Source organism: Zingiber officinale, chromosome 9B (genome assembly GCF_018446385.1).
Source record: "Zingiber officinale cultivar Zhangliang chromosome 9B, Zo_v1.1, whole genome shotgun sequence".
NCBI classification, from domain to species: Eukaryota; Viridiplantae; Streptophyta; class Magnoliopsida; order Zingiberales; family Zingiberaceae; genus Zingiber; species Zingiber officinale.
This window is the reverse complement of record NC_056003.1, coordinates 84479644-84551732: the sequence shown is the minus strand read 5'-3', so window position 1 is coordinate 84551732 and position 72089 is coordinate 84479644. Positions and strand designations below refer to the sequence as shown.

Below are 72089 nucleotides of genomic sequence, written 5' to 3'. Positions count from 1 at the left end.
TAAGGAGATGGTGGTCGGCCATTGCTTGGTCACCAAGCAATGGGCCGACCTCCTTTCTTGGACACCAAGAAGGGCTTTTAATGAGTGGTTTATAAGGCACTAATGAGGCTACGACAGGGACCTAGAGGAGAAATTGGTTCTGATCTTTCGATGAGCTTGAGTATCCCGTGTTTGCCCCGAACACACAACTCAAGTTTATCAACAATAACTCATTCCACTAGAGAGTTATTGTTGCACTACCGCACCAATCCCAAATTACATTTATGGGCTCCTTCTTATCATGAGTGTGTTAGTCTCCTCGTGTTTAAGATAACGAATGCCCACTAATTAAGTAAGTTACTGACAACTCACTTAATTAATATCTAGCTCCAAGAGTAGTATCACTCAACTTCATTGTCATGTCGGACTAAATCCACCTACAGGGTTTAACAAGGCAATCCTTATGAGCTTCTCTTGGGGACATTCTCAACCTAGATAACTAGGACACAGTTTCCTTCTATAATCAACAATACACACTATAAGTAATATCATTTCCCAACTTATCGGCCCTATTGATCTATCAAGCTAAATCTCACCCTTTGATAAGTTAAAGAAATAAATACTAAATATATGTGCTTGTTATTATATTAGGATTAAGTGCACACACTTCTATAATAACTAAGGTCTAGTTCTTTTATTAAGTCAGTATAAAAAGAACTTACCTAAAATGGTCCTACTCAATACACTTAGAGTGTCCTAGTGTAATTTATTAGTCAAGATAAACTAATACCTAATTACACTACGACTATTCCAATGGTTTGTTCCTTTCCATCTTAGTCGTGAGCAACTATTTATAATTTATAAAGAGTTGATAACATGATCTTCTGTGTGTGACATCACACACCATGTTATCTACTTTATAAATTAATTGAATAACTATATTCAACAAATAAATATAGACTTTTGACCAATGTGATTCTATTATTTCAAAAATAAATGTTTACAAAAACTAGGCTTTTAGTATATACTCCAACAATCTCTCACTTATACTAAAAGACTAAGCTGCCATATCTGTTGCCATACATCTGATTTCCATCCCTCCCACATGCCGATCAAAAGCTTTCGCCGGAAGGACCTTAGTGAAAGGATCTGCCAGGTTATCTGCTGATGCAATCTTGGCGACGACAACTTCTCCTCGCTTGACGATGTCTCGTATCAAGTGGTACTTGCGCTTTATATGTTTACTCGTCTTATGGGCTCGTGGTTCCTTCGAGTTTGCAACTGCACCGCTATTATCACAATAAATTGTGATGATTTTGGGCAAACCAGGAATCACATCTAAGTCCATTAGAAAGTTCCTGAGCCATACAACTTCTTTAGCTGTCTCAGAGGCTGCCACATACTCAGCTTCCATGGTTGAGTCTGAAACGCATTTCTGCTTAACACTCCTCCATGCAATGGTTACATCTCCTAAAGTAAACACATAGCCTGATGTAGACTTACTGTTGTCCCTATCTGATTGGAAATCTGAATCCGTGTAACCCACAAGGAGCAAATCGTCTGCTTGGTAAACTAGCATATAATCTCTAGTCCTTTATGTCCTTGTCCAAGGTTACTCTGATATCTGCTAACCATGCCCACGGCAAAACAGATATCAGGTCTCGTACACAGCATTGCATACATAAGACTTCCTACAGCCGAAGCATAAGGAACTGCCTTCATATCCTCTATCTCCTTCGATGTCTTCGGAGACATCTCTTTAGATAAGGCTACTCCATGCCTAAAAGGTAAGAAACCTTTCTTGGAGTTCTGCATGCTAAAATGAGCAAGGATTGTATCTATATATGAAGCTTGAGATAGGCACAACATTCTTTTCTTGCGATCCCTTATAACTTTGATCCCAAGAATGTGTGCACATTCTCCTAAGTCCTTCATATCAAATTGTTTGGACAACCATACCCTTACGTCCGATAATACCTTGACATTGTTGCCAATTAGCAAAATATCATCTACGTATAGTACAAGAAATACCACCACGTTTCCATTACACTTCTTGTATACACAAGACTCATCCGGACACTGAATAAATCCATATGACTGGATTACTTCATTAAACTGGATGTTCCAAGATCTTGAAGCTTGCTTCAGTCCATAAATTGACCGATTGAGCTTGCACATTAGATGCTCTTTGCCTTTTTCAATGAACCCTTCTGGTTGCTTCATATGGATGTTTTCTTCAAGACTTCCGTTAAGGAAAGCTGTCTTGACATCCATTTGCCAAATCTCATAATCCATATGAGCAGCAATGGATAAGAGTATCCGGATAGACTTTAGCATAGCTACCGGCGAAAAAGTCTCCTCATAATCGATTCCCTCTTTCTGAGTATACCCTTTCGCAACCAGCCTTACCTTGAAGGTTTCTACCTTCTCGTCTGTCCCTCTTTTCCTTTTATAGATCCACTTGCATCCAACGGCTTTTACACCATCAGTTGGTTTTACAAGCTCCCAGACCTTATTAGAATACATAGACTCTATTTCAGAATTCATTGTCTTTTGCCAAGATACTGCATCTATATCTTGGAGTACTTCATCATATGTCCGGGGATCAGGTTCATGTTTACCCGGGATCAAGTCCAAAAACTCTCCTAAAAACATGAATCTCCAGGTTGTCTCACAACCCTCCCACTACGATGAGGCACTGTCTGTGGTTGTGTATCATGTGTGACACGTGTTGCAGTCTCTTGTGGCACTTCATCTTGTACTGTTGGTACTGAAGTAGACGTGTTTCTCTCTCATTTCTTCTAGAATTTACTTTTGGGCTTGTGGTCCATTATATAATCTTCTTCTAAAAACTGGGCATTGGTGCTAACAATGACCTTCTAGTCTTTAGGACTATAAAATAAACCACCTTTCGTTCCTCTAGAATATCCCATAAACACGCAATCTTCTGTATGAGATTCTAACTTATCAGCATCTGCTTTCAGCACATGTGTTGGACTACCCCAAATCCGAATATGTCTTAGACTGGGCTTTCGTCCATTCCACAATTCTGTGGGAGTAGAAGGTACTGATTTAGAAGGTACTAAGTTCAGAATGTGCGCTGTTGTTTTCAGAGCATATCCCCAAAACGAATTTGGTAATTCTGAATAACTCATCATCGATCTAACCATCTCCATAAGAGTTCTATTCCTTCGTTCTGCCACACCATTCTGTTGGGGTGTACCAGGTGCAGACAACTGGGGTTGAATCTCAACCTCTGATAAGTAATTCCTAAACTCTCCCAAGAGGTATTCGCCACCACGATCAGACCGTAGTGTTTTGATACTTTTACCAAGACGTTTCTCCACATCAGCCTTGTACTCTTTGAACTTATCAAAGCACTCAGACTTGCGGTGCATCAAGTAAATGTATCCGTATCTCGAATAATCGTCTATAAAAGAGACAAAGTATTCGAAACCACTTCTTGCCTAGATAGACATAGGACCACACAAATCAGAATGAACCAGTTCTAACACATCTTTGGCTCTATGCCCCTTGGCCTTAAAAGGTCTCTTGGTCATTTTACCTTCCAAGCAAGATTCACAGGTTGGAAAATTTTCCAACTCTAATGTACCCAAGAGTCCATCGGCTATAAGCCTTTGAATCCTACTTAAGTTAATATGACCAAGCCTTTGATGCCAAAGATATGTTTGGTTCATCTCCGAAGGTTCTTTTCTCTTATTAGAGTTAGAAGATGTGTTATTAATTTCCATTTATTGCTTTATGGGAGAAATTGGATTTAATGTATATAAATTGTCAACCAATGCACCAGAACAGATAATAACTCTATTTCTCTTTATAACTACATTATTACTGAAAGAAACAGAATATCCATCCAAATACAGTTTAGAAACTGAAATTAAATTTTTTCTAAAACTGGGTACATAAAGACAATTTATTAAAATCAAACTTCTATTCCTAAAAGGTAAGTAGACGTCTCCCACTGTAACAACCGCCACCTTAGTAGCATTGCCCATGTATACGGTTATCTCTCCTTCAAATAGTCGTCGGGTTTCCTGGAACCCCTGTAAAGTATTGCAGACATGATCAGTGGCTCCCGTATCTACACACCATGTGCTGGTAGACAACACCGCTAAACATGTTTCAACTACTAGAGCATGAGATATATCTTTATTATTCTGATTCCTACGAGGATAGTCCGCCTTCCAATGTCCTGACTGCTTACCGATGAAGCACTTGCCCTTCAGCTTCTTCATTCCAGCTTTTTGTCCTGTACCCTGAGGTTTAATCACCTTCTTTGCTGAAAATACCTATTTCTTCTTCTTCTTGCCTTTCGACTTAGAAGTAAAACCATTTTTAGCATAGTGAATCTGAGAACTGTGACAAAATATACCTTCTGCTGCTTGTAGTTCTGTCAGAAGTTCTGCCAACGTATACTCCCTTTTGTTCATGTTATAGTTCAGGCGAACTACTCAAAACTTCTGGGTAGCGTTTGGAGAATTATATCGACCTGGGTTTCCCTATCGATTTCTCCTCCAAGAACTTGTATTTCATTCAGATAAGCCATCATTTTGAGGATATGATCCCTTACGGGTGTCCCCTCAAACATGGTGGTTGTCATTAAATATCTCATTGCCTCTTGCCTAGCAGTCCGACTCTGGTGCCCAAAGAGTTCTTTGAGATTGTTCATTATATCATAAGTCGTTGGTAAATCTTAATGCTGATGTTGCAATACATTTGACATTGAAGCCAAAATGTAACACCGTGTCATCTCATCTGCTTTTACCCATTTCTTATGATACTCAATCTCCTCTGGGGTAGAGTCACCATTAGGTGTATCTGGGCATACCTCTGACAGTACAAACTTATAGCTTTCAGCAGTTAAGACAATATCTAGGTTTCTTTTCCAATCTATGTAGTTGGGACCAGTAAGTCTATTCTCTTTCAGAATAATGGTCAGTGGGTTGAAAGTCATCCTAAGAATCACAGAAATAAACTTTGGTCAAGACTCTAAATTTAGAATAATATTTATTCCTCAAACAATACTATTTTAAATTAATCAACACCTCAAATCACCGTGAATTTTGTATGCCACGATAATGTGGACGTATACAAAATCAAACATTTGTAAGAGGAGGTTTTACCCATTAATTTTATTATTGTTAACCTAACTTTATGACAAATAAAATTAATAGTTAGTTTTCTTCGGTCACACAAATAATAGCAATGACTCCGATGGGGAGGATATTATTAGACGTGCCTAAGTGTATACCATTACTTAACACTTAGTCCATTAATAAGATTGTGCCCCTTCCGATAGGGAAGATCACACGCTCTTAATTAATTTCCTATAGTCATCCAAAATGGAAGTTTGATCTAGTGATCCACAAACAAACTCATCCGATATGGAGGAAGACACTCAAAGCAACGCGCAAGTTTGTTTGCATCACTTACAAACCAGTAATGGAGACCGTGGAATTTATTAAAATTCCTCTCCCACTTAGTTATTTAAAATTGAGGATTTTAACCTATGCTAGCATATCATGCACACATACATCACAGTAAATAAAAGCAATAAATTTAGAAATTAATTTTCCAACTATTATGACCTTTTCCATCACTGTCTTCAGTATGCTCCAACCCTAGCTGTTGTTATCTTTAGCCACCGCCATCGGGTCGAGTTGTCACATCTATCTTGCTTCTTATTCCGCTGTGCCTTTGGTCCTCCAATAGCACCATGCCTCGCAAAGATACGATCCACGACAAATATAGAATTTTACATATATCGATCCTATATTCCATAAAGGAATGTATATGTATTCTACATCGAACAAAAAATAAAATTCTAAAAATAATGCAGCTCCTGCTGTATTTGATACATACAATCATGCACACAAAATAATGCCCTTGACATGTCCAAGGGTCCAATCACACACAATATCTAAATGTCATAATAATTGGAGCCTGCAATCACAAAGTTAGCACATCCTACTATTATCCTGCCTAAATTATGTATGACATGTGCATAATTAATTTGAAAACCAAAACACACAGAGGCAAACCCTAGCTCAGATACCAATTGTTAGTTAATCCTGGGAAGATCGTACTGGTTCCACTGTACAAAAATTTTGTACAAGTGTCGAACCTTTCCTAAATAACCTATTGTGTTCTTTAGAAGTTAAATTAGGAATCACAAACGGAACTTAACATTATTGATTCCAAATTTAACTTATCTGTTCTTAATGGTTTAGACATGGATCGCAAGCGAAACTTAACACTATTGATCCAAACCCACCTACGTTATAAATTCAATTAAATATTAATTTCCAAAATTGACTTCCAGGACTGCATGGTGAGGCACATGACCTTCTTGGGTATGGGAGCATCTACCACCGCCTAGACAAAACCTTTTAAGAAAAACTAATATTTAATTTCCTTATATAACTCTAGGTTTAACCAAAAAGAATAATCGAATCACAAATTTGAAAAACAAAAAAAAACACAAACACGAATTACTAATTCGAAAAACTAGATCTAATGCCTCTTGTGTTTGGAATTCATACAAAGAAAAATAACTAGCATGATGCGGAAAATAATTGCTAATTATACCTTTTCTTTACAAGCTAATGACCTTGAGATCTTCTGCCGTATTCCTCGCCTCGCCTTGGACGTCGTGTGGGCGACGATCCTCCAAGATAAACACCACCCAAAGCCTTCTTCTCCTTCTTCTTATTTTCGGCCACCACCACCACAAAAGAAAAGAGAGCAAAGGGAAAGGGAGAAGAGAGAGAGCCGGCCACACCAAGAGAACCACCAAGCAAGAGAATAAGAGTTGTATCTCATGAGGCCTCCTCACCCCTTCTTTTATATTACTTGCTCAAGGCAAATAAGGGAAGAATTTTTACAAAAATTAAAATCTTCCTCTTGTTTTTCTTTTTCCCTTTTAATTTTTCCTTTTCTTTCCTCTTGATTGAATCAATCACCAAATCATTGGATGATGATTTTATTTTTATTTTTATTTGGCCGGCCCAAGCAAGGGTGGTCGCCCCCCTTAAAGAGGGAGGAAATATTTTTTTATAAAATTTTACAAGAAGAAATTCTCTTATAAAATTTTACAAGCTCTCTTTCCTAAAGTGGATGTTAAAAAGGAAAGTTTTAAAAATTAAAATCATGTTTTAAAATTTAAAACTTCTATTCAAAAATTTCCTTTTTTTAACATGAATAGAAAATTTTAATTTTTAAAACTTCTCTTCCTTTTTTCTAAAACCATGAGGATGGTTAAAAAAGGAAAGTTTTAAAACTTTTAAAACTCTCTATTAAACCATGTGGCCTAATTCAAATAAGGAAAGTTTTTAAAATTAAAATCTCTCTTTTAAAACTTATAGTTTTCTACAAAGAGAAGATTTTTAAAAATTTAAAACACCCCTCCTATTTGAATTTATTTTGGCCGGCCCCTACTTGCTTGGTCACCAAGCAAGAGGCTCGGCCCTCTTAAGGAGATGGTGGTCGGCCATTGCTTGGTCACCAAGCAATGGGTCGGTCTCCTTTCTTAGACACCAAGAAGGGCTTTTAATAAGTGGTTTATAAGGCACTAATGAGGCTACGACAGGAACCTAGAGGAGAAATTGGTTTTGGTCTTCCGATGAGCTTGAGTATCTCGGGTTTGCCCCGAACACACAACACAAGTTCATCAACAATAACTCATTCCACTAGAGAGTTATTGTTGCACTACCGCACCAATCCCAAATTACATTTATGGGCTCCTTCTTATCATGAGTGTGTTAGTCTCCCTGTGTTTAAGATAACGAATGCCCACTAATTAAGTAAGTTACTGACAACTCATTTAATTAATATCTAGCTCCAAGAGTAGTACCACTCAACTTCATTGTCATGTCGAACTAAGTCTACCTGCAGGGTTTAACATGGCAATCCTTATGAGCTCCTCTTAGGGGCATTCTCAACCTAGATAACTAGGACACAGTTTCCTTCTATAATCAACAATACACACTATAAGTAATATCATTTCCCAACTTATCGGGCCTATTGATTTATCAAACTAAATCTCACCCTTTGATAAGTTAAATAAATAAATACTAAATATATGTGCTTATTATTATATTAGGATTAAGAGCACACACTTCCATAATAACTAAGGTCTAGTTCTTTTATTAAGTCAGTATAAAAAGAATTTACCTAAAATGGTCCTACTCAATACACTTAGAGTGTACTAGTGTAAGTTATTAGTCATGAGCAACTGTTTATAATTTATAAAGAGCTGATAATATTATCTTCTATGTGTGACATCATACACCATGTTATCTACTTTATAAATTAATTGAACAACTATATTCAACAAATAAATATAGACTTGTGACCAATGTGATTCTATTATTTCAAAAATAAATGTTTACAAAAACTAGGCTTTTAGTATACACTCCAACAATTTATTGTGAAAAGCTATAGTAATGGTTGTTCACATTTTTATTGAGTTGTTGAAAGCTAGTTTGGAAGTTGGATGAGATACTTTTTGGGCATTGTTCTCTTGTATTCATCTATGTAGCATTTTAATATGTCCATATCTTCCACCATTACCTTATTTTTTCTTCTTCATGTCTTTTCTTACATTATCATTTGTTTTGATCTATGCTTCTCTTACATAATAGATGCCTTCATTATTTTATTATGCACTCTTATGTTTATAGTGGTGGAGATTAGAAGCAAAGCAAGCATATGGTAGTGCATAAATCATGAGTAGCTTGAGTGAGCTCCATTATTGCATTTATATGAGAGGAGAGCCACCATTACTTTCCTTGTGAGGTTATTTTCTTATCATTATCATTTTATCTATTATGGATTAAAGTTATCATGCTTGTTAATTAGTATATGAATTGAATCCATGAATGCTTTGGTTGTTTGAATTGGACAATCTTAGGTAACTCTTTTTTCACTATTTTCTATGTATGAGTAAGAATTGCTAGGGGAATTCATTTTAGTTATTTTTCTTATTTTTTTTTGTTTGCTCGAGACGAGCAAGAATAAGTGTGGGGGAGTTGATAATGAGCATTTTTATCTATTATTGTGGCTCTTATTTTTAGCATTTTTACCTTCTCGTATGATAAATTTGGTGTTAATATCATGTTTTATGAGTACAGATTTATTTTAGACTTAATTGTAAACTTTCTACAAATTATGGAATTTAATTTTATATTTTTTATGTGGTTTTGTAGGAAATTCAAAGAGTCATGGATTAGGGTCGAGTCGGATCAAATTTGGCTTGATTTGAAGGTAAAACGGAGGAGATCAAGCTGAATCAGTGTGAACCGTTGATCTAGATCAGTGAGATCTTGTTCCTTCATTCAGATCTAAGTGATCTAGCCTTTCATTTTGATTTAAAGTGATCTGGACTGTTCATAGAGATCAAGGCATCAAGGGTTCATCTAAGAAGTGGAGCTCCAATTCAAACCCAATCCAAAAGCCCACTCTTCAAGCCCAATTTCAAACCCCCAATTTTCCTTCTCTTATTGGATCCGGATCTTATCAACCAAATCCAAAAATCCTCACCTCCTTAACCCAAACTCGGCAACCCGTTAAGAACCCTCTCCTTTTCTTCTCACGCGACGGGAACAGTAGCTATCATCTCTTGTCCACGCGATCTCTGCTTCGGGCGTTTCTGCAGCTAGGGCTCGCGATCCCCGCGCCTCTCTTCTTCCTTCCTTCTCTCCGACCAGCGGACACTCTTCTCTTCTTCTTCACCACCGGTCGGCGGCTCTCTACTCTTCCCTCGTCGTCAGCCGACCATCCATAGCCCACACTTCCTCTTCTAGATTTCAATCGGCGACGGCAGCAAGTACTCGGCAGGGGGCAGCAAACTTCGAAGACGACTCCGAGCATCCACCTCGTCGGAGAGGGTTTCTCAGGCAAGACATCCACCTTCCGACAGTGTCTTCCGACTGGGGTTCAAGCGACAGATTCCAGAGGAGTGGCGGTTCTTCCATTTCACAGCAGTTCGTTCTCATCTCCGGTCAACTTTCAGCAAAGGGGTTCTTCGTTGGAAGATTGCGATCATCCCATTGTTGTCGAAGCAAGTAGCCACCAGCAGAGTGCTCTGTCCACCAGTTTTGGGGGTTCCGGAGTCGGGTCTTCGTGTGATGACGAAGGATAGTCGTTGGTAATTTGAAGGCTGACGTGTGAATTGTTGATGGATTAGTTTAGTTTAATTTTGTTAATTTTGTCAATTTACTTGTGTTGATGCTTTTGATTGAATGCTTGTTTCAAACTTGATTCCCTATGTTTAAATTGCACATATTATGCTTAATTAGCTTAACGCATACAAAGTATTCGATGAATTACTTCAACCAATAGTTAGGTTTATTTTGATGCATTTTAGTTTGGTTAATTCTTGCTTTGTCTTGTTCTTTTAATTTATTTAAGTTCTATCTTTGATTGAATGCAATTAGGTTATGTTAAATTAGATTTCTTTAATGCTTTAGGGTTCGTTAAATGTTTTGCTTTACTTTACTTCATGCTGCCATTTATTTTCTGCAATTGTAGTTAGGTTAGACTTAGTTTTATTATTTGCATTGTCTTTCATTTACTAGATTAGGTTTTATTTAATGTTTTGTCATTTCAGTCCTTAGTTTAATTGTGTTGATAGTTAATTCATAGCGTAGTATGACAATGCGTTGTGGATTAATTATTCGCACTTAGATTTCATTCCAGCATTAGATTAGTTTCCTACTTGTTGTGCTTTTCATTTGTTAGATTTAGAATCAAAATCCAAAACCCCCAATTCCATATTAAAAATCCCAAAAATAGAAATAACATACAATCCTAGATTACCATCCTATCGTTACATTCGTTGGCGGACGACACGAGTCATTTCTATGCTACATTAGCGTAGAAGGGGTTTGATACTTCATTGTTTGATGCCCAATTCATGATAAAATTGGGCGATAATCAGCAACCCCAAGTTAAGTTAGGGTAAACTAAAAATAAATGTAATAGAAATGGCAAGTACATATTTTGCATTTAAGAAAAAAATGTACAAAAAGTAATGTACCATTCCCCTAGACTTAACCTTTAATTTTTCCCCCTTTGATTACATTAAAAATGGGGTATTCTATGAAAATAACTTTAAAACAAATTTAAATTAGAGCATAAGGGATAAAAATAAAGTGATTATTATCTAGAAAAATCATGAACTTTTAAATTTCAAAAATCTAGATTTTTTATAATTTATAAACCATTTATTAAAAAAATAATTTTAAAATAATTTTTAATTATTCAAAAATTTTAAGAATTTTTTTAACGGTTAAAATTAAATATCCAAAGCTGAAGTAAAATATTTAAGAAAAATTGAATTAAATTTAAGTAATAAATTTTTTTCTATATAAAGATTTATTTTTGCTAAAACTTTCTTAAAAATGGTTTATGAGCTCACAAAACACTAAGAAATTTTCTGATAATAGAATAGAGGAAGTATTTCTTAAAAAAAAAAAAAAAAAGAACTTTCAAAAATTTAATTTTCAAGGATTTTTAATATTAAAAATTTATGTTTAGATAAATAATTCATAGAAAATTCATTAACAGTAAAAAATTTTTGAAAATAATTTCTTAGATAGAAAAAATGATAAAGTTTAATAGAAAAATAAATTTTACAAAAAAAATAGCACTGAAGGATATTTTTAAATTGAGAAATACAAATTTTGCTAAAAAATTCATAGAAAAAATAGAAAATAATACAACGGTCAAAAAATTCAAAAATTTTTCCATGAATGAGTAATGAAATTTTCTTTCTCAGCAAAATTAAATTCTAACTAATTTATAATAGAAATCATGCAAAGAAATTTATTTGATAATTCTAAGCAAATAAAAAGTATGATATGTAAAAAAATTTTAATTTATGCGTGATTTTGGAACCCAAAATAGGTTCTTTCCAACCAGGTTAATTAAAAAAATTTTAGGAATATAATTTGGTGACTATTTTCTAATTTGGTCATGATGATATCTAAAATACCAATTTAATCTATTATAAATTCGAGCTTATTGAACATGTAAGCATGCAAGATTTTTTTTTTTATTTTCAGTTTTCCATTTTTTATTTTTTATTTTCCATTTTTATCTTGTCGAAATCCTCTAATAGTCATTGCTAAAGTTTCTTTTAACTCATTATTTTCTTTTAATATTTTTTTATTTTATATTTCTAATTTGCAAGAACTTTTGGACAACATTTTTATAAATTTAAACAATTTATCCGGAGATAGAGATCGTACCTGACGTACCTTGTCGATCTTAGAATCTGATACTCCCCCTGTAAAGCTACTTTCTTTTGATGTTCCTCCCCCTTCATCGATGCTCTCGATGCTCATCTTCGATGAACTTTCATTGTCTTCAAGTAGGTATTCGGCTATAAGAGTTATTTCAGTAATTTCCTCGGACTCAGATTCTTCTGACGACGACTCGATGTCCGTTGAGGAGTTGGATTTGACTTCTTTTGGTTCTTCGTAGAGCTTGAAGAATTTTTCCCAAAGTTCTTTTGAATTTTTGTATTTGCTGATTCTGTCGAGATCTTGGGCAGGTAGAACACTCAAAAGGTGAAACTCAATCTTACCATTTGCCATAAAATCACTGCGCTGCTTCTCAGTCCATCGATGCTCCTCAAGTTTTTTTACTTCTTCACTTTTAGGCATATCAAAACCATACTTAATTGTTAGTAAAATATTGAAATTGGTTTTAAAATATATCTCCATTCGACATCTCCAAAACGCAAACTCCCCCTCAAATACTGGTGAGTAGATAATAGCTCAGGCTATTTCTTGTGCTTCGGTCAAGGGTTAGTCCTTTTGAAGTGACTTGGTTCTGATACCACTTATTGGTCTCTTGCGGCCAGCTAGAGGGGATTAATAGCTTGAAATAAAAAATAAATATCTTTCTCAAACTTTACAGCTTAATTAACATAAACACTTGTACAAAAAATAGTAAGCAAATTAAAAGAAGAGAGGCACAGAGGTTTTACTTTGTTTGCAATCAGAAGATTGCTAATTCAAGAAGTTGAAAGCCCACTAAAGTCTCCTTCAGGCGGAGAAGCCTTTTACAATAGTCAAAGCACACAATTACAAAGCTAAAGTCAAATAGAATTATTTTCAAGTGTTCTATATAGCTTCTGGGATTAGGGTTGTATTTATAGCTCTGATCGGGGCACCTGGACGTGGATAAAATTTTATCCAGGTCACAACGGATCACGATATGTTGAGTTTTGATAAACTTTTTGGTCTGGGCGTCTGGAAGGGTTCCGAGCGCCCGAACGGTGTTGATATGGCCCCCGCTGGGCGAGCCACCTTGGGGATGCCCAGTTGATCTAGGCACCCGGACTGAAGTCAACTTCCCTATTGACTTTTTAATTCGGGCTCTCGCTCCGGCTCCGCTCGCTTGGGTGATTTCGGCTATCTAGAATAAGGCTCACCCAAATCCATTTTTCGACATTCTCAAGCAATCTTCCACTCCTGCTTCTCATCCCTCGGAATCGCCGCGCACTTTCTTCTCGTCCGCCAGCGTACTCTTCCGCAATACCTTGTTCCTCGGACGCACCGAGCCCGTCGACTCTCTTCCGTGTCGTCCTTCTTGTTAGCTACGTCTTTCTCTCGACTTCTTATACTCCTAAGTTCTTGCACACTTAGACACATAATATTAAAACATAACAAGACCTAACTTGACTTGGTTGATCACATCAAAATTACCACAGGTAACTTACATAATGTACTTACTTCTAGATCCTTAGGGATATAATATGCATCTACTAAGGTTGACCATTCAAGAGTCCTAGAAAAAGCATTAAGCACGTACCTTAGTGAATCTTGGTTGGTTAACTTTTCTCATAGATTCGTGAGTCCAGTGATGAGTTCTTTGATTCTTGAGTGGAGGTGTGCGACAGTTTCGCCTTCTTCTAACCAGAGGTTGCTAATCTGGTTCTGGAGCATATCTCATCTGGAGAGTTTTGCCTCCAAGGTCCCTTCATGTAGTTCCAAGAATTTCTCCTAGAGCTTCTTGGCTGACTCGTAGTCTCCGATCCAGTAAACTTCTTGTGGCAGTAGAATGCTTAGCAGATGAAATTTTACCTTGTTGTTTGCCACAAAGTCGGCTTGCTCTTTTTTAGTTCACTGATGTTCTTCCTTATCCTTTGGTACTACGAAACCAAACTTCATTATTAATAATAAATCAAAATCTATTTTTAAAAAAATACCTCCATCTTCTTTTTCCAATTCGCGAATTCCCCCTTAAAATTATGTTGATAGATGATTGATCCGGCCATCGTTTTGTTTGCTTTAGTCGACGGTTAGTTCTCCTAAGGTGTCCTCGCTCTCATACCACTTGTTGGTCCCTTGTGGCCAGCAAGAGGGAGGTGAATTACCCTGCACAATAAAAACAAGAAATACTTTTCTCGATCTTTGGACTTGATTAAAATAAACACTTGTACACAAAGAAACTAATTGCACAGAGAAAGAAGAGGCAGTTCTTTTACTTGGTTTGTAATAAGGGGATTGCTGGTTCAAGACGTTGAAAACTCATTATCAAATCTCCTTCAGCGCAGAGAAGCCTCTTACAACAGTTAAAGCACTTGATTACACAACTAAATAGAAAGAGAATTTTTTTACAAGTGTTGTATTTAGCTACTGGGATCAGAGTTGTATTTATAGCCCTATTTCGGGCACCTAGAGTTGTAATCTAACTCTGATTTGGTTGATTACATCAAAATTACCACTGGGTACTTACAGGAAGTATTACTTGAGTTAGGTATGACTTAGTTAGCCTAGTGAAGATTGACACATAGACATGTCGTGAACCAAGTGGGTATAAGATAAGTGAAAGGAACGAAACACAGTCCACTGTAGCTGCTGAAAGGTTCAGAAATGATTCTGAGATCAACCATTAATTTTTTGATTAGGGATTATGATGTACTATTCGGCGTTACTCATGATTGATCCATAATTAATAGTTAATTATGGACGACTAATATAACCTAGAACATATTGAGTCACATACATTATAAGTTTATTCAAAAGACTTATTTGAGAATTGGATTCTCTTATCGTAAGAGATTGAGGCTGGTTGGACTAGATGAAAGATAAATATAGAAGATATTTTATCAGAACGAAAGTACGGATGAGCCTCGTCTTTTGAAGACTAATTGAATCCTCTTTAGTTTAATTAATGAATCAAATTGATTTGGTTTAAGTAAAAGAGAATTAGTTATTGAAGTAAATGATTTGGTTATTGAATTTTATTTTGAACCAACATTAAGGTTAATGGTATGTGATCTGGTGGTAAGGATCGGGGGCCCACATAGGAAGGGGTCAACGACATGGGAGAGTTAAAGCTCCGGCTGGGGGGGAGGAAGTCACTTGGCCGACCGGCCGGAGTAGATCCCGTGTTGGCACAAAGAACAACTAGCTTGTACCCCGTCCGAGTATGTGGCCAAGCGGCCTCCTCGCCCGATCCGAGGTGCATGTATACCCGAGCAACCTGGAGGCCGAGCGACCAGCCCGTCCGGCCCAATTAGAGACAAAAGGCTTAGAAGAGGACAAAAGGGGCAGCTAGTGATATCATTCTCGAGACACCCGCCGCCGACAAACAGCATGGTCGGCTGCCGGGCCGTACCGAGGATCGTACGGGGGAAGTTTCCGCTGCCGTGGCAGAGATATGCTCGGACAGTTGCGGTATGACGTCAAACACGCTTTTCTGACACAACCATTCTGAGGTATGCTTTGAGGAGCGTGCACACCTCAGGAAGCGTGCACGCGCCTCTACGGGGTCCTATATAAGGACCTCCCGACTTCGGCGGAGGTATAATTTTTCTCCTCATCTACTGTAGCCACAGTCTCTCTATTCTGCCTCTGTTTCTTCTTGCCATCGCCTGACTTGAGCGTTTGAGGGTCATCGCCGGGAACCCCTTCCCGGCCCGGCTTTGTTGCAGGTTCATCAAAGGCCTACGTCACTACGGTGATCACCCGGGGCAGCAGAGAGCGCCACGTCCCTAGTTTTCATCGACGCAACACACGGACAGGATCAAATTGGCGTCGTCTGTGGGAACGCATCTAAATCCGAGCAGAGAAGATGGAAGAAGTCGGACGTCAACTCATGGTGACGCTCTCTCCGGAGGAGCTCGACGCACTCATCCAAGCGCGCGCTGCGAAGATGGTCGAGCAACAACAGAAGGCACAAGCCGAGCGGATAGCGCAGCAGGCCACCTCGGTTTCTGGTGGCCGAGCGGCAATAGAGGACCGGCCAGAACAATACTATACCTGGGCACAGAACAAGGGGCAGACCGACACACCAAGAAACGCGTCGGCCGCCCCTATTCTTTTCCATAGGGCACTGTTCCAGACCCCGTCGGAGCTGGCCTTAGCCAACCAGGGATCGTCCGATGAAGCACCCGTGCAGGATGCTAGGAAGGAGAAGGCGCCACGTGTCGAGTCATCTCCAGAGCGGATCAATCGCCAGTTTTCCGAGGTGATCTTACAAGACCCTCTCCCGAAGCATTACGCCCCCATATCAATTGGAGAATATAACGACACAACTGATCCGAACGACCACCTCGGTAAGTTCGATAATGCTGATACACTTCATCAATACACCGACGGAGTCAAATGCAGAGTCTTCCTCACTACATTATCTGGTTTGGCACAACGCTGGTTCCGGAGGTTGTCGAACGGATCAATCAAGAGCTTCAGAGATTTCCGAACGACATTCCTTCATCACTTCGCCAGCAGTCGGCCCTACCAGAAGACCAGCGTTAGCCTCTTTTCCATGAAGCAAGGGGCCAAGAGAAACTCTCCAAACCTACATCCAATGCTTCAACCAAGCAGCTATGGGCATCCCCTCAGTCTCGTCTGAGACAATGATGCATTCTTTTACACAAGGCTTAGTCGACGGGGACTTCTTTCGCTCACTCATCAGGAAGCCGCCTCGCGACTACGACCACATGCTGAAAAAAAACGAGTGAGTATATTAACGTGGAGGAAGCACAGGCGGCCCGAAAAAGGAAGCGCCAGGCGAGCCGCCAGCCCAAGCCGAACGGAGAACAAACACCAACCAGCCACCGCCGAGAGGACCATGTGCCGAGGTGATGAAACCACCTCAAGATTCTAGGTCGCCCGCCATTCAGCACATTGCGACCAAGCGACCTAGACAAAAAGGTAAGGTATAGACGTCCATGTTTTGCAAAATCCATCAATCAACCACTCATAACACTCGGGACTGCCGAAGTCTCCCCTCGATCAGCCAACCTGAGCCGAGAAACTATCGCCGTCGATCGCCTTCACTGGATAGGCGAGCTCATCATCAGTACACCGAGCGGCGAGTAATTAGGCGTTCACCCGAGCAGCATCACCATCAGCAGCAACATCACCAGCCAAGGGCCAACCCTCGAGTCTCCCATGAGCGAGCCAGACCGTCTGCTCGGGAAGAAGAAAACAGAAGCAATACCGCTCGGGAGGAAATCAATATCATCGCTGGTGGACCAACAAGTGGTGACTCCAACCGAGCCCGCAAGTCGTACGCTCGACGACTGGAAATACATGCTGTGGGATGCAGCCAAGAGAAGGCGAGCGGGCCGGCGATTAGCTTTGGTCCTGGCGACCTCGAGGGAGTCGAAGTGCCGCACGATGACGCCCTCATCATCCGAGCGGTAATAGCAAACTATACTATTCATCGCATCTTTATTGACACAGGGAGTTCGGTCAACATCATCTTCAAGAAGGTGTTCGACCAGCTCCAGATCGACAGGGCGGAGCTACTACCGATGACCATGCTCTTGTTCGGATTCACGGGTAACGAGGTTCAACCAGATGGTCAGACGAAGTTGGCCATTTTTGTCGGAGGCACATCTGCTCAGAAGGAGAGCTGGTCGATTCATCCTCATTGGCGACCAGCTCTACAAAAAAGCGTTCTCCAGGCCTCTGCTTAAATGTGTCAGCCCGGAGGATATGACCTATATTTTGTAAGAGGTACACCAAGGCTCATGTGGTGGGCATCCGGACGGCCGCTCGTTGGCGAGGAAGATTCTCTTGGCCGACTATTTTTGGCCGATTTTACAGGAGGACGCCGCCCGGACAGTCGCCACATGCTTATCCTGCCAACGGTACCAGAATTTCTCACATCGTCCCAGAGAAGAATTAAAGATTTCCATGGTGTCCTGCCAATTCGATCAATGGGGCATGGACATTGTGGGGTCATTTCCGATGGCGACCGGACAGCGAAAGTTCCTGCTGGTAGCAGTGGACTATTTTTCCAAATGGATTGAAGCCGAGCCGCTGGCTAAAATAACCGAGGAGATGGTCAAAAAATTAATATGGCAGCATATCATCTGTCGATTCGGCATCCCACGATGGCTCATCTCCGATAATGGGAGGCAGTTCTCGGGTCAGCAACTCAGGGAATGGTGCGAGGGGTATGGCATACAACAAGCCTTCACCTCCGTAGCATATCCCCAAAGTAACGGGCAAGCCGAAGTCACCAATCGGGAGATCTTACAAGTTCTTCGGGCTCAGCTCGACCATGAAGGAGGCAGTTGGGTGGACGAGCTGCCCGGGGTATTATGGGCGCTCCGAACGACGCCCAAGGAGGGAACAGGAGCGACCCCCTTTCACCTGGTGTACGGGGAGAAGTCATCGTCCCAGTAGAAGTCGGGGTAGAATCCGACTGGATCAAAGTCTACGATGAGAACAATGTTGAGCGTAGGCATTTGGAGCTGGACCTAGTGGACGAGACGTGAGCTAAGGTCGTCGTTCGGTTGATGGCGTATCGGCAGAGGGTGAAGCAAAACTACAACAGACAGGTAATTCCCAAATCTTTTCAGGTCGGCGACCTCGTCTGGAAGAAAGTCAAGTCGGTCGGCGATGTGACCAAGCTGGGAGCAACTTGGGCTGGGCCGTTCAAGATTGTAGAGAAGCTCTGATCGGACCGACGACTATAAACCCCCCGGCCCGAAGACCGTCGAGCGGCGACGTTAAATCCCCTAGTCGGACCGGCGACTATAAACCCCCCGGCCCGAAGTCCGTCGAGCGGCGACGTTAAATCCCAGATTCGGACCGGCGACTATAAACCCATCGGCCCGAAGTCCTTCGAGCGGCGACGTTAAATCCCCGAGTCGGACCGGCGACTATAAACCCCCCGGCCCAAAGACCGTCGAGCGGCGACGTTAAATCCCCGAGTCAGGTCGGCGACTATAAACCCCCCCGGCCCAAAGTCTGTCGAGCGACGATGTTAAATCCCAGAGTCGGACCGGCGACTATAAACCCCCCGGCCCTAAGACCGCCGAATGCTGCTCGGAGAGAATGCGTTCGAAGAAGTAAACAAGAACAGAATCAGAAGTTATATTGACTCGTCGTATAAAAGTACACAGACAAAAATGGGTTGACTTAACTCGCGGAACGGCGAGCATACAGATGAAACTTCAAAAGACGCTCCTCACTCCAGGACATCAAAGATGGGCTCGGGGATGGTTTCCAACAGTCCGGCCAGGTCTTTTGGGGAGGGGGGGGGGGATAGATGTCGTCTCCGGGAGATGGCCCTTAGCCTTCAAATAAGCAGTTGTAGCCCGGATGACTTCCTCAAATGCCAGGACCAGCCGATCGCTCAACTTCTCGCCAAATTCGTCCGAGCGGAAATAGTTCTGACTCATCACCGCGAAGCGGCCTGATTCGACGTCTTGGTACTCCTTTAGTGCAGCTCGGGCAGCTTCGAGAGCGTCTTGGAGATCCTTCTTATCTCCTTGAAGTTTAGCTTCAGCAGCCAATTGGCTTTCTCGCTCGGTGGATAGCAGGCCAGTCAATTCTTGGACGCGCTGCTCCAGCGCTCGGGCCTGCATATTCTTTGCTTCTAAATCAGAGACGGCCCTATTCTTTCTGTTAGTCGCCAGCTTGATCTCCTGGTCGTGAGACTTAACCTGGGCTTCAAGCCCAGCTACCCTGGTTTCCAGGCCAGAAGACTTGTGCTGCTCGGCTGCAAGCAGTTTCTCTGTTTTATTCAGTTCTGACCGAAGCGTGGCGTACGAGGGCCCCTAAGCAGGCGCCCCTCCAGAAATCTGAAGTTTCTTCAACTCTTCCTCCAGCGCCGCCAAACGGTTGCTGACCACGATGTTCTCCACCCAGCTCTGCACTCGAATGAAATAATATCAAGGAGCGAGCAAAATAATTATATAAGAGTTTGAGGAGCATACCCCAGTTAGCCTGCTGCAAATGACTGTCACCGAGCTGACCGGGGGTCATTAACGCCACACGGGCCCTCGCATCCTCCCATATTTTGGCGAGCGGTCCGCGGATGGTGATCTGATGTTCTAGGGCAACTGGCCGATCAGTCGCCAGAAGAAATTCTTCTGTGGGGAGATGGAGGATGGCCTTAATCACTCGATGGCCGCTCAGATCAGATTGGACTGAGGCTAAGCGACCAGACGACTCGCCGAGCGGAGCAGAGATTATGCTGGAGCGCCTAAGCTGAAGACGAGCCCGAGGCAGGGAACTGACGGGCTGCGCTTCAAGCGAAGCCACCGGCAGATCAAGCTGGGAGGGAGTTCGGTCCGAGGAGATGGCCTCGACTGAAGCAGGGGCCGGGTTGACTGCTGCAGAGGGGGCGCCGACCTGCTCTGTCACCGGTTCCACAGATGTAGCTGAGTGGGTGTGAATGTCCGTCCGACGTCGTTTGCGTATCACCAGTGGGGAGTCCTCGGCCGAGTACCCCGCGTCCTCCGATGCCAGATGCCCGGCAGACAAGATGGCATCGCCGACCGTTTCGGTTGCAGGGAGCCGAACGGCCAACTCTCCAACTGCGGGTGGAGCTTCTTCGCTTTCACCCTCGTGTGAGCCGACCGGTGTGATGCCCAGATCAGCCATCTCCTTAGCTGTTGCCGCCTTTACCTCGGCAGCCTTCAACCTCATCCGCTCAGTGGCCTTGGCACGCCACATACTGTCGACTGCATAAAAGAAGAATAAATCAGTTAGACCAAACGGAAGGGGGCGAGGAAAACACTTACCCATGCTGCTCGGAAGCTTCGTTCGGATCAGGCTTGCAGACAAGATGGCATCGCCGACCATTTCGGTTGCAGGGAGCCGAACGGTAGACAAGGCAGACAAGATGGCATCGCCGACCGTTTCGGTTGCAGGGAGCCGAACGGCCAACTCTCCAACTGCGGGTGGAGCTTCTTCGCTTTCACCCTCGTGTGAGCCGACCGGTGTGATGCCCAGATCGGCCATCTCCTTAGCTGCTGCCGCCTCTACCTCGGCAGCCTTCAACCTCATCCGCTCAGTGGCCTTGGCACGCCACATACTGTCGGCTGCATAAAAGAAGAATAAATCAGTTAGACCAAAAGGAAGGGGGCGAGGAAAACACTTACCCATGCTGCTCGGAAGCTTCGTTCGGATCGGGCTCAATCCGAATATGTACAACACACCCTCGCAAAGCAGCTTGTGGATGTTGAATCTCTGCCCGACCAACAGATTAGCTGCGTGGAGGTAATCTGGCTGGCTCTTGTATTTACCAAGGTCCGGCGGGGTCGACACAGTGGTCTGCCATTTAGTTCGGAAAGGTGGTCGCCCCGGAAAACGAAGGTAAAAGTAGTTCTCCTTCCAATGTTTGTTCGAAGTCGGCATTTTGTCGAAGAAAACAAGACCAATCTGCGACTGGAAGAGGAAGGTGCCCCACTCGGACTGTTTGGGATAGTAGAAATAGTGGAAAGTCTTGGGGACTAAGGGGATGTCGTGTAGCCTAAAGAGGACAACTACCTCGCACAACAATCGGAAGGAGTTTGAGACGAGTTGGCCAAGCGGGAGGTGGAAGTAGTTGCACACTTCAAGGATAAACGGATGAACAGGAAAACGTAGACCGACTATAAACTGGTCTAGGAAAAAGTAAATAGTGCCGATCGGAGGGTCGTGTGGCCGATCGGATGAGGTAGCTAGTATTAGTTCATGGTCAGAAGGAAGTTCGAAGGTTGGAACGAGGCTCAGCGCGCCCCTCTCGTCAAACCGGCTCTCTGTGGTGGTATACCAGAGGCCGGGGGTGAGGTCAGACTGGCGAGAGGAACTGGCCATTACTAGGTCAAGGGCCGAAGCAAAAGAAGGCAAGGGTTGATGAGAAGAATGGCTAGAACAAAGGGGGGCACGAATACGGCGAGAATGCAAAGAAAAATGCAAAAGAACTGAAAGGAGAAGGACAAAGGGGCCTTATAGAAAATATGACCGAAGGAGGAGGCGAGGGATCGCCGGAATGCAGAGAAACGAGTTCGCCGGAACACTGAACGAGATGGAGCAGAAGCCTTCGGATGCGCACACGCGATAACATGAAGCGGCTGGGGAAGAAGAGACGTCTTTATAAACGTTGGGCTCGATCAACCGGAGCCGTCCGATCCAGGTCACGGGATTCGAGGAGCAGATCGGACAGCCGAATTTGAAAGGCCAAAGGTCACATCAGCCCTGACAGCTCGAGCGAGCGGTGATGGCTGCGCGACCACGTGGCGCCCGCTCACGGGTCGCATTTAATGAGCACCATTATGCGGGCGTGGTCGCGTGTTCAGCCTTAATGGCAGTGATTTGCACGAATTCCGAGGAGATTCTAGGGATATCAGCGTTGACCAATGTCGGAGTGGCGGGACAACCGCTAGCAAACAAAACTTTCCAAGTGCCAGCCTGTGTTGCGCCGATCGGCATCACCCGCTTGCGCAGTCCCCGATCGGATAGACACTAACATCGGTAGCCGAGCGGTAGGCGTGTCACCAAGCCAACGGTCCAGTCAGTCGGACTTGTCGCCTCCTTCGACTAGACTTGGAGGGAAGGCACGTGATCCGGTAGTAAGGATCGGGGGCCCACATATGAAGGGGTCAACGACACGGGAGAGTCAAAGCTCCGGCTGGGGGGGAGGAAGTCACCTGGCCGACTGGCCGGAGTAGATCCCGTGCCGGCACGAAGACAGCTCGACCTCGGGTCGAGCTTCTGACGCTCACAAGCTCCCTTATAGAGGAACCGCTATGCCGAGTGGCCAATCTGCTCAGCTAAACTGCAGAACAACTGGCTTGTACCCCCGTCCGAGTATGTGACCGAGCGGCCTCCTCGCCCGGTCCGAGGTGTATGTATACCCGAGCACCCTGGAGGCCGAGCGACCAGCCCGTCCGACCCAATTAGAGACAAAAGGCTTAGAAGATGACAAAAGGGGCAGCTAGTGATATCATTCTCGAGACACCCGCCGCCGACAAACAGCATGGTCGGCGGTCGGCCCGTACCGAGGATCGTACGGGGGAAATTTCCGCTGCCGTGGCAGAGATATGGTCGGACAGTTGCGGTATGGCGTCAGACACGCTTTTCTAACACAGCCATTCTGAGATATACTTTGAGGAGCGTGCACGCCTCAGGAAGCATGCACGCACCTCTAGGGGGTCCTATATAAAGACCTCCCGACTTCGGTGGAGGTATGATTTTTCTCCTCATCTACTGTAGCCACAGTCTTTCTATTCTGCCTCTGTTTCTTCTCGCCATCACTTGACTTTAGCGTCGGAGGGTCGTCGCCGGGAACCCCTTCCCGGCCCGACTTTGTTGCAGGTTTATCGGAGGCCTATGTCACTGCGGAGATCACCCGGGGGCAGCAGAGAGCCCCACGTCCCCAGTTTTCATCGACTCAGTGCACGGACAAGATCAGTATGAATTCCGTGTTAGTGGATGGATGTGAGATTTACACAAGATAGGGATGTAATAAGTAAATAAGTTTAATTTGAAACAAAATTTATTTTTTAATTAAATTTTCATTTTATTTCCTTTTTATTCATTTTCCTTTTCTTTTTAAAACTCTTTCGCTTTCTCTCTGTTTTTTTGTTTTTTTTAAGGACCCTAATCCTTTTTCTTTTCTCCTTTGGCTCCGAATCGCCGCCGCCTTCCAGTTGCGCCGCTGATGCCGGACCTCCGAGCACAACCTCCGGTCAGCAAGCACCAAGGAGGAGTGTCCTCCTTGTGCCGCCACCCTTGGCTGCGAGGGCTGCCCGCGCACTACTGCTCGGCCGCCGTCGTCGCCATTCAGCCCTTCTGCTCCGAACCGTCCGGAGCCCACTGTCACCATCCACTGACACCGGCAGCACCTTCCAGCAACACCGGACAGCAGCTACCAGCTGCTGCCCGCGCGCCTGCCGCGCCCGAGTGCCGCCGCTTGCTGCGGCTGCCGGAGGACTCTACAGCCGGCTGTCCCTGCCGGCTGTCCCTGACGGCTGAGAGGTCCTTCCGCTGAAGCTCCTCTTCCTTGCCCTGGAAAACAGCAAGTGTTGCTGTTCAAGCTGGCTCAGAATACCCTGCAGCTGGAAACACTGTTCCGGCCAGCAATAGTTGCTTCCGGAACTGAGATGTTGCTGAACTCGCTGTTGGCAGCGAGTTTGAGGTTCCTTGGGGTTACAAGGGTGGTAGTCGCCTGTTGAGTTGTACTGTTTGGTTGCAATTGCCGCTGGGTACCAATCAGACCTAGATCCCTCTATCGGATCGACTTGTTTCCAATAAACATTGTGTTTCCGATAAACGTTGGGCTACCCAACAAAGAGTAGATTAACATTGTGCTTGCCAGTAATTTTTCCTATTGGATGAGTAACCTAAACTCATCGAAAAGAAGCATTGTTACTAATTTTTGTATCAAGTTAGATGAGCATGAACAGATTCACATTCAATCTTTCAGCACTATCCCATATTTGTGATACATTACTCTAGTAGCTTTCTTCTTTGCAGGTAGGAAAAATGTATTCCACATCTGCTTCATTACTTGTGCTATTTCTGTAAAAACCTGCATATTTATTCTTCCATGATAACTATGGTGCGGGAAGATTTGAGCCCTTCTTGCCTGTGCAGAATCTTTTTCAATGGAGTTGGAGTTCTTACATCGGAACCAAGCAGATATCTGTTCCTTAAAGAGGCATAGTGTATTCTGATCTCATGGGAAGTTGGAGTTGGAAGGCCAATGTGACACAATGAATGATCAATCCAGGTATGGACACCCATTCACTGTAATTGTTCACATCTGCACCTATTTTTCCACATGCGATGGCTTTATGCTTTTTTGTATTGTTCTCATAATTTATTCGTCATATTTTGTTTGTCAAATTGTCAGTTATGATCTTTACATTACGCCCAAAAGCTGAATCTTATGATCTTAGTATCAAAGTTTTAGTTGCTTTTGTTGCTGACATTGTCTAGTATGCTACAACTCAAACGTTCATTTTGATTCTGAAATAGTTGGTTATATTAATCAAGCCTTTGTGTTGAGATCTTATTATAGATAAATTACAATTCATAGATAACATTAACCACCAAGAAAGAACCAATCCACAAGGATTAGTTTTGCCATGATCTTGTTTTGAGTTTTATGTGATGCAACAAGCATTGGGGTTTTCGTCGCTGAAGAACTGAGGTGGTGGGGGAGGTTGGTTGATCAATACTGGCATCCCATGCATCATCGTCTTCTGTGCCATCTCTTCTTCCCTGATGAAGTTGCCATGCCAATACATCATTCTCCTCATCATGTCCTCTTGGCCAACAATTGTGGTGGTATCGATCTCTTCGCTTTCTTTTGTCTTTTCTTTTTCGGCATCACCATTCGTATCATCGCCATTGCCTTGTCCTTCAGGTGCCTTCTCTTTGTCCTTTTTCTCCTCTTTATTTTCTTCCTCAGGTGTCTTGTCCTGTTCTTTCTTCTCCTCTTCGCTGCGGGGTTGTGGTGGTGGAGGAACAGCAGTAGCTAGTTTCCCAGTTCGCCTGTGTATGTACTCAACTAGCTTTTCAACAGTCATTGTTCCAGTTACAGTCACCCTCCCAGCACTCGTATCAGTCTCAGCTGTTTGCACTCCTAGTTTCAATAATCATAGAAAAAAACCTTCAAATTATGGTTTGTTCCACATGATGCATTCATGCAATTTCACATTTTCACTCACTCACCTTTCATCTTTAGTATCTTCCTCTTCAGCAGCTCTGCACATATCTCACAGTGCATGTAGACAAGGAGCTCAATTGTTGCCATGCTACTCTCCTGTCACAAACTCAAGTTACATCCTCCAAGCAATTCAAAACTTATTGTTTCATCTCAACCTTGAATTTTATCTACCTGAGGTGGAACAACTTCCGGCATGGAGTCCCCTTCGGTCTCTGCAGTCGGCTGAGAGACTACTTGCACTTTCCTCCGTGTTCTCTTGTGGATTCTGGAGCACAGAGATTGAGAATCCACAACCCCTTTCACTGTGACCTGGTTCTTCACCATGTCCACCTCAACACTCTCAACCCCTGATTCGAAGAAACCATTAACTCAACACCGCATGGCACATAAAACTCAGAATTAGGTGGAACCTTTACCTGTGCACTTGAGCATGCACTTCTCAATCTTCTTTGCACATCCAACACAGTGCAAATCCAGAGACAACACGACTGAAGGAGCAGGCCCTGGCTTTGTTTCCTCTGTCTTTTTTTCTTTATTTTCTTCTTGTTTCGCCTCCGCTTCCTGCCAAAAGAAGGAAGAAAAATCTTAGCTGCATTTTAGAAGCAAACAATCACAAAGAACTCCTTACCTGCTTAGCTTCTTCCCCCATCGTGTGACTGGCGAACCTACACTGCCTCAGAGTATGTTTTATGCAAGTGGCTCTTATAAGCACAGAGTAGTAAGAAAGGTAGCTGAAGGTAGGAGATTTGGACTAATTGAGATTGTAGTAATTGTAACTTTTGAACTAGTTCTTGCTATCTAACAAGAGGTGAATGGAAGAGGAGAGGGGATTGAGGATAGAACGGTGTAAGAAGTTTATAGCGAGATTAGGTGGGTGGCAAAAGTAGGAGCAAAACTAGGACATTTGGTAATGCATCACTTTAGTACTGCCTTTTCTTGAATTCAAAGGAGGATGATGAGGATTTTGGTTGGCAAGGAAGAAGGCATATATCTAAAGAGGAGAGAGAGGAGAGAAGATATTTTCAATTGTTTGGTTCCTTGTGATTTTTGCCATTTTGATATATATTTTTTCTCTTTAAATGACAGATTCAAAATTTTATATTGTTTTCTCTGTTCTACCATAATTATAGGTAGAGACGGACAACATTTGGATTGAAGCCTATTTTAGGACTTAATTGTGCTATGAAGATTTGTACAATAAAGTAAAACACATGCACTTTGTCATGTGTTAGGTTATATGATTTCAATTTCTTGGTCCATCATCATTCTCTGATGATCTTTTTCTGTAAAGGAGGACATCTATCGGAGCCGAACGAACATAAATCTCTCGACCAAAGAGGGTCGGAAAGCAACTCGCCGTTTCTTCCACCTTTGCCAAAGATTCAATGGAACAACAAGGAGAAAGCAGCCCACATGGTTTCCAAGCCAGGAACCACTTTCCACATCCTCTTCCACTGCCCTTATCCGTCAGCAAAGCACCTAACAATTCTCTTCACCATCAGCAACCCCAAAAAGCAGCACACGAGCCTCCAACCGCACTTAGTTTTCTTCTTCAAAGCATGGAATATATCCATTGATTAATCATTCTGATTAGTTTGATCAGTAAGTTAACTGGTCCTTGAAGCTAGCTGCTTGTTAATTCACTATATATAGATCAGAGATGTGCCTGTTGTTTGTGTCTTAACAGGGCCTTGGGCATTAAGGAAGTGAAGGTTAATCTCAGGGTTTACATTTTATGCAGACACCAAGGCATGGCTCACTTGCAGATTGTGCCAGCAGGGAGCAAGCCTGTGGAGGCTCAGTTTGTGGAGATGAAGGTCCCCCTCTACTCTTATGGCTGCGAGAAGAAGGTCAAGAGGGCACTGTCTCATCTTAGAGGTATTGACTCGACTCGACTCAAATGTTTCTTTTGTTAGAAGTACTATATCGATTGAAAATGCTCGTCGACCCAGGAATTCATTCAGTACGCGTGGATTACGAGTTGCAGAAGGTGACGGTTTGGGGAATTTGCAATAAGGATGATGTTCTCGCCACCGTCAAGAAGAAGAGGAGGGAGGCACGATTCTGGGACCAATCGTTGGAGTGTGATCAGGCAGCACCACCTTCGGAGGAGGTGGAGGAAGAAGATGACAAAGAGATTCACCATGTTTCGTCGCGTCTTTCAGCCATAAAAGGCTTCAAATTCAAAAGATCATGGAAGAAGTTGTTCCCTCTACTCGTGTAACATCTTTAAGCTTCATGTGTGTTTATTCAAGAAAAATGGTCTACTCGCCATTATGTACATATAACCAATAAAATTTACATATGGATACTTATTTCCATAGCGTGTTGTTCATCTCTCCTCTCCGTGAATTGACTTTCCCCTTCCTGTCCTTTCCTCCCTTCCACTCCAAGTAAATGAACCTTAGTTTTTTCTTAAGTAAATAAATTAAATGTTTGTGAATAAATTTAGTGAATAAATTTAGGCTACGTTTGGTTGGGTGTAATGTAATGTAACTTGTAATGTAATCAAATTTGTAATGTAATTTTGATTAAATTACTACGTTTGATAATGTAATGTATGTAATCTTTGATTACAAGGGTGATTACATTTTTTTATTTGGTGTGTTGACGAGTGGCTCATATTTGGATGAAGGGATGTCATGGAAGAAAAATCTGTTAAGATTTTTCGTAATAAAATTCTGTTAAGATTTTATATAACAGAATTTTGTTATGTTTTTCATAACAAATTCTGTTACGTTTTTACCGGGTCTGGGGGTTTAGCAGTATTTATAGGGATCATTGTAAACCCATTGTAAATCAGAAAACACAAGAATCATTAGATGTGATTCTCTTGTGTAGAAGAGAATTCTAATAAAGCTTCGGCCGTTTTGTGGAGTAGGCAAGTCGCCGAACCACGGTAACTCTTTTTCTTTCTCTTCTTCTTCTCCTTCCTGGTGTTTGCTCTCTTTTGTGCGTCTTTGTCTTGTTGTTCCGCGCGATCTCTTTTCTCTCTTCCTCTTCTTCCGCGGTTCAGAAAGGTTGAGAGGTATTGCCCCCTCTTTGCACAGCAATTGGTATCAGAGCTCCAGGTTTTTGGCAGATTTCTTCAACATGTCGGGAACGACTTCTGCGAAGTTTGATATGGTGAAGTTTGACGGAACCGGAAACTTTGGATTATGGCAGAGAAGGGTCAAGGACTTGTTGGTGCAACAAGGCATGGCGAAGGCTAGGAGAAAAGAAACCGGAAAGCATGGAGAAATCAGATTGGGAAGAACTTGAGGCGAGCAACAATCGGGCTTTGTCTTACGGATGACGTGATGTACCATGTCATGGACGAGTCACCGGTGACAGTTTGGCAAAAGTGGAAAGTCGGTACATGTCAAAATCATTGACAAACAAGTCATATCTCAGCGAAATTATTCGGCTGAAGATGGCGGAAGGAACCGATCCGAGCCAAGACATCAACGTATTCAACCAGTTGTAAGTGATCCGGCGGATTGATGTGAAGATCGAAGGCGAAGACAAGGCGATGTTGTTGAATTCTCTACCTTCATCTCCTACGTACGAGAATTTGGTTACTACTTTGATGTGGGGTAAGGAAACTCTCAAATTGGAGGAGATCACAAGTGCATTGCTAGGTTTTCACCAAAGGAAGAAAACAAGCGATGAAATTTCTCAAGGAGAAGGACTTGTGGTAAATAGCAACCAAGAGCGTGGTAGGAGCAAATCTCGACATGGATATGACAACAACAACAAGACTCGTTCTAAGTCGAGAAGGAAGAAGGTGATCACGTGCTACAAATGTGGAGGTAAAGGTCATATCAAGAGAAATTGTCCAGAGATAAAGAAATATGTTGCAGAGAACAAAAGTAGTTCGACAAAGTCTGCAAACATAGTTGAAGAAGAAAATTCAGAAAGCGGTGATGGAGATATGCTATCAGTTATGTCAAGTTCGGAGCAGCTGACGGATGCATGGATTTTAGACTCTGCATGTTCATATCACATGACTCCAAACAAGGATTGGTTTGACACCTATAGGGCAGTGGATTATGGTTCAGTGTTGATGGGAAACGATGCATCATGCAAGGTTATCGGCATAGGGAATGTCAGAATCAAGATGTTTGATGGTGTGATCAGAACTTTATGTGATGTCAGATATATACCAGAGCTAAGGAAGAACTTGATCTCACTAGGCACACTGGATGGTATTGATTGTAATTACAAATCAGTGAGCGGGGTGATGAAAGTCAGCAAGGGAGCTCTGACGGTAATGAAAGGACAAAAGGTAGCAGGAAACATCTACAAGTTGATAGGGACTACAGTTGTAGGTGGAGTCGCCTCGGTGGAGTCTGAATCAGATAGTACTGTCTTGTGGCATATGCGGCTAGGGCATATGGGTGAACGTGGGATGCTAGAACTTCACAAGAGAGATTTGTTGAAGGGTGTCAAAACGTGCAAGCTTGAATTCTGCAAATTCTGTGTTCTTGGGAAACAAAGCAAAGTGCAATTTAAGACGGCAACAAACAAGACGGAGGGGATTCTGGACTACGTACATACGGATCTCTGGGGACCGGCCAGTGTAGCATCACGTGGAGGGCACTTGTATTTTGTGAGTTTTACTGATGATTTCTCACGAAAGGTATGGGTATACTTTATGCGTCACAAGTCGAAAACTTTTGCAAAGTTTAAATTGTGGAAAACTGAAGTAGAGAACCAGACCGGAAGGAAGATCAAATGCCTTAGGTCGATAATGGGACTGAGTACACAGATTCAAAGTTTCAGGAATTCTGTGAGCAGCATGGGATAATGAGGCACTTCTCGGTTCGCAGGACACCTCAGCAGAATGGGGTAGCGGAAAGGTTGAACAGGACAATCATTGAGAAGGCAAGATGTCTCAGGCTGAATGCAAGGCTTGCAAAGAATTTCTGGGCGGAAGCAGTTAACATGGCATGTTATCTCATTAATAGATCACCAAGGGCAGCACTAGAAGGCAAAGTATCAGAGGAAGTATGGACAGGGAATCAAGTAGATTACTCTCATCTTCGAGTTTTTGGATGTCCAGCCTATATGCATATATCTAGTGAGGAAAGATCAAAGCTGGATGCAAAGTCAAAGCAATGCATTTTTCTGGGCTATCAGAAAGGAGTTAAAGGCTTCAAGCTTTGGGATCCTAAGGCAAACAAGGTGGTGATCAGCAGAGATGTGGTGTTTGACGAGAAAGTTATGTTACAACGTACTCAGGAAGAAGGAAAGGAAACACCACAAAGCAACAAAGAGAAAGATATTGTGCAAGTGGAGCTAGAGACTCATGACTTCAATGATTCTAGCTCAGAGCACATGGAGCATCGCACTATAGCTAGTGGTAGAACGAGACGAGTCGTAAAACCACCCACTAGATACGGATTCGAAGACTTGGTATCTTAAGCCTGTCAATCAAAATTGTTGTCTAATCTGGCAGAGCGGACATCCAATCTAACCGAACTCTATGGATAAAACTGATAGGCCGAGTAAGGGACAAGTTCTTGATAACACTCTATAAATTCGATCGGCTGGAGTTATTGCCTTTTGGGTCATAGAAGGAGCTTGATCGGTTTGCCATGTAAGCATACTGTGGGCCAGTTAACTCAACGGCCTCATATTCTTTTTTAGCATCTTATGCTACGGAGGACAGCATATTCTACATATAAGCTATACATTAGAAGCTTCCTTTCTGCCACACGTAGAAATTACAGGTCTATTTTGGAAAAGGTATCATAGCATCTTTATAGTCTGCCCTTTTTTGAAAATGCTTTGAGATTCGTGCATAGATAAAAATGGATACTATAAAAGGGGGTCTCTAACTATAGGTGCAAGTACGCTCACACAAGGCAAAGCTACATAATTTTACGGATCCACTATTCTTGCTATAGTTCTTCATCTTCCACCGATCACTAATTTGAACGTCAAAGGGTCTACACCAAGAACTCTTTCACTGGCCTAGTCACTAACCCTCCTTTTGACACGTAGGAGTGCTGCTAAGTTATTCTTAGGAACGCAAGGAGTCTTCATTTGGTCAACATCAGAATCATGTACCTAGCACTTTATCTTTACTGCTTTCAGATAAAATCATATATAATTCACATGATATGTCAGTTATACCAATATGAAAGGATTTGTCAATGTTATAGTTTTGTTCTATAAATATTATATATATATATATAACAAATATTTGTAGAACAAAACTATAACACTGATGAATCCTTTCATATTGGCATAACTGACATATCATGTGAATTAATATACACTATTATAAAAAATTTAGTGTTTAGTGACGACCATATTTAGTAGCCAATCTGTCACTATATGCAATTAGTGATGGATACGGAATATATTCCGTCGTTTAAATTTCTGTCATTTAGATTTCCATCAATGATAATTTTTGTGACGAAATATACAACGCTACCATTGATTAACAATGAAATATATATGTTGTCACTAATAATAGGGGCAGATTTATACATTCTATCGCTAAATTGCGTCAGCTAATTAGTGATGGATTTAAATAAATCCATCATTAATTAGCAATAGTAAGTTATTATCCTTCGCTAATATCCTAAACAGAATTTAGATTCTGTAAACACATTAGCCATAGTAAGTTAATATCCATCGCTAATTAGCAATGGATATTAACTTACTATCGCTAATTCGATAAATGAAACATGTCGATATATTAGCAACGGATATAATCATTATTATAATACAGTATGATAATACATCCAAATATAGTCCATCGCTAATCTTTATTAAATATTTTTCCTATTTTTGTTCATTTTCTCTTTTTACAATTAAATATAATCAAATATAATCATCCCAAATGATGATTTTCCCAACAAACTCACAATACAATCCATATCAACACGCTCACAACACAAAATCACATTACTAAACATTCATATTAATTTAAACAATACAATCCATATACAAAAAAGATAACATCCAAAACTAATAGAATCTATTACATAATATATCCAAAATTTGGACACAAAGTTTATATCATTCATACAAGACATCTAATAAAAATCTAATACAAAATAAAAAAAAACATATCTCACTTTAGATTTTGGATATCTGAATATGGTGATAAAAATATGCAACATATGAAAATAATTATGAAAAATTATAATACAATTAGAGATACATATAATTTTTTTTAAAAAAAATAATACCCAATATTTTTGGCTGAAACACTGAGAAAAATTAAAATATAAGATAAAGGATAACATACCTCAAAATGATCTACTCAGCAGGAGAATGGTCAAGTCTGAGTCTCCTGGGACTCCAAACGATGCGAGCGCAACACCTATAAATCGGGAGTGAACGCTTCCTCAGTTCGAGCCTGCCACTTGTGCATCTCCCATGCCTCCTTGTCCCTTTCAACCATCGTCTCCTCCAATGACTTGAGTCAAGTTCGCAAATCCATATTTTCTTCCCGCAATGCTTGTACTTCAGTAGATGAGAAGGAGAAACTAGGACGCTCCTGATCCATGGATCCCTTATCTGGTCAAAGACAATTTTGACCTGAGAGCCAACGCGTAAAGGGAGGTTTTCTTTCTTCCACCGATGACATCTTAATAAATGTCATTAACTTCATCTATGGAAAGAGGTTGTGACCCCTCTCCCTCGCCACCAGGCTAAGGCGCCTATGCAATTCTAGTGAACATTACTTCTTGTGTCAAAATAATAATTTTATTGACTTCCACATAAAGTCTTCAAATATATTAATGAAAGTTAATATTCTTACATTAATTGTTGAGGAACATCGATCGACAAATGACTCATTCTTCTTCTTATGGGTCTTTTTTAAATACCTCCCAACAAATATAAGTCTCTGTAACTCAACAACCTGTATACAGAGAATGCAAGTATATTAAAACTAATAAAAATATATGTGTAAGAAATTTTTATATAACTTAATTTTAAACTTGCCAAGTTAGAGGCATGCTCCACTATAAAACAGGATCTATTAGTATGCTTTGTGGATCTGGTGCTTGACCCAACAGGCTCTGAATTGTGACTGCCTCAAGCAATCACTAAATTGGACTATCAATGTTGGATAGCCCAAATGGCTCTCCAAGCCTCCCAAACTACATTAGGGACCTCGGATGGTCTAGTGCCCCTCTGTCTCCATTTGTATAACATGTTCCTATGCAGTTTAGAGTAGTAGTTGTTCCAAATTTTTTTAAAATTCAGCCTCTTGGCCCTCCTCCCAAATATACCTCTTCTGCAACAATAGATTTTGAGAATTAGTATTTAATTTTAAACTACAAAATATGTTTTATATTTAAAATGCTTACCAAGAATTTACCATAATAGAAGTTCTTCGTGTCCTGGTCTACAAGCCTCCATGTAGTACCAGATAGGGACAATAGTTCTTTAAACCTCTTGGATATATAGGTTGTGACCTAATGGCCATCTGGGATAAAGTTGAATAGAAAAATATCATGTAAAAGATATGTGTGATAAATAAAAAGAAGATGAAGTACTCAAATAATTACTAAATACATAAATATTTACCAGTCACTAGAAACCCTTAAAACAATCTAATCACCATGTGCTCTATGTCTTAGTAGCATGACTATATATGCAAAATCATAGTATAAGATATACACATTTGAAATAATAGTCTTCTAACTAGGGAGATGGAAAAAAACATACAATATACCATGACATTGTTACTAATTTTTAATTACCTAATGTCATTCTGAATCAACTAAATTAACATTTTACAAGTTCTCGTCGCTAGACTCCATTGGTACATCGACCTCTTCACTATTAGACATCTCTTCATCATCTATTTCCTCATAAGTGGCATTAACATCTACAAGTAATTATGATATGGATTGTATTTCTGACTCAATTGAGTGTATCTCAACTTTTTCATTTTGATATGCATCATGGTTTTGGCAGTTATGGTGTTCGACATTTCTATGGTTGACCGAGACTTTATTTGACACACTGCTAACCATTCACTAGGTTTTCTTCTCTTCGTTAAGTACTCAAAATAGAATACTTGACCATCTTTTACGGCGAAGATGAAAGACTCAAACTTGTTGAATCTTTTATTTGCATTAACCTCAACTAAATTGTAGAAATGATATATTCTAGTATTTATTCTTCGAGTTGGATCATACCATGAACATCTGAACAATACACCTCTTTTTAAAGGTAAAACAAGATACTTAACCTTCAATGGTTTCCTCAAGTCTACCATAATAATCAAATTGAGTATTATTGTTATTTGTGGATTCTTTTACGCAAACACCATAATTATACATAAGCTTTTGTGAATCACGTTTGGCCACGTGAAATCTGAATCGATTAACATAATAACTAGAGTAGACTGTTATGTTACAAAGAGGTTCTGATGCAAGATTTTTTAGTCTTTCATCCTGCACATTTGATATTCTACGGTTGTTCGCCTATAACAATAGTTATAATATAAATTAGGCGTATATATAATACAATTGCATTGTAATAAATAATTTAATCACAAACATATATAAATTTGAAACCAAAATACAAATTCATCCTCGACCTTGTGATTTACCTCACTTGCACTTATTGATGAATTTTGTAAGTGTAGTTGTTGTTCGTATAAGCTGTTACAGAAGATAATTTGAAGACATGTTAAATAACATGTCAAATATACGGAAAACTATGTGTGTATATATATATTTGAACTACTATCTTATATAGGATTTGACCTCTTTATAGTTCAGGAGTATATATGCCCTGGCAGCATGATATTCTTATTCATTTAACCATCTAGAAACAGTTGCACTCATTACCTTACTAGAAAATTTGAAAATAGAAAGTATCTCTGGATCAACTGGTTGACTATCATCGGAATTTCGAGGACAATTACAATTTCTAATTTTCAAATTATCAGTAAAATAATAAGAGCAGAAGGAAGTTGTTTCTTCAACCAAATATACATTACATATTGATCTCTCAAATCTTTCTTTGTTACAAATATTATTCTTTAATTTTCTCAAAAAAATTTTAAATGAGTACATCCATCTGTATTGTACAAGACCGCCTAGTTGTGCCTCATAAGGAAAATGAACCGGTAGATGTTCTGTTGAATAAAAAAAACTAGGTAGAAATATGCGCGCAAGCTTATAGAGTACCATTGGAATGTCTGTCTAAAGCCGAAGCATATCGAATGTCACAATAACTCTTGAAGTCAAATCTCTGAAAAATAGACTCAATTATGTGAGTACTTACCAAACATTGTTAGAAAATAGGTCATGAAAAACTATTGGAATTAGTCTTTGCATGAATACATGACAATTGTGATTCTTCATTCCAAATATTTTTAGTCCATTCATATCCACACATCTTTGGTTAGGTTAAGGCTATATCTCTATCTTAGTCAATGATATTCTCATACTTATGAATACAATGACTTGTTATGAATATATGATAAGAAATCTTAGTATCTTATAAGAGGTTCTCCTATGATTGGATTAGAAGAACAAGCTTCATTTTAAGTCTCATGAAACTAATTGAAATTGAATAGGAATCAGTGTATCTCTATCTTAGTCTAATTATCAAACATCACAATTAACATGTATAATAATGGAAAACCAAAATTGGGCAATCAAAATAACAAATATATGAACTTAGCATAGCAAAATTGTTCTAAAAATCCAAACATACATGAAACATACACATTATATCATTAAATGGCATTGCAAGGCTGGCCAGGCTCACTAGCACAGCCGACTCACTAACACAACAGCCTCGGAACCAAATCTGGCCTCGCAAGCACAACGCGAGGTCGTAGGCAGCCTCACAAGCATACACGACCTCGAAGGAGAAAGCTTTACCTTATGACGAAGAGGAGTAGACAAACGACGCTCGAAGGAGTGCTCGTAAACGGCGGAGAGCTAGGGCAAAGACGTCATAGAACTCCTAGATTCTGAGCTCGACCACACTGACTCGCGAACGTTTGACACCAATGAGTCACGAATGTCAAAGAGAGTGCTGAGGAGGGTGGAGATGAGGCTGGCCGCTGGACATGTGGCTGAGGACCCTGGCGCCTAGGACACATGAAGTAATGCTAGAGAACTCACAAAGGAATGTCAGAGAGGACAAGCTGGAGAGGAAGAGCGTTGGAGATGCCGTAGACGATCATCAGGTAGGATCACCGAAGGATGAGAGAGGGGAGATCGATAGCGTGAATGTGAGATCGAACCAGAAACCCTATATTTTTTTTCCTATTTTAAGGATGGAAGTTTAAATATTCTGTCGCTATATCAGGTCGGTCACTAAATAGTAGTGATTAGTGATCGTTAATATTTATTCCATCGCTATAATTAGCTGAGTTTTTTTAAATTTTATTATACAATTAACTACGATGTATTTACTCCGTCGCTAATAGCGATAATAAATAAATTCTCTGTCGCTATTAATGATAAAGTAAATAATTCATTGCTAAAACGCTCACTAATATATGATTTTCTTTAGTACACCTTATCCTTTTATACATGTGCATTCATTGTTTTGATACTAAATGCACAATTTTCATGAGAAATGATGGAAGGTTGTCATCCTTGATTTTTTTTAGTTTTAACTATTTATTTCTAACTCATAAATAAATTATTATAACCCCGAGACAAGATACATCGATTAGGCCCTTTGAATGATTAATCAAACATTTAAGATTTAAATTTTAATTAACACACTATAAAAAAAAAATTCTCTAATGGCACTGCAGTGCTCAGTAGAGATTTTCTCTAGTGACACGATAAATCTATCAAGGATGTCCACTTGAATGAGCCGTGAACGTTTCTCAATTTATCTTGATAACATATGAGAAGCTTCCATAGGATCAAACCATGCACCTCCAAAATTAATGGAAGGTTGAATTCTTAGAATACCAAAATAAATAAATAACTATAATTCTCGTCTTTCTGTATTGATTTTTTTTACCCTCGGACTATGGTGCATGCAATTTCTCAAATACTCATGGTTCGATTTTCAAGTCTCCATAGGGTGCTCAATTAGCTAGAGGATCACAGATATGCTACAATGGGACAAAGGATAAATTCCCGATGGGCGCATGATCTCATAAAAAAAAATTTAAAAAAAAAAAAAAAACCCTTATTTGACGATCGACTATAAGCTGACCTCATGATTTACCTCTATTCACATAACTTGGGAATAGAATAGACTGTGAAAGACGCCTGTGAAGAGCGTAATCACCTTGTTACTTTAATGATTCGATTTTCAACACATTGTAAGATATTTTTCTTTAATAGGATGACAACCCTATGAGGTTGAATTGTCCATTGTAAATACTTTCAGATTTACTATAAAAAAATTTTATGGGACTAGAGTGGTCATCCTAGAATTAATGGGCTGGAACGGCTGAACAACTACATGAACAATGAGTTCATAAAATTTGAAGGTGGAGAGCCCTCTAACATTGTTTGTTGACATTGAATTGTTTGTAGATCAAAACTGATATATGCCTACTACAATGCAATATCAATTTCATTAAGAATTATATGCACAAACAATACCTCGTGAGCTAATCTCTCAATTTTGATGGGAGATAATTCTCCTCTCTTCAAGCTACTTGGCCTCCTATTAGTTCAATCCAATAAATATCTACCTCGATGATATCTTGCATCACTTTAAAAAAATGATCTAGCATGATCTTGCTCCTCCAACCCGCTCCGCTATACATGCGTATCAGCTTCGCATTTCGACTCAATCTCGATCACACTTATAACACTGTTACTCAACGATGGAGGAAGATTTTCAAGATCTCTCCGCCCGTATAAAACTTACAAATCACAGATTGACGACCCACATGAGCAAATCATTGTGATCTAAGATACTATCAACAAGGCAGAGAACAACATTAATTAAGCAAATCAAGAATACTTTGAATGTATCAAGGGAATTCAATCATGTATAGTTTGAAACATTTACCAACGAATGCTTCACTAAGTAAACGCATCATTTTTTTAATGATTCATATGTTACAGCATTCACCAGGCAAGCAGAACCATCATGGCTTAGCCATTCCAGTCTCTGGTATGGATGCAGGAAGTTGAAATTGCTTATCAATTAAAATTTAAGAAAGAGAATTAATTGTAGTTTCCAGAGTGTAGATATCCAAATGCAATTATTTGTGCACAGAGATGAAATCTATATTAAAGATTGGCAGTAACGTCACGTACATTGAACAAAGCTCTAGCTCTACCATTTCCTGCAAATAGGCCATACTTTCAGAGCTAAAAGCATATAGAAAAGAGGGGAAAATGTAGCTTCAGTTGCTTACTAGCTAGGAAATAGAGGAGAACTTCGATTCACTTAGTCTTGTGGAAGTGAAATAATAATAAACAAATAGCAACGATGTCTCAACTATGTGGGAAACATATACCATTCAGGTATACGTAGCGAGATAATCCCTGTTAAATTAAGAGAAGATACTAATTTTCATGTCATGTTATCCATATTGCATAAGCATCACCATTGATAAGTTGCATAGCTGAATTGTCAAGGAAATAAGAACGTTTAACAAATGAGTAACCTGACATTTCAAACAATATTTTGGATGAAAATGCCTACTTAAAGAGCATAAATGAGGTCATACCAAATAATAATTAATGCTCACCAGGAAAGGAAGCTACCACTTGAGCACCACACGAGCTTTGCTTACTGACAATACAAGGGGTTAAAGGTAGGAATTGCAAGCACCTCTCTGCATAATTTACCAACCTATCTTTAAATCCACCAAGGTGAAAAGTTTAGTCACTAGTAGCAGCAAGAGGATTCAACTACTATAGTAGAAACTGCAAATAAGTACAAAGATTTAGAAAGAAAGCATGAAACAATATCCATGATTAATTACTGCTCCACGATTGCAAACGAGTCATAGGCCAGAACTTAAAATAGTGGCACAACTACAATTGTCATATTTAACACAGCCGAACTTGTTAACCAGAAAGTATTAAACTAGAATTGATCAATCTTTCCTTCAGACGCATGATCTTTTTTTGAGGCACTTGGGAAATAATCACCTGGATGAAATACAAATACAGTCAACAAAATTAAACTAAAAAAAAGCAACAAAGATGCCCTTGCAAGACTGCGGCAGCAAGGAAACAATTGCAATAAAGAATGACGATAGCAGACAAAAGGCCACTTAACAATTCCGCTCATGCATATGAAATAAACGAAAATAAGGGAGTTCTCCACAGATTATGTTCCTTGTTACAAAAAATTAATCGATCGACGAGGATCAATGTCTATATGATCTCCAAATGGTTGAGGAAAAGAGGCATTGAACCCATATCCATCATAACCATCCATGCCCATGAGTTCGCCATCAGGTCCTCTGAATCCAACCATTGGGGAGGAAGACCAAGGAGCTGGAGTTGCAGGTTCAGAGCCAGGCAGATCAGCATTCATCGTCCCATGAAAAGATGGATTCATGGGGTTCTGTGGAGAGTTTCCTGAAGGCCTCCTGTTGCCAGAACTTACTATTGGCGCTGATTGTTGTTGATTCTTCTGAGGTGGTGATTTCGGCCTCAAACTTTCAATCTCAGGCGTAGTCAACACAAGATGAGGAGCATCAGGTGGTGGGTTTCGCCCTCCACCACCCTGCCAAACCTTCCCATCCTTGTCATTGAAATTCCGAACATAGGTCTGCCAATCAACAAGCAATCAGGACAGTCACAAAGAGAAAGAATCAAAGTTACTAATATAAAGAATCTTTGAAAAACATTCTAGCGTATTGCAAGGAACATGTACCTCAGCATTGAAATTAGAGGAAGATAATCCTTTGCCTACAGTTAACCAGCCAGATCGAATATTGTGGTCCTCACCAAAGAGTTCAAGCCTCCTTCGTCCAAGTGCAAAATGCTCAATAATTCTATACATATCATCTGGCTTTTTGGTAGATCCAGCTGAAGGTGACAAAAGAAGGAGAAGAAGAAAAATAAGATTTAGTGCAAGTGGACAAGCTAACTGTAAATCAAACACACCATATAATTTTTTTAATTGAATTAAATTGACGGGGAAAAGTGCAAAAGCCATCATGCCTTATGCAAACTAATATGTTTAACTAAGGGAACTAAAGGATGGCAGGTTGATGACTAAGTTATGGTGCTGGAGGTTTATCTAAAAAAAACAAGAAATGCCAAAATGAAACACATCTAACCACTGGGGAAAAAATCTATTTTACAAGTTAAGTGACAGTGAATATAATATAAAAGCTACATAAGGTCCTGGTGGTTGGTGCAAAAGGGCACTAATAGCTAAGAGGCATTTAAATACTATAGAGTAGATAAGGATCCTATTAGTAAGGAGGTCATGTAAAAAAAAGTAGCACATTCAGTTAATGGAGATAAAAATATTGTACAGCACTCTAAACTAACCATCACTTGGTGCCTCAGCGATTATAACATCTGTGTCGATATTGGCATGGATGATATGTCCATCAGTGCTACGTCGAACCGTTCCTTTTATGCCCATCAAACAGTGTTCCTGTAAATGTTAAAAGAAACAGAAAAGTAAAACAAAAATATAGACGAGCAGGCATGAAGAAGAATAGGAATATAATGGGGAAGGAACCAACCTTTGAATGCTGAAACAGTGTGTGAGAATCATGTCTCAGACCTGGAGTAGCATTCTTTTTGTTTGTCTTCACCCAACAAATATCTTCACACCTTCTAAAACCCCACTATAAAACAGATATAGTAAAGGTATACAAGTCTAAGAACAGGGATAACAGATATAGTAGCAAAAAAACATTAAAAAATAGAAACAGTAGGTGTGGAGGAGCTACCTATGATGCTAAGAGAATATTACATGCACAGCATGTGAGAACAACAAACTAAATCAAGAGAAGATAAATAAACTGAAACATAAGTGGCATAACATACCTTTTTTAGACATTGACGACCCTGTTCCAGCCCCACACCATCACCGACCCACAAGAAGATAAATGATGGTGTGTCAGCTATTGCCTGCATAAGACAGTAAAATGTGCTTAAATGGCAGACTCATCCTTCACTGAAAGAATGGTCAACTTGCAGCATAGCATCTCAAAAACAATACACCTCAAAGATGATTAGAAATTCAAAGTAGAAGACTTAGACATACCTCAATCTTGAGATCGCGTATCTGCTCAAAAGTCCAGTACTCCAGGTGATCAGTAATACCAGGAGCTCGATGAACATACTCCTCCCAAGGAGGATCCACAAGAATAACATCAAATTTGGTCCCAAAGAATTCAGGAGAAAGTACATGATCCCGTAAATCACATTTATAATACATGGGTGTTGAAGCTGACTTAGCGACAATCTCATCTTTTCGCTGAATAAGTTCTCTCAACTTTGGATAGTCCTCAACGACACTAGTAAGCTCGAGCTCCCTGATGAAATTCTGGGGTCTCATGCCAGTGTCAACAAAATTCTGAGAGTAGTCATTTTGTTCCCCTCTTGAGGGAGCTTTACCAGATGGTCCACTAGTTCTTGGAGGTGCCCAACCTCCTGGAGCTTTATCATGTTGCATATCATGACTAGCTGGTCCTGCTGTATTGAATCCTGGAGCTGATATATTAGGTGGAACACCCCTTACAGTGCCAGCTTGGTTGAAGTACATTGAGTGACCAGGACCAATTCCCATGTTGGGAGGAAACCTAGGCCGGGCTGGGCCAAGGGAAGGTATATGAGGAAGGTTGGGTGGAGGAGCCAACATATTCATATCAACACCTCTAGCTCCTGGCCAAACAAGTGGTGAAGGAAATGGAGGGATGATAACACCAGGTCCAATGGGTGGAGGTGCAGTCATGTTTGGTCCAATTGGCTGCATTGGACCAGGTGGCATGCCGAGGGGAGCAAAGGGAGGACCCATCATAGAAGATGGAGGTCCAACACGTTGAGAATCCCTCCCATTTAATCTTCCTCTTCCTCCTCTTGCTGATTTACCACCTTTAGGTCCTTGTTGAAGACCTCTATTAAAAGGGCCTGTTACCTGGCTGTTCCCGTAAGATTGAATATTATCACTAGAACTATGTCCTGCACCTGCACGACTGATGTTCATAGATGCTTTATGGTTCCATCCTTTCCCAGTCTGTGAATCAAAAGAATTTCTTCCAGAACTTTGTTCTACAGGTGAGCCATCATCCAGGAATCTTTCCTGTGAATCATCCCCATAAGCTGATGCAGTTTTTCCTTTATCCTCAGCTAGATAACCCCATTCCTCATCACTACCTCCTGAAGCAAAATCCTGCTGTGAGCCCACTTCAGCTTTCCTTCCAGGAAAGGTTGAAAGTGAATCATCCTTTCCAAAATCTAAATTCCTATTTGGCCTGATTTCAATTGAATCAGAGTTTTCATTTCTATTGCTAAATGTCGATGAACCTCTTGCACCTTCAGACCTAGTCCGATTATCTTTTCTGTAACCAGATCTAATTTGAATGTTCTCACTACCAAACCTTTCCTGTTCATGGCTATGGATTTCCCATTCCTTCACCTGACCAAAATCATCACCATCTATTGGATCTTGCCTGCCTTGAATTCTCTTCCAGTGATCTTTAAAAACTTCCCTCTCCCTATTCCTGTCAGTTAAGGATCCTTTAATGCTAATGCTCTTTTCATTGTCTGAATCTGAAAATCCTCGGTCATGCTCTTCATACTCTCTGTAGTGTCTTCCTGTTCTCTCAGGACTACGAGACTGTTTATAACGGTCAGCATTCCTTGTACTTGTACCCCGCATCTGAGAATGATTATCTTCATCCATGTTGGTCGCTTTCTCCCAGGTTACAACTTCATCACGATTACCATGATCAAAATCTCTTTCTTGCCTTTGCTTGTCGCCTTTCTCACTATGCTGCTTTGAACTGTATCTATGGGAACCTTGTTCAACATCTTCTGTTGGCCCAGTAGCTCTGTCACTTACCTTTATTTGCCTATCATCTCTGACTGCATTTGATCTACTTTCATGAGGACCATCAGTCATCCTATTTTCTTCATCTTGCACTTCCAATCTGTTCCAATTCCTGCCCCTTTCACTACCATCCTTCCTGTCATCTCTGTTGCTTGACCTACTACCCTTGTCACCACTTGAATCCAGAACCTTGCTTTTACCCTCTCCTGAATCATTTCTGAAGTCTGTCTCTATGTCCACTTGAAGATCATGCTTATTAGAATCTGAAGCTTTCCTGAGTCTTGAATCAGATCTGTCAGTATGACTGCCTTCATCTGCTCTCTTTGTGACCACCTCTACTTCATCCCATCTCCTACGATAGGTGTTTCTTTCATGTTCATTCTGAACTTGATCTTTTTTTTCCTTGTCGCTGTCCTTCCTCTCAGGATATCTGGAGTCTCTTTCATGCAACTTCTCATTTTCATCATCATATGAACTCTCTGCTTTATTTCTGCTTTTATTATCAGAGCTATCATGTGCAGAAGCTTTGGAACTTGGTTTCCTTGAGGGATCCCACTCATATCCGTCATCTCTCCTCTTTCTGCTGCTGTCCGGTTCCCTGTCTCTGTAGCTGTCACTAGGTCGCCTATCAATTCTCTCATCTGCATCTTTCCGTGGGATCTTTAAGCGGGGCTCCTTTCTAACTGAATAATCATCCTCATCACCACTTCCGATGCCACTCGAGGCACCAGACCTCTTCTTGGACTCATTCCTGTCATCAGAAGCCTTCCTCCTGCCACTGTCTTGTTCATCAACTTCCTCTGCATCCGCATGTTTCCTTGACTTGCTAGATTTGTGCTTCTTCTTATCTGTACCTTCCCGGTCATCATAATCTTCCTTGCTCCTAACCTCAACATTTTCCTCAACATCTCTTTTGCTTCGAATCCTGTTAGATTCAGACCCTTCCATTTGCCACCTTACCAGTACAATGGCAAATGACTCACAGATAGAGACCTGCTGCAAACAAGTCTTGGAGGTGACAAAAAAAGCTGAAAGAAATGCCTTTTATTGTGAAATAACAAAACCTATACTCTAGCCATTCATGCAAGAAGAGATAACTCGGAAAAAAACAACCACGAACCAAGGACGATGCCCCCAAAAGCCCTTTCTCAAATCCAATCGTAGTGGACTCCGGTGAAAATCTATCGAGTTCTTCCAACAAACCTACAGAAAACCACAATTGAGAAAGCGATCCATCAGAAAAGGGCAAACAAAGATCGATTTTTAACAAGTCAGTTCCATTGGAAACCCTAGGAGCAATTAAACTAAAAATAAAGTCACCTTGATAAAGCAAGGAAAAGAAAAAAGGGTGGTAAAGAACGACCGAAATCGAAAACCTAGGATTTTTTGCGATTGGTCCGCGCCGTTTTGGGCGATCAGACAAGTGCGAACATCGAACGGGGAAAAAAAACGGGGTAGACGAGATGAAGCGGAGATGTTACCGATCAGGGCAGATGAAGAGTCGGAGCGTCACGCCTGATCTCGATAGGCGGTGTCGTCCCTCGCACGCCGCCGCAGGCCGGAGAGGGAGGGGATTCGACCGGAACGGCAAGGAGATATACAGAAAGTTGGTGTGGGTTTCAGTTGCTAGAGCTTGTAGACCCGGTTATTTTCCTCCGGTTCGTGAATTTCAATCGAACCTAAGGTGTGGGTTTCAGTTGCTAGAGTTTGTAGACCCGGAAAGTTCGTGAATTTCAATCGAACCTAAGGTGTGGGTTTCGGTTGCTAGAGTTTGTAGACCCGTTATTTTCCTCCGGTTCGTGAATTTCAATCGAACCGGTAAGATTCCAGGCTTATTGAAATTGACAAGCCTTTTAAATCGATCCGATCCTATAAAATTTCCTACTCACGGAAGACGATCCAAAGAGTTAATATCCTTAAGTTGAGCAGATCTCCTAGATCTTTTTTTTCCCAAGAAATATATCACTTGTATTTATAGTTGGATTGTGATCATGATCCGACCATAAATGATTACGATTCCTTTTTGGATTCATCGTCCCCACCAGGTTATAATTTTTGTTCGGAGAGGATGGCCGAAGGCCGCCCGAAGGCCTCCGGTGATGGATAAGTGGCCAAGTTATTGGGCGCTGAGCGAGGGTGTTCTCCGAACGACCTCCGACCGTCCGTTCCGAACAAAAACTATAACCTAATAGGGACGGTGAATCCAAGAAGGGATTGCAATCATTTACGGTCAGATCAAGACCACGATCCGACTGCAAATAAGAGTGGGACATCCCCTGGACCACAAAAAGTGGTCCAAGAGATCCTGTCTCCCTTAAGTTGCGCCCGACATTTCATCTTATAAAAAGGGAGGCAGAATCTCCTGGACCACAAATGTGGTCCAGGGGATATGCCACTGGTATTTGCGGCCGGATCATCATCACAATTCGGTCATAAATGATTGCGATCCCTTTCTGAGTTCACCGTCCCCACCAGATTATAATTTTTGTTCGAAGCGGACGGTCAAAGACCGCTTGGAGGATACCCTCACTCGGCGCCTAGTAACCTGATCACTTATCCATCACCGGAGACCTCCGAACAGCCTCCGGCCGCCCGCTCTGAACAAAAACTATAATCTGATGGGGACGATGAACCTAAAAAGGGATCGCAATCATTTACGGTCAAATCACGACCACGATTCGATCGTAAATACAAGTGGCACATCCTCTAGATCATAAAACGGCAGTGAGGAGAGTTGAATAATGAATGTTATAAAAACAAAGTCAAGTCAAACCGAACAATCGGAACTCTAAGGCAACTGAAGTGAATCGAACTATACAAGATGAACATGATGTGCATGTACATACCAACAACCAGAAACACAGGATAGTGATGGCATCCTGGTTCCGAAACAATTGGATACACATTAGCATTCAGCCAAAGATAGAAGTTCCATGTTTCAATCACTGAAATATTTGATAGCACAGCTGAGCATGAGAAAGAGGGGGTAGAAAAGATTAACAAAACACCAATGACTGACTAACGACGAAGATGGTACAACAGGCTATGCTGGCGATGCGACAATGCAGCTGCAGCACTAGAAGTGAAGTTGCCTACATTGAGCCACACTTGCTTCCAGTGGGCAATACGGGCATTTGAAAGCCCGCGTGCTGCTCTTAGAGAGCTTCACTATTGATTGCTTGGAGAGAACATGGCCACAAGGCATCAGCATTGGAGGGTTTTCGTCACTCCCTTGCTCCCTTAGCACTGGACAAACGAAGATGGAGTGGAACTGAAATTCTTTGCCAAGGTCGATGGGAACTGGGAGTTGCTTCATTGCTTGCCACTCCTGTTTCTTGACTGACATCACACTTTCGAGCTTCAGAAGCGTCGGTAATCCTTGGACACCTGCAGCAATCGCCACACTGAACGGGCTTTGATATGACTGACCCACGTGACTGCAGAATTGCTGCATGAATTCATCAGTCAGTTTCTCCCAATGGTTTGGGGACAAAAGATCTGCATAAGGGGATTTGTGGAGTTTCCCAGACCATAATAGGCAACCCATCAGCTTTGGAATCTCAACTTTGTGTGCCGAAGCATTAGGAGCCAAATGTTTCCGGACATAATGGAGTGCATTCTGTACACAGTCATTCTGCAGTATTTCCACAAATTGCAGCTGGTGGAGCTTCAGTTCAAGATTTGACCCATTCTGCATTAGCCATTCACTGTGGCTGGAAGCCCAATTAAGTGCAGGTTCAAGGTTTCTGCACTTCATAGCCTCCAGTATTCCATACATTTCAAGGAAAGGAGTTTTCAGGGCTGAGGCTTCTGGCTCGTTTGCCTCACTTATAAAGCAGTCTCCCAGATCAAATAATCCCTGCCTATAGAAGTGGCTTGCAATAATCTGATTTATTATATGCAGATCAAAGTTAACATTTCGATATGCCTTTGATATGTCTGGATTGAAACTCTTTTCAATCACTTTGACATATTTACCAAGTGCAGCGTTCAGATCCTTTTGGAGAGCTTCCAGTTGGTTCGCTGGGGCAATCTCATTGAGTTTACTCTTCAGATCTGCCAGTATTTGTTTTGGGTCAGAGTAACTAGTAGCATTCTCAATTGACTGCATCTTCATTATTGCCTGTTCAATCTCTTGCTCAATTTGGTTGATTAGCTCCTGGGTCTTAGAAGACGAAAGCTTCTGTTTCTTAGAAACTCGATCAAAAGCATCCTGTATGATATCTAGCTCCATGACTTGTTGCAGAACCCCAATTGCAGTACCTGTATGATATCAAGGAACCAATGTACCAACAACCATTTCAGCAGTCCATATAATTACAGGCACATGATGGGCTCAATTTCCCCCAAATTAATGCAATTACCTTCAAAAAATCTTTAGAATCTTGAGGAAAATTTGAAGTATTAAGGTAGACACAACAAAACAATACAGAAATCAAATCCTCACACCTACACACGTTTGAAATGCTGCACCTATGGATAATTCTTAGAAACTCGAATTCTTCTCCAGCTATCAAGGCCATGTCATGAATAATTGATCACAGTCTCAATAATGAATAGCCAATTGACTATAGCATCTCCAGTGCCCTAAGTAATGAAATCATACCTATTCTTATCTCAAGATGGAACAATACTCAGCGGTCTGCTACCTTATGTGCTTGGTTTTAGTGAACTTTAGATTAAACGTGCTCACTACATCAAATCACAAGGACTAGTCAGTCAACCCGGGTTGCTGCTCCACCCTGCTAATCAAAGGATTCTCTTTATGCATGAAAGTTTAGCATGAGTATAATAATCTTGTTAAAGGTATTTGGTTTATTACGAATTACATGCAGTGGGTTTAGCCTCACATTAGAACTTCTAGATTTAGGATTTAACATGAGTATAGTCTATATATTCTCATGTAATGATTCTCATTAACGGATACAATATATTTTTTCCCCAATTTCTACATGGTATCACCCTTTTATGGTAGAGTTTCCAAAGAGATATTTCCGTTAGGGGAGACCACTGCCACAGGCAATGACCTCCCATCATCTCTTGACCTGTTCTCTCCTCCCTTAATCCACCTCTTCTATTCTTCTCATTATGCTATGCTGAATCCTCTCTGCCCTCTTTATTGACACCAAACATGTGCAATCCATCTCCTCTCCAGTACCTGTGCTGCATACAATTAGGTGCTCTTAGCAGTCAAATTTTGTCAATCAATCGCCATAGGGGTTGTTCAGATTGTTCAGGAGGGCTCTCATACAACTCTTATTTGAACACACAAATCTTCCGAATTAGCACTGCTGATCTCTCCAGTGTTGCACAAACCCCTTCTTCCTCTCTCTCATATGCACAATCACTAATTCGTATTGTGCACAGAGGCCAGGAACAATGTCCTTACTCTCGATCTTGTGAATGATCTCAATATGACACAGCTCATCCAACTAGTACAAGAGCAGATCAAAATGATCACCAGATCTAGCTCATAGGATTCACAAGCTCATCACCTCTTCTTCTGTGTGATTTCTTCACACAACGTATCTTTGAAGCTGCCCATCTACCGAACTCTGTCACATTAGATCATTTGTTGTCGTTTGAGTCCATTGAGGTCGATATTGCTACTCAACACCTTTGTTGGATGCTTGCAGCACTGTAACTCCTGTAGGCCACTTTTACCCTTCCAAATTGACCTCAAGAGCATCCTTCTCCCTCTTTTGATTTTGTTCTAGCAAATGTCCTTAGTGGAGCATGCACAATCTCCAAATACGTATGGAGAAGCTATACAGAGATCCCAAGACTCCAGCTCATCTTAATCTTTCCTCCTCTCTGCCTTCTCTTCCCTTTTGTCAATTGCTCTCTCTTCTATTTTCTTCGTCAATGTGTTGCTTCTCCCTCTATTTTCTCATGACTCCTACGCGTGGAAGACTCTTGATGTTAGGAAACTTGATCTCGTATTTGTTCTCAACAGAGTCTTCTGTGCATTTCGCCCTCTTCCATCTGCATTGCAGGGGAGTCCTTAGCAGCATCTTCCTTAAGTTGCTCCTCATGCTTCAGTGGTCCGACCTCTTCTTCCTATACCTACCTCCTCAGGCTGCTACCAACACTTTTAGACAATGTATTTGCTCCCTTCTTACTTTTATCATCTCTAGTGAAGGCCTAGATAGGTAAAATGTCGTTTGTTCTCATTTTGCAACATCTAGAAAAATATCAAGCTCTGGAGTTATGCATTTTTCCTCCAAGATCTCAACTGAAGATTTGAACAAAGAAAATTTTTTGTTCTCATTTCATTACATCCAGTAAAGGCTAGAGTTATGCATCTTTCCTCCAAGATCTGGAGTGTTTTGTTCCCTTAGTCTATTACGTGTCATTGCATGTGTTGTATGCACTCACTTCAGGGAGAAATCCAACCAAGAGATCAATTCTTTTAATCTCTATGTATCCTTTCTCTCTTTGTCGATGTATTGATTTGAGGTCAAAAATACAGTTGGCAATGTGGTCATCTAAACTTGAAGGGATTGTTGACTGCATGCTCCATTTAACTCCTTAACTTTTGTTTCATCTACATGAGAATAATATGCTTGTCCTACATTTTCTAGCTCACATAACAAGCTAGAGAAAGGTAGTGTCTACTCTGCTTGAGGTAGAGTGCTAAAGAGGTATTGGGTTTATTAGCTACATTTTCTAGCTCTCATATTAGTATTTCTGGATTCAGGATTTTATCATGAACCTATATAAACCCAAGCAAGCATTGTTTCATAACACAATACAATAGTTTTCTTTCCTATATCCATAGATTTCAAAACCAAAGTGGGTCAATAATAACCTTGGATAAGTCTATGCATTCATATAATTAAGAAGTGTAACAAGAATGAACCAACATTTCAACCAAGCATTTCATCTTTGTGAGACCACCAAAGGAATGGGACATCATAGCTCTACTATACACATATTAATACTCTTTTTCAAAAAAAAAAAAAACAATCATTTGTTATCATAACAAACAATGTATCCTTACCAGAAAATTGCAAGAAAGGTATACAATATCACTACAATTCAAGTAATATTTGTGCAAGTCAGCACTTTTGCATAAAGATAAGAGTATAAAATACATTGAATATACTCGGCCAATAATATGTTCGGCAAAATCATGTTAGTTCCAATTATCTTTTACAGCAGCCACCAAGAAACAAGCTGAGATTGTGGTCTCTTGTTTATACAATAAATAATTGGCAGCATGAAAATGATCCCTTGTTTGAAAAATATGTAATGAGTTTAAAGGATTAATTATTTGGCATTTTATTACAAAAGAAGTTAATATTTGAACCGAGCATGATTTGAGATTTTGTTGTAAAAATTTAAAGTGCTAATTAACTATTTCAATGAAGTAAATTTTCCTGATCACGTGCATTTCAAAATAGTAATTAACTAATCACAATCTCCAATAAAGAGAGGTGACAAATGTACTAATTACAAGGAAATCATTGATGATAATGTTTCATAGAGTAAATTACTAAATTTGTAAGTCAGTATAGTGATAATTATCTTTCAAATTACATGATATCATATGTTTAATTTTGTTTAACATAACTAATGACTACACTGTAGCATGGCAATTTAAATGCTAATGAGATAACCTTTACTAGCTACTAAACTTAACTTGTTTGCATAACTTTGTGAATTCTGTTGAGTCCATATCAAAGTTGCTACCACACCTATGAATATAACTAGAAATAATATGATTTTGTCAATATATTATAGGTGAGTATATTCAGCTTCAGTTTAGTACTCTTGTCTTTCTGGAAAAGGCAGATCTGGATCAATGATTCAATATTAATTGACTTTCAGATGATGCTATCTGCCTTTCTAGTAAGAAAAAACTTGGTTGCAAGGATTCTCCCCACTTCAATACATATAAGATAGAGAAAAATTTAAAATTCAGTAATCTTTTTCATTTTTTTTACCAAATCCAAGATCTCCACACACTTCTGTATAGATTGGGACCTCCTTTATCAACTAATATACTACCATGGAAGGTTTGAAAGAGTATGCAAAACACTATGTCAGCAATCCATTGTCTAGCTCATGTGGTATACAGTAGCATATACGAGAGCACATATAGTCAATATAAAAATATCAAACATATTTTTGGTATATAAAGTATTTATCAGTTGCACAGAAAGTATTTAAGTAAATAGGACAGACTTTTAAGTTAATATGGTCATGTTTAAAGTGGTTTAAATTAACCAAATACAAATTTTAAATTACACATGTTGATCGCATATGACATATATGCAGCCATATGCTGTCGTTATATGGTTCCCGTCAAAATCCGCCTAGGCGGCCATGTTTACGATCCAAGAAGGGTTTTTTTTTAAACCATAGCACCTCAACTAATTTCACCCAGAAATTTCAAAATTTTGATTGTATTCAAGTCTAAGCGGCGATAATATATGATATCTATAAGAGTATAAGAAGCCAAAATTCTCCACATTTGAGAATAGAAGACAGATCTATCTAACATAAAAAGGGAAATCACAGATCGATTTCCAATTCAGTACCATTGGAAAACCCTAGGAGCAATCAAACTCAATCCAACGTGATACAAGAAACCCAAAAGAGGAGGGAAGGGGAAAAGCGCCACAAAAATCCAAAACCTAGGACTTTCCAATTGGTCCACCCCATGTCAGGCAATGAGACAAGCGCGGCTATCGAACAGGAGAAGCAACGGAATAAGACGCAATGGCTTAGAGATGTTACCGATCAGAGAAGAGGATGTGCCGGAGGATCTCGCCGGATCTCGGTGGTCGCCGTTTTGTCTCGCACGCCGCCGCAGGCCGGAAGAGGGAGAGAATTCGATCGGAAGGGAGAGGAATGCGAGATATTAATGAGTTAAGTCGGAGGGTTCCAGTTCCAGCTTCTAGACCCGGTTTATCTCCATGTGAATCCGGTTTATTGGGAATTGTAATCAATTCTATTTTTTTTTTTTTTTTTTGGACGGATTAAATAATTGTTAATTCGTTCATGCAAATTTTTAATTTTAGTTAAATTATATTTCATGGAAAAACTATATTTTAAAAAATAACAAAGTTTGACGGATTACCAAAACAATAAAAAAAATGACTAAAATCATTAATGAATGGTGTGTAAAAATGAATTTGACCAAGTCCAATTCGATCTGAGTCATCGGATTGGATTCGAGTTAGGGGTTCTTAGATTGATTTAGATTTAGGATCCAAGTTTTTTTACAGGTTAAATTAAATTTTATTTAAAATTGAGATATTTTATGAAAAAAAAATAATAAAATATTAATATAATAATTATAAAATATTAAAATAAAAAATAAAAATTATAGAAAAAAAATGAATTGGTCGGTTTATTCGAGTTACTCATGTTGAGTAAAGGATTTTCAAATTGAGTCCGAAGTCAGATTGAATTAAAAAAATTTTATAAGATTCTTAGTTCAACTCGAACACACCCGATGCATCTAAAATTACACATTACATATTCATCCCCTAACATAAATTAAATGACTTGATTGAATATTTATTTAAGAAAATAATATCTTAAATTAGAAAGCAAGAAAAAAAAAATATTCCTCTCATAGTCCCATGAACTAAAGAATGCAGTCCCACGGGATTATCTGGAGTGGTTAGTGCGTAGAATATTGCCTAATGAGATTGTAGGCTCGAATCACGAGGTAGTCAGAGTATAAATCCCTGGTCCCTGTGTCCCTCTTTTCACTGCGCACTAGCTTCTCCGGTTACCGTGATTAACCTCCCTCGTGATGACCTTGGGTAAAGTACGGCGGAGATATTGGGGGCGAGCGTTATCGCCTTTTTACCCAATGAACTAAAGAATGCACCTTTCAATAAGTGTGTTATTAAATAATTTTTCTCTAAATGAGGAACGTAATCAAAGGATGTTGGGCATCTGGGTTAGTTATCGCGCGCTTCCTGATTTACGCTGATGGCCGGTGGAAAACTTTCGTAGGACCGGACCGGTCACCCCAGAGATAGTCAATGAGGTTAACTGGAATTATCATTTTTTATTAAATAATTTTGTCCCCAGGACTATAGTGTAGTAACAGAACATCTAAATTATCACCCAGACACTCGCGGTTCAAGCCCCAGTTATGACGAATTTACAAAAAAATTTCTTCCAAATAGGACACGCAACTAAAAAATATTAGGCTCCTGAACTGCTGCGAGCACTTCCCGATTTACCTTGATGGTCAGTAAAAAACTTCCGTGGAACCAGACCGATCACCTCAGGCTCGATATTACCCAATCTGGTTAATCATTTTTTTATTAAATAATTTTGATGTTTAAATAAAGATTTAAGTTAAAAAAATATATTATATTTATTAATAAAATATATATTAAGCCGAGATCAAGAAACTGTTGATAAAGGAAAAAAAACCTAGAGAGTAATTTGTCAATGTAGTTTGACAATAGACTTGCTAACATTACATTTACAATTAGACAACAAGCCAAAATGTACACAATCTAACACAAACTTGATGTTCTACCATCCAACTTGTTGGAAGAAATGCCACATAAGATTGACAATTACAGAAACACTTAGTGCTGGGATAAGAGATGATAGAACAAACAAGATTTAGTTTCCTTCATTTTGAGATCTGTACCTCAGCCTTCCTCCCAGTCGATGTCGTCCTCTTTGTCACTGGATTCAGTCGCCTCCATGTTCAAGTCCGCAAGTACATACTTTTCACCTGAACCTATTATTAACATTTCAAAGTAACATGATGAGAGAATAGTGTCGAATTTCAATGTTAGACGCAATCATTCGATGAAGTGAGTCAGATACAATATGTAAGTATCTCAATATCACTGTCAAATGATAATTTTAGAGAGACCTCCACTTGAAAAATAAGAAACTTTCTTACTAATCAATAAGTAGAATTGTTAGTGCCCACAACAAACCCATGCAGGAAAAAAGATTCGAGATTTAATTGCTTAGAACTAAGTCAGCATGGTCTATCTCATGTGATCCCACACACAAACATGTATGATGTATCGTTACTAGAACAAACGATTGAACATACAGTGTGTGCGCGCGCTTGTGTGTCAGGTATGTAATGAGAGTTTGTCACTACTGCACTCAATTGAAAGAACTGAATGACACTGAAACTGAATGAGAATGGACAAACCGGAAGTTGGAGCATCTTCCCACTCCACAATATCTTCTTCATAAACTTGTCGTTTAGATTTCTTCCCCACTTGGCGTTCTGTTTCAGAAACAGCATCATCTTGCATCTGAGTTCTGTCTATTCCTTGTTGTATGCTTAAAGCTTCTTCCTGTTCTTTCTGCCTCTTTAATATAGCTTCGTAGTACGCCTTGAGATACTCATCCTAAAAGAAACATACATGTTGTATAAAAGTAGATTGTATACATGATCAGGCATTGAGACCAAATGATTGCAATTTCAATACTAGAATGTATACTCTTCTCATCTTCTTTTGCATCTTTTGATTTTGTCATCACCAGGATCAGAACTTTTATCTGCATTTATCATATCTCCTCTTTGTTCTTTTGTTAGATTCATTCCTTCTTTAATCATCCATGGAGGTATAACCTTCATAGAGGCAGTCTTTTTGTCAGACTCAGCATCTTCGTCCTTTACTTCTACACCAGATAAAGCAACTTCAACCTGTAAATTTAATTTAACAGAATATTGTTAGAAGTTCAACAAATTAGTAACACCCAATAGAGATTTTATCGAATGTTGTACAACAAACTATTAACTGTAAATGCATAATGGCAAGGATAACCATAATCAGCTATTTAGGCTACGTTTGGTTGGGTGTAATGTAATCTAGCTTGTAATGTAATCAAATTTGTAATGTAATGTAATGTAATCTTGATTACATTACTACGTTTGGTAATGTAATGTATGTAATCTTTGATTAGGTGATTACATTCTTTTGTTTGGTGTCCATTATTTTCCCGGCCGGCGGCCGGCGACGAAGGTCGGCGACGAAGGTCGGCGACGAAGGTCGGCGACGAAGGTCGGCGACCGGTAGCGAGCGGCGGTCGACAACAGACTAGGGGTATATTTGGCATTTACATAAAATAATCGACTTTGTAATGTAATCTGGATTACATTACAAGGTAGATTACAGGCTACCAAACGCAGCCTTAATGCATCTCCAGATAAAAACAAGTAGGTTCTAAACCTTTACGAGCAGTACCAATCGTTTAATTTTTACTAATATACAGTTTCATTTTCAACTTCTCTATGGAAGAAATCTAGTCCTTAGAAAATCTACATACAACCGATAGCAAGAAAATTTTTAAAAATAGATTTGTATTTCAAACTTTAATCAGAAGCTTACAAGTAACTGATAAATTATGGAAACAAGAATAGGAAGTATTATTACTTTTGTCTCCCCAAGAAATCGCATCGGTGTTCCGCTATATCCTTGCCCTTGAGAAGATTTGGTTGTATCCAGTGCATTCACATCACCATTTGCACGAGCAGCTAGCTGCATTTGCCCTAGCTTCCCATGCATTCAGACTTCCAACTTCTGGAACAGGTATGTCCTTCACTCTTGCAATTTGAACAGCCAATGGTTTAAGCTGCTCCTGCATTCGAATCAGTTTCAAGAAATATGAAAACACAAGATGCCAGATTTTAATATAGCCATCGACACTAGGCTTCAGAATTTACAGAGCAATAAATTTAGTTTTGACTAGACAGTAGAGTTGCAAAGTTGAGATATCTGCAAGCTGATCTAATATAAAATTTTGGCTCATACTTTTCTAGTCAAAGTGAGACAAATTGCCAATTCTCAAAAAAATTTGAGTTGATTAGAAGAATTCCACACGATCTCAGACTCGGAGCAAGAGCTCATGTGAGATCTAAGTCAGAGAAACAATGTTGATGCAACAGCTTTAGAAAATAGGTAGAGATCATGTGATGAAGATATTCTTCTATAGCCATTGCCTTTTAAGTAGGATCAATTTTTTTTCATTTGTAATATGAATAAACTATTCGTAGTAAGATGCTAGCTTGTGAATTCCTTTCTATATAGTTGTCAAATGCGTAACTTTTGAGGCACAGGAACAACCATTGTTTCATTCTCCTAAATTTACAAAATCTCCAACGAGTTCTATGAAACAACTTCAGGAGCTGAACTAAAATCTGTGTAGTGAACTAAGTCCCCAAAGTCAACTTGTCGAAACCATATGCACACAACATTGCAGTATGTTAAGCAGGTATCCCGGAACGTCGGACAGATTCTACACACATCAAGCTTAATAAATATGAGACAGTATATGATATCTTACCCTACGTCTTAGCAAATAGTCTGTCACATACCCAGATTTGTTTCACGTAGAATATATGTTGATCCCAGCAAATACATAGAAGAGGGAACTGAGTGGTGTTTAATCAAACCTCCATCTTTTGAAGCATGTCTTTCAATTTTTCGCGTCTCCGTTTTCTAGCATTGTCATCGCCATCTCCCATTTCCTCTGCAGCAAGCTTATCGCTCTCAGCAACAAGTTCACCATTGCAGTTTTCACAGTGAAAATACTCATAAGTGACGCTTACAAGTTGTAGTGCATCAAAAGCTGAATATCTGAGTAGAAATCGACAATCCCCACAGTCGAGCACTGAAAAACAGATTGATTTCGAATGTTCTTTACAGAAATAATTATTATCTAGTTACCTTCTCCCGCAATTGGGGCATATGTATTCTTGAATGGTATTCCTGCTGTCTAATTCATCCTTCATCTTTTTCTTCATCCGATGCATTCAATACCTTATAACGTCATAGATCTACATTTCACAGAAGTACAAGATACAGATTTAAAACACATAAAATTCATCTTCACATACAGAAACAGAAGTTACAATTAAAAGAAACATCAACAAATCGTGCAAATTTTAAAAATTATATACAGCTATAGGAGATCAAGGTCAAGCTACAGCAGAGCGCATGTGAAGCACACAGACACTTAGTCAAATAGTCTCCTATCCATATTAAAAAGCAATTAAAATAACACTTCATTCATAACATAATAGTTTGATGAATCTATACATAATATTTGTCAATGTTTACACTAGCTAACATCCTAATGCAATCCTCCTCTTTTATCCGTGCTTGGAATCGGCCATGGTAGAGTTTATCCGTCATGGGCGGAGTTAGAAATTAAAATAATAAGTACAACAGAATATTTAAGCTGGTGTGTGTGTGTGTTAAAATAACTAACAAAGTAACGCATAAAAAAAGTAAGTTTTAAATCTGCCACTTAACATATTGGACCATTCATTCTTATCCAATCTATCTGAATGAAAATTTTACATCTATCACAAAACTTAGGAAATTTATCAACCAAATCATACAGGAGAAAATGTTATTCCTAACAGAACATATTAAAAACGGATATAAATGATGTCTTTTTAATGGTCATGACTCATCACTGTGTTTAATGTTCACATCACTGAACTATAGATTCTTTATACAAGATCTTCATGTGCATCTGTGTACTGTGTAATTGATCTTTTATAGGAAATAATTTATCTAACAAAATCTAATATTATATTCAATGTATTCTTCTTTACCATAACCCTCAATTTGACTTGGAGAGACATGTAGTTAATCTCATACCAGCTACAAAAAAAAATAATGGACATAGTTTAGGATTTGGGATAGAAGGGCTAAATCAATTACTCTATGGAGTATAAACTATGGAATTTCAATTGAGAAAAAAAAATTAAAAAAACAGTTGAGATAAATGTTGAAACTATAGGAGCCAAAATTTAATAATTCTAACGGTAATATCCATCCAAATGAGAGAACTTGCCTATTAACATGAAAGGCCCAGATATTACAACAACAACAACAACCAAGCATTATCCCACTAGATGGGGGTGGCTATATGGATCCTTTTACGTCATTGAGCTCTATCTCCTACTATATAATCATCTATACTTAAATAAATTTTTATCTTATTTTATTATTGCTAATCAAGTCTTTTTTGGTCTTCGTCTTACTCGTTTGATATAAGTGTTTGACATAGTTTCACATTGCCTAATGGAGCATTTATTGGCCGTTTAAGTACATGCCCGTACCATCTTAAACGTGTTTCTCGGAGTTTTCCCTTAATAGATGTAACTCCGACTTTCTCTCTAATGCTCTCATTTCTTATTCTATCTGTTCCTGTCCGAAAGCTGAGTCGATGGACGTTGGGGATGTTGCGCTCCCGTTGACTGGTTGAAGACTCTGCAAGCGTAGATCTTCCGCCGACGTGGACCTACAAGCACAATGCCGAGCCGGGGAGGGGTTCCCCGGCAATGGCCCTCCGACGCTCAAGTAAGATCTCCGGTAGAAAAAAGTAGAGCAAAGGGGAAGCGAGAACTGTAGCTACAGTAAAGAAGTGAGCATACCTCTGTCGAAGTCTAGGGGTCCTTATATAGGGCTCCGCAAGGCGCGCGCACGCTCCCTGAGGCGTGCACGGTCCTCCAAGCATACTTGGAATGAATGTGTCAGAAAAGCGTGTCGGACGCCATACCTTAATAACATGAGCATATCTCTGACGTGACAGTGGAAGTTTCCACCATACGATTCTCTATCCGACCATGCCGCCGACCATGCCTCTTGTCAGCGGCGCCGGTTCCTAAGAAGATATCGCCAACTGCTCCCTTTGTCCTTTACCGGGCCGAGCGGAGGAACCGCTCGGCTAACACCTTCCCCGGGCCGAGCGGAGGAACCGCTCGGCTAACGCCCTCCAGGCGATACCAAGGTCGGCCCGATTTGGATGTCCGCTCGGCCAGTAATTTGATGTTCGAATCCACCCTATCGAGCGAGTGAGCCTTAACTGCCGGGTTGATGCCGTGTCCACTGTTAACCGAGCGGGACGGCTGCTCAGCCTTCGTCTCTTCCCGCTTTGCCTTATGAGCGTCAGAAACTCGGCGTCAGGCCGAGCTGTCGAGATGCCGGGTCGGCTATTCTTCCTGCCGCTCGAAAAGGTATCTCGCCCGATCGGACGCCTACCTTGGATATTGACCAGTTTGACTTCCTACCGGGCGGGCCTCGTCTTACCACCGGATCACTATTCATTCTCATATGTCCACACATCCACCTTAACATCCTCATCTCTGTAACTTTCATCTTTTGCTCATGTGCTCGAGTAATAGCCCAATATTCAGCTCTATATAAAATAGCAAGTCTAACTGCGATTTTGTAAAATTTTCCTTTAAGTTTTAAAGGTATTTTACGGTCACATAAAATACCCGACGTTCTCCTCCATTTCAACCATTCTACTTGTATTCTGTATAAGACATCTCTCTCAATTTCTCTATCATTTTAAAAAATGATCCTAAATATCTAAAGCTCTCGGCTCCAGACAACTCGTCATCTCTCATCTTAGCAATTGTTTCATTATGTCTAATATTGCTAAACTTAAATTTCATATATTTTGTCTTTATTCTACTAAGTCTAAAACCTTTCCCTTCTAGTATTTCCCACCAAGATTCTAGTTTAGTGTTTACTTCTTCACATATTTTATCTACCAAAACAATATCACCTATAAACAACATGCATTACGATACTGTGTCTTGAATGTGTGTAGTGAGTTCGTCCATAATTAGTGTAAAAAGATAGAGACATAGAGCTGATTCGTGATGTAACCCTATCTTTATTGAAAATACTTAAGTTACTCCACCTGAAGTCTTTACTCTAGTCATTACATCCTCATGCATATCCTTAATTAGTTCAATATATGTTACGCTAACACCTCTCTTTTCTAAAATTCTCCATATAATTTATCTTGGGACTCTATCATAAGCTTTTTCTAAGTCAATGAATATAAAGTGTAGATCTTGTTTTTGCTCCCAATATTTTTCAATTAATTGTCTAAGAAGATGAATAGCTTATATTGTCGACCTTCCAGGCATGAACCCAGATTGATTTTCAGTCACCATGATCTCCTTCCTTAATCTTTTTTCTATTACCTTTTTCTAAAATTTCATAGTATGACTCATTAGTTTAATACTCCTATAGTTTGCACAATTTTGTATATATAAGGGAACTAGAGTATTTATCCTCTATTGATCATGCATTTTTTTCGTTTTCAATATCATGTTAAATAATTTTATAAGTCATTCAATCCCTTGTTTCCCTAGGCGCTTCCATACATCTATCAGAATATCATTTGGTCCAATGATTTTCCATTGTGCATCTCATTTAAAGCTTGTTCTACTTCTGAAGTTCTACGATAAAAATTTAAATTTCTATGCTCATTTGACCTACTTAAATTACCAAAGTTAAGTTGATCACCTAAACCTTCATTAAAAAGTTGATAAAAATATCTCTTCCACCGCTCTTTTATTTCTCCATCATTTACTAGTACTCTATTACATTCATCTTTAATACATTTTATTTGGATAAGATCTCTTGTCTTTCTTTCTCTCACTCTAGTTATTCTATAAATGTCTCTTTCCCTTTCTTTTGTATTCAATTTTTTATATAATCGTTCAAAAGTTCCATTCTTTGCTTCATTCATTATTGTCTTAGCTTCTTTCTTGGTTATTGTATATTTTTTAAAAATTTTCTCGGGTTTACAAATATATAATTCCTTATAAGCTATTCGTTTTTCCTTCACTTTCTCTTGTACTTTCTCATTCAACCACCAAAATTCTTTACTTAGTGGTGCATGTCCCTTTGACTCACCAAGCACCCTCTTAACTACTATTTTCAACTTTAATATCATCTTATCCAATGTCGTATTAGAATATATTTCACCTAATACTTGTACTCCTACCTTCTCTGTAAATATATTTTGCTTCCCATCCTTTAACTTCCACCACTTAATTTTAGAAATCGTATATATTTTCTTTCTATTGATACTATATTTTAGGCGTATATCCAACACTACTAACTTATGATGAGTAGTTAAGTTTTATCCAGAGATGACTTGCAATCTTTATAAATCTTTCTATCCTTCTTCCTAACCATAAGAAAGACAATTTGCAATTTATTATTCTCACTTTTGAACGTGACTAAGTGTTCTTCTTTTTTCTTAAAAAACGTATTAGTTAATTTAAGGTCATATGCTATCGCAAAATTTAATATAGTTTCCCCTTCCTCATTTCTTGTTCTAACCCCATAATCCTCTTGTACCTTCTCATATTCCTCATTTTTTCACTCTAACATGTTCATTTAGATCACCTATTAAAATTATTTCATTTGGCGGAATGTTTTGTAATATTTCATCTAAGTCATCCCAAAACTTTGATTTGGCAGCTTCATCTAATTCTACTTACGGTGCATATATGCTAATTATGTTCATAGTTTCTTTCACCACTATTATCTTAAGAGCTATAATTCTCTCCCCTTTTTTAACTATTCCTACAACTTCATCTTTAAACGAACTATCTGCAACAATACACACTCTATTTCTTGTTTTACTCTTTCTTGTGTACCATAACTTCAAACCCGAGTTCTCTATCAGTTTTGTATTCTCGCCTATCCATTTTGTCTCTTATACACACAAAATATTAATTCTTCTCTTAATCGTCATATATCCATTGATTTACGAGGGTTTATATTATATTTCAAATCTTAAATTATTAGTTTTCTTATCATATTTGTTCTTATCCAACCTATGGTATGAGAACTCTTGCCTATTTAACACTACACCCAAGTTCTTATAGAGATGTAGCGGTCCTTGCCGATATGTTCCAGTCGGACCCTACAACATGAACTCTTGCATATTTAGCACTACACCCGAGTTCTAGAGATGCAGCAGTCCTTGCTGAGACGTTATAGTCAGACCCTACAACAGGTTCCTCAACCTAGCATTAGTACAATAGTTTAATAGATTCATTCATTGAATATTTGTGATAGTTTTAACGTTAGCTGGCAACCTAACGCAACTCTCCTCCTATATCCAGGCTTGGAACCAGCCATGACTGGTTCGTCACAAGCCCAAATACTTGAGCCCAAATTAAAGATATTGTCCAACTCAGTATATCACCCTATTAGCCCATAACTCAAGTGAAATTAAACCTTGGTATCACGATCATGGTAGTTAAGATTGCATTCTGGATCTTAGAATCTTAATTCTTACAATCCAAACTAAAGTAAACAATGATATGAATTGAACTAGGATCTCACAGACCTACAATCCTCGACTAGTAAAGCAATTGCTAGACATTAGATGATTATCTCCTACAGAACGAAACAATAATTGATACAAGAAGCACCATAGATATCGCAAACAACCTGTGCATAGTCCAAACAACAGTACGAATGAGTGTGCAACTTTGTTTTCGCTTCAACATCTTTAATTATCTGTTGGCCGTCACCTGTGGCAGCTACAGCTGTACTAAATATTTTTGCCCCTTTAACTGACTGCAGAATTTGAATGATGTAATCCAAGTTAAATAAAATACAGAGTGTCAAAAAAGTATCACTAAAGTTGTAAATTTTATGTTTTTTCTACAAAGCAAAGAATCTTAAGCCAAAATGATACTTATTGTTGTTAAAGCTGCTAAAATAACTTTACATTCAATCATACTGGAGTGGAATTAGTTAAAAAATCATTTCACAGACTAACCACTGCAGCTCCTATCACAAAAACATAGTTATGATTAATAATTTGGAGTGTCTTACATATGCCCACATATATCAAAGTACATAGGTGTTCAGAACCTTTTGCAATGCATTAATCCCATATATCAAGATTATCAATGCTCATACTAAAAAACAAACTGGCAACTGAGTAGTGACGTCAAATCTTATCCATAAAATCTTGATCTTATATTGAAACATTTATTTTAAAGGTTGCCCCATAGTAAACATTTATGGAGGAGAATAACAAATGATACGGGATACAATTAATGATTCCTTAAAAATTCAACTAATGGCCCTATTTTATACATATAAGCTAACATAGCTTCATCATGATGACACAACAATATATAGCAATAATGGTGAGGGAATCACTCGATAAAGCAATGATAATCAAGTACACAATAAAGGTAAAGCAAGATAAAATTCAGGAAAAAAACATGCTAGGGGCATAATCTCCTTCATCAACACCTTCATAGTATCAAGGAGTTATACAAGATATATGACCCAGATTACACAGATTTTCAGATTGTCAATTAATAAAAAAGGTTTAGAATTATTGCCTATAAAAAGGATGGAACAAGACCTAGACCTAACAATGATTTACTAGCTCTTACAAGATTGCAACTTGTTGAATTTTGCCAGATGGTGAACACGGTTTGATCTAAACAAAAAGGCACCCATGCATCTAATGATAGCAAGTGATGCAAGCAACACATCGACCAAAGAATAGAGATCATGCAAAGCACTTTGTGTTAGACTTTTGAGCCGCAAAAATCGCTTTTTACGTTGCGGAAACCCCGAAGCTAGCCACGGATCCGTGCGAAGATAAATAAAAATATTCATGTACATGTTTGTCTACACTAGATCTACCTTAGATCTACATGAAAAGAGGTAGTACCCTTGTAGCGATGCCCTTCGCTTATCCCACTCGTCCAAATGGTTGTCGGATCTCCTAGAGTGTCAAGTGTACACTCCTCTACACGTATCCACACGGATAAAGGGTGGAGAGAACCACTTAGAGTGTGCTAGCACCCTTGAGAGGTCTCGGCAATGGAGGAGAAGGAGAGAAAGATGAAGAGAGGAGGAAGAAGAAGAAGCCTTGAATGCACATCTAATGTGGCCGGCCACTTAATGGAGCATCTTATACCTCCATGTAATACCAAGAGTCATGGCTCTTGGTATTCCTCATGAGGTGGCACATAATTAGGGGTGTCAAAAATGAACCCGACCCGACAACCCAACCCGAGTCGACCCGAAAAAAATCGGGTTCAGGTTGGGCATTTTCGGGTTCGGGTCGGGTTCGGGTTGGAGGGTTGGAGAGTAAAAGAGTCTCGGGTTGGGTCGGGTTGGGTTCGGGTTGACCCGGGTTGACTTAAATATAGGGTTTTGTGAGTTTTTTTGGGGTTAAATCAAATTTTATTTTAAAATTTTAGATGTTTTTATGTATATTAATATCATGTTTGTATGATAATGATGGAATATTGAGATAAAAGTGAAGAATTATAGGGAAAATAGCCCAAAAAAAGTCATTTTGAATCGGATTTTCGGGTTATATGGGTTGGGTTCGGGTTGATCGGGTTGGTCGGGTTCGGGTTGAGGTGTTTTGGGTTGAACTCGGGTTCGGGTCGGGTTCGGGTTGGGTTAAAAAAAAAAAAAAAAACTCAACCCGACCCAACCCGACCCGACCCACCCGAATTGACACCCCTACACATAATGATGTAGCCTTGATGATGTGGAACATCATCATTGGCCGGCCCATGCCAAGTCACAATGAGGTGGCATTTAGTCAAGTCAAACTTGACCCTTCATCTTCCCTCTCCAGTCAAGTCAAACTTGACCTCTTATCTCCCATGGTTGATCAAATCTAACCTTTGATTCAATCAATTTAATTTAATGAATCTCTATTCATTGGTTTAAATTGACTCAATGAATCATAGTCTAAACTAGACTCATTCGACACATGAATCAAATTGAGTCCAACTCAATTAGTCTAATTTGGATTACTCTTAATCCAATTTGGTTCATCACATGAACCTAATCCTCTTGGTCCATCATATGAACCTAATCTCCATCTAACTGCCCTTTGTGTGTGACCCTATAGGTTCTTGTAACGTTGGCAATACTCCTAAACTCATTTAGAAACATAAGTAATAAGCGGTATCTAGCAACACATCATTACTACCCAAGTTACAAGAATGCTGAGATCCAACATTACCATTGTGACTACTAATTGTGACTCTCACAATATGTGACAATGTTCTTCTATCCTTGACATCTAAATTGATCAATTGAGGCATAGACCGTGTCATCCTCTAATCAATCTATATCTTAAACTCCAAATAGACTCACTCTAATCAAATGAGCTCAATATCTCATATTGACCTATTTGGGCATGGTCATGCACTTAGTGGTCTCACTCTATCAAGAATCATGATGTCACACCCGTCATATAGGAGGGATAGATCACATCTACATCACTCACATCCCTCCACATAATTTGTTACATACCCAGTAGTCGCTTTTATAGTCCACCCATTTACGGGTGACGTTTGACGAAGCCAAAGTATGCAACTCCTTATGTAGGGAACCATGATGACTTCAGGTCCAAGGATTGATAGTCATACTAATAGTCACATGAGAAAGTATATGACACTCATATAACGATCCATCATACTTTCTCATGGCGGGTCATTCAGTATACATTCTCCAATGCATACCCATGTGTCAACTTGATATCTAATATCCATGACTTGTGAGATCAAGTTATCGAGTTGACCTATATGCTAGTCTCATCACATTAACATTGTCCCTGAATGTTAATACTTGACTTGGAATGATTAAGAGTAGTGTTATCTATATCATCTCATTATCAATTCAACCAATCGATTGATATAGATAAAAACCTTCTACTCAAGGACGCTATTATACTCAGTTATTTGACACCAATACAAGTAAATATAATAACCATAAAGAAATGCCTTTATAGGTATATAGGAATATGATACATCGAGTCCATACAACAATCATCATATGATTGGCTCTAGGGCTCTCACTAACAATAATTTACTAGCTCTTACAAGATTGCAACTTGTTGAATTTTGCCAGATGGTGAACACGGTTTGATCTAAACAAAAATGCACCCATGCATCTAATGATAGCAAGTGATGCAAGCAACACATCGACCAAAGAATAGAGATCATGCAAAGCACTTTGATCACTAACGGATGAAGCACTGGTGAGAAATTCATGGAAAGAATAGAGAGTTATGATACACGGGTGGATGAGAAATCAATGAAGCTCTGCAAAAACAAACTTAGATGACAAAATTGTCTCCACCAAAGGCTGTGGAATGATTTTTTTTCCTAAGCTAGCAGAAAAAAGCCATGGGCTCCACTATTGCATGAGAAAGAGATTCCCAAATCATGTTGGATTCAAACCCTTATTTTGGAGTGGTGAGGATGTAGGCGATACTATTGGTGGCATCCTTATCAATTGATGCATCAACAAGTTGAGGCAAGCACCAGATCTACAAGTGCGTGACACTCTGGTTGGTACCCTACAGTGTCAAGATCAGGATCAAAAGTGACTTCTAGGGAAAGTATCTTATGGTCATTGTGAATGAAACAATATGGTGGAGAGAATGTAAAGAAAGAGGAAGAGCCATTGTTGGTGAGGCCTGCCTGAGACAAACATTAAAAAAGAAGCAGCCTCTCATTTCAATGGCAGTTACTGTTGTTCTCTGGGGGACTGCAACAGCCCATCTTACAAATTGTTTGATTGCATGGGAGCAGAGCACCACAAGCTTGGTTTGAGGCTTGGTGCTTGAGAATGTTGTATTGAAGGCACAGAAATTAATCCAGCCAGTAGCTTCAGCGTTTGAAGATGTCAACCCCACAAAGAAGATGTATAGACAAAGACAATGGTATTATTGGGAATCAAAAAAAAAAGTTAAATGGGAGGAGAAGTGAACAGTGGCTCCAGCACACTTAAAGTTCAGTATAGAAAACAAAATACAATTCCATAAACATTCAGATAAAGGCCTGCTTTTTTGCAGGTCGATTAGTAGCATTAACAATAAGGGCACACTCTATAAAGTAGGAAACTACAATAGGACTCACTCTATAAAGTAGGAAACTACAATGCTAATATGGCAACCTATAGAGATAAAAAAATAGAATTGAGGGAAATCAAGGAGGATTTAGAAGAAAAGTAAGGGCGTAAACAAGTTAACATTCATAAGTTAAATACCAATAGAATGTACCCCCCTTTTGATTGGAGGTATAAAGTATGGAAATATTTATAACAACCCACCACTAGATATTAAGACAGATTTGCCATAATAAAAAAAAAGCAAGTACAAATGGTGCTTACTAAGAATGAGCAAGTAGTACAATAGTACCAGTATGGCCCAGCAACGTCTAACCAAGAAATTAATGAGAACATTAATAAGGATTTTGTAGCAACAGGAAATTAGATGGTAGCATGAACCATTCATTTGTAAGTGCTCCTTGAATCTATGGTCATTCCTTGTGGAAATTAACTCAGTTTATACATAGCAGAACAGTGTACAAGATGGTGAGCTATCTCTAAAGGATTGGTAAAAAGAACCAAAACGACAAAAAAAAACATAGATCAAGAAGAACATCATGACAATAACCTAGTCAAACAAGATATATAATAAATTGGAACCTCTTTCCGGTGATCTCTCATGACCAGCTTCTCCTCTTCAAAATATCGTAAAATACATCGAAGCTGCTTTGCATGAAGCTTCAAAGTTTTTGCCAAATCTTCCTCCCTCACCCACTGACGTCTGGTAAACACATTAAGGATGAATATATGCCAATCTAATCCATAAAGGAAATCAATGTAACTATTAAAGGGCTCGTGGACAAATGAGATGAAAATCATCCTAACCGGTGTTAATAGCCAGTACAAGCAACTAATTGGAAGTTGACAAACACATTCTAATACGCTTATCCGGAGAATTAATTCTTCAAATTCATTTTCAAACTCACATGCCCAAAACCAATAAACGAAAAAGATACAATTTTGGAGGTCAACGCTGTGCTCATACCTGGTAAGAGCGTCGAGGACTATAACGGCCATGCCTCGGTTGTCGCCTCTACCGTTCTTGGGCTGGTTGTCTCACTTGAGCGGGACGTCATCATAGAACGCCCTCGCCGCGAGCTTCACCAACCTTAACCCACAACGACGAACTCAACTATGAGAGGAGAGATCAAGAAGCGGTATGAAGAGTAGAGAGAAGCCCTCATTAGCCATGGGAGGAAGAAGGGACCTGCTGAAGGGCTCCAATGGCAAAAGGCGAAACCCTCGCCCTCATGGCCCCCGCCGCACCCTGCCCAGGGTCATCACGAGGGAGGTAAATCACGGTAGCTCGGTGGCAAGTACGCAGTGGGCCAAGACTTTTTTGCACAGGGATAGGGAATAAATCCCCGTTGCCCTGCGGACTCGAACCCATGTTCTCAGTGGCAAACTTCCACGCCTTTACCAGCCGAGATAACCCCGTGGGGCCCTGCTGAAGGGCTCCAAGCTCATGGTGGAGGAGGGCGAAGCGGAGGGAGCTCACTCCACTCGGATGCGGATTTTGTGTTCCGGATCTTTCTCCTTTTGGGTAGAAGAAAATATCATGCGTCTTATTTGCAATTACTCTTTTATTTTTTTTCTTTTTCTATTTCTATTTTTTTTTTTAAATGATACTGATCTGATGATAAGAATCGGGGACTCATATAGGGAGGGGTCAACGACACGGGAGAGTCAAGGTCCTGGCTGAGCGGGGGGAAGCCACCTGACCGACCGGAGTAAATCCCGAGCTGGCGTGCAGATAGCTCGACCTCTGGTCGAGCTTCCGACGCTCACAAGCTCCCTTATAGCGGAACCGTCGTGCCGAGCGATCGATCCGCTTGGCTGAACCGTAGGTCAACCAGATCGCACTCCCGTCCGGGTATTTGATCGAGCGGCCTTCTCGTCTGGTCCGATGCGCATGCGCACTCGAGCGCCCTGGAGGTCGAGCGGGCATCCCGTCTGGCCCGGTATGAGACAAAGGATTTAGAAGAGGACAAAAGAGCAGCTAGTGATATCATTCTCGAAACACCTGCCGCCGACAATCAGCATGGTCGGCGGTCGGGCTATACCAAGAATCGTACGGTGAAAATTTCCACTGTCGTGGCAGAGCCTTGGGAAGTGTGCACGCACCTCTCCGAGGTCCTATATAAAGGCCTCCGGACTTCGACGGAGGTATGTTTTTCTCCTCTACTGTAGCCACAGTCTCATTATTTTGCCTCTGCTTCAGCCCGCCGTTGCCTGACTTGAGCGTTGGAGGGTCGTCGCCGGGAACCCCTTCCTGGCCCGGATCATTGCAGGTTCGTCGGAGGTCCACGTCATTGCGGAGATCACCCGGAGGCAGCAGAGAGCGCCATGTCCCTAGCTTTCATCGACTCAGCGCACGGACAGGATCAAATTGGCGCCGTTTGTGGGAACGCACCTAAATCTGAGCAGAGAAGATGGAAGAAGCTGGACGCCAACTCATGGGGACGCTCTCTCCCGAGGAGCTCGACGCACTCATCTAAGCGCGAGTTGCGAAGATGGTCGAGCAACAACAGAAGGCCCAGGCCAAGCGGGTAGCTCAGCAGGCCGCCTCGGTTTCTGAGGGCCGAGAGGCAATGGAGGACCGACCGGAATAATACTCTACATGGGCACAGAACAAGGGGCGGACCGGCACACCAGGAGACGCGCTAGCCGCCCCTATTCCGTTTCATCGGGCACTGTTCCAGACTCCGTCGGAGCTGGCCCTAGCCAACCAGGGATCGTCCGACGAAGCGCCCGTGCGGGACGCCAGGAAGGGGAAGGCGCTGTGTGTAGGGTCATCCCCCGAGCGGGTCAATCGCCAGTTCTCCAAGGCGATCTTACAAGACCCTCTCCCAAAGCATTACGCTCCCATATCGATCGGAGAGTATAGCAGTACAACCGATATGGACGACCATCTCGGTAAGTTCGATAATGCTGCTACTCTTCATCAATACACCGACGGAGTCAAATGCATAGTCTTCCTTACTACATTGTCCGGTTCGGCACAACGCTGGTTTCGGAGGTTATCGAACGGATCCATTCAGAGCTTCAGAGACTTCCGAACGGCATTCCTCCATCACTTTGCCAGCAGCCGACGCTATCAGAAGACCAGCATCAGCCTCTTTTCCATGAAGCAAGGGCCAAGAGAAACTCTCCGAGCCTACATCCAACGCTTCAACCAAGCAGCTATGGACATCCCCACGGTCTCGTCTGAGACAATGATGCATGCTTTTACACAAGGCTTAGTCGACGGGGACTTCTTTCGCTCGCTCATCAGGAAGCCGCCTCGTGACTACAACCACATGCTGAAAAAAGCAAGTGAGTATATTAACGTGGAGGAAGCGCAAGCGGCCCGAAAGAAGGAAGCGTCAGGCGAGCCCCCAACCCAAATCGAACGGAGAACACACACCAACCAGCAACCGCCGAGAGGACCACGTGCCGAGGGGATGAGACCCCCTCAAGATTCCAGGTCGCCCGTCGTTCAACACATTGCGGCCGAGCGGCCTAGACAAAAAGGCAAGGTATGGACGCCCATGTTTTGTAAAATCCATCAATCAGTTACCCATAACACTCGAGACTGTCGGAGTCTCCCCCCGGTCAGCCAACCTGAGTCGAGGAACTATTGCTGTCGATCACCTTCACTGGACAGGCGAGCTCAGCATCAGCACGCCGAGCGGCGAACAGCTAGGCATTCACCCGAGCAGCACCACCATCAGCAGCACCATCACCAGCCAAGGGCTAACCCCCGAGTCTCCCACGAGCAAGCCAGACCGTCTACTCGGGAGGAAGAAAATAGAAGTAATACCGCTCGGGGGGAAATCAATATCATCGCTGGTAGACCAACAGGTGGTGACTCTAACCGTGCCCGCAAGTCGTACGCCCGACTACTGGAAATACATGCTGTGGGATGCAGCCAAGAGAAGGCAAACGGGCCGGCGATCAGCTTTGGTCCTGGCGACCTCGAGGGAGTCGAAGTGTCACACGATGACGCCCTCATCATCCGAGCAATAATAGCAAACTACACTATTCATCGCATCTTTATTGACACAGGGAGTTCGGTCAACATCATCTTCAAGAGGGTGTTCGACCAGCTCCAGATCAACAGGGGTAGAGCTGCTACCAATGACCACACCCTTGTTCGGATTCACTGGTAACGAGGTTCAACCAACCGGTCAGATGAAGTTGTCCATTTCGCTCAGGGAAGAACCACTCAGGAGGACGTGAACCGCTAACTTCATCATTGTGGGTGCTCCCTCGGCGTACAACGTCATTTTGGGCCGACCAGCCCTCAACGAGTTTCGAGCTGTCATCTCAACTTTCCATCAGAAGATCAAGTTCCCCGTGGAAAACCAAGTGGGAGAAGTTAGAGGCGATCAGTTGGCAGCACGGCTTTGCTATGTGGAGATGGTGCGAGCCGAGTCGAGGTTCGCTCGGAAGGCCCCCCGTATCAAGGTAAACGCTATAACCGAAAAGCCGCCTACTTTTGTTTATGAAGAAAAGGAGGAGGTACAAATCCACCCGGCTCTATCGGAGGCCACGACGTTCATAGCCTCCGAC

At 40.5% G+C, this 72089-nt stretch overlaps 4 protein-coding genes and 1 pseudogene across 7 annotated transcripts; 1 reads left to right on the top strand and 4 right to left on the bottom strand.

Annotated features, from left to right (window-relative positions):
- Positions 1-23828: 23828 nt before the first annotated feature.
- On the top strand, positions 23829-28255 carry LOC122024789 (heavy metal-associated isoprenylated plant protein 30-like). 3 transcript variants are annotated; one of them, XM_042583493.1, is made up of 5 exons: positions 23829-24451; positions 24843-24978; positions 27212-27522; positions 27662-27798; positions 27873-28255. In XM_042583493.1, the coding sequence occupies exons 4-5, from the start codon at positions 27672-27674 to the stop codon at positions 28142-28144; spliced, it is 399 nt and encodes a 132-aa protein (XP_042439427.1). In that variant the 5' UTR covers positions 23829-24451; positions 24843-24978; positions 27212-27522; positions 27662-27671; the 3' UTR covers positions 28145-28255. The 3 variants fall into 3 exon arrangements, with proteins under 3 accessions (XP_042439427.1, XP_042439426.1, XP_042439424.1); XM_042583492.1 differs by having other exon boundaries at positions 23829-24722; XM_042583490.1 differs by having other exon boundaries at positions 23829-24978; positions 27608-27798.
- Positions 24992-26844, bottom strand: LOC122024788 (heavy metal-associated isoprenylated plant protein 9-like). The gene is made up of 5 exons (XM_042583489.1): positions 26549-26844; positions 26337-26481; positions 26092-26267; positions 25926-26016; positions 24992-25836 (listed from the first exon to the last, which is right to left on the bottom strand). The coding sequence occupies exons 1-5, from the start codon at positions 26567-26569 to the stop codon at positions 25355-25357; spliced, it is 915 nt and encodes a 304-aa protein (XP_042439423.1). The 5' UTR covers positions 26570-26844; the 3' UTR covers positions 24992-25354.
- Positions 28256-39910: 11655 nt separating the features above from the next.
- On the bottom strand, positions 39911-45537 carry LOC122024898 (N6-adenosine-methyltransferase non-catalytic subunit MTB-like). Of its 2 annotated transcripts, XM_042583630.1 has the most exons (8): positions 45336-45537; positions 44975-45057; positions 42067-44847; positions 41847-41930; positions 41540-41644; positions 41340-41448; positions 40714-40868; positions 39911-40608 (listed from the first exon to the last, which is right to left on the bottom strand). In XM_042583630.1, the coding sequence occupies exons 3-8, from the start codon at positions 44800-44802 to the stop codon at positions 40174-40176; spliced, it is 3624 nt and encodes a 1207-aa protein (XP_042439564.1). In that variant the 5' UTR covers positions 44803-44847; positions 44975-45057; positions 45336-45537; the 3' UTR covers positions 39911-40173. The 2 variants fall into 2 exon arrangements, with proteins under 2 accessions (XP_042439564.1, XP_042439565.1); XM_042583631.1 differs by having other exon boundaries at positions 42067-45057.
- A 1106-nt stretch (positions 45538-46643) lies between these two features.
- LOC122024100 (protein RMD5 homolog) lies at positions 46644-52772 on the bottom strand. Its single transcript, XM_042582646.1, has 2 exons — positions 52600-52772; positions 46644-48117 (listed from the first exon to the last, which is right to left on the bottom strand). Exon 2 carries the CDS (start codon positions 48086-48088, stop codon positions 46931-46933), a length of 1158 nt encoding a protein of 385 aa, XP_042438580.1. The 5' UTR covers positions 48089-48117; positions 52600-52772; the 3' UTR covers positions 46644-46930.
- Positions 52773-54339: 1567 nt separating this feature from the next.
- LOC122023104 lies at positions 54340-69883 on the bottom strand (annotated as a pseudogene).
- Positions 69884-72089: the final 2206 nt, after the last annotated feature.

What these genes read in the sequence shown, in the direction of transcription:
- LOC122024788 (XM_042583489.1), bottom strand. Translation starts at nt 26,569, where the DNA reads ATGGGGGAAGAAGCTAAGCAG. An exon ending in GTGCATGCTCAAGTGCACAG is followed by an intron (nt 26,268 to 26,336) that starts GTAAAGGTTCCA and finishes TCTTCGAATCAG; the next exon opens with GGGTTGAGAGTGTTGAGGTG. An exon ending in GAAGATACTAAAGATGAAAG is followed by an intron (nt 25,837 to 25,925) that starts GTGAGTGAGTGA and finishes TATTGAAACTAG; the next exon opens with GAGTGCAAACAGCTGAGACT.
- LOC122024789 (XM_042583493.1), top strand. Translation starts at nt 27,672, where the DNA reads ATGGCTCACTTGCAGATTGTGCCAGCAGGGAGCAAGCCTGTGGAGGCT. An exon ending in GGCACTGTCTCATCTTAGAG is followed by an intron (nt 27,799 to 27,872) that starts GTATTGACTCGA and finishes TCGTCGACCCAG; the next exon opens with GAATTCATTCAGTACGCGTG.
- LOC122024898 (XM_042583631.1), bottom strand. Translation starts at nt 44,802, where the DNA reads ATGGAAGGGTCTGAATCTAACAGGATTCGAAGCAAAAGAGATGTTGAG. An exon ending in CGCTGAGGCACCAAGTGATG is followed by an intron (nt 40,869 to 41,339) that starts GTTAGTTTAGAG and finishes TGTCACCTTCAG; the next exon opens with CTGGATCTACCAAAAAGCCA. An exon ending in CCTCTAATTTCAATGCTGAG is followed by an intron (nt 40,609 to 40,713) that starts GTACATGTTCCT and finishes GTTGATTGGCAG; the next exon opens with ACCTATGTTCGGAATTTCAA.
- LOC122024100 (XM_042582646.1), bottom strand. Translation starts at nt 48,088, where the DNA reads ATGGAGCTAGATATCATACAGGATGCTTTTGATCGAGTTTCTAAGAAA.